This window comes from Patella vulgata, chromosome 7 (assembly GCF_932274485.2).
Source record: "Patella vulgata chromosome 7, xgPatVulg1.2, whole genome shotgun sequence".
Lineage (NCBI taxonomy): Eukaryota > Metazoa > Mollusca > Gastropoda > Patellidae > Patella > Patella vulgata.
Window position 1 is genome coordinate 23,602,687 of NC_065885.2, and position 72,089 is coordinate 23,674,775.

General features: G+C 36.6%; 3 protein-coding genes and 3 long non-coding RNA genes across 25 annotated transcripts; 3 read left to right on the forward strand and 3 right to left on the reverse strand.

Moving 5' to 3' along the window:
* Window positions 1–2,108: 2,108 nt before the first annotated feature.
* Window positions 2,109–13,778, reverse strand: LOC126826688 (hephaestin-like protein). Of its 2 annotated transcripts, none has more exons than XM_050555689.1 (13): window positions 13,727–13,778; window positions 12,688–12,866; window positions 12,095–12,351; window positions 11,631–11,843; window positions 10,717–11,038; window positions 9,952–10,058; window positions 8,353–9,637; window positions 7,848–8,119; window positions 7,246–7,454; window positions 6,425–6,602; window positions 5,897–6,109; window positions 5,068–5,275; window positions 2,109–4,392 (listed from the first exon to the last, which is right to left on the reverse strand). In XM_050555689.1, exons 2-13 carry the CDS (start codon window positions 12,825–12,827, stop codon window positions 2,904–2,906), a joined length of 4,893 nt encoding a protein of 1,630 aa, XP_050411646.1. In that variant the 5' UTR covers window positions 12,828–12,866; window positions 13,727–13,778; the 3' UTR covers window positions 2,109–2,903. The 2 variants fall into 2 exon arrangements, with proteins under 2 accessions (XP_050411646.1, XP_055958130.1); XM_056102155.1 differs by lacking the exon at window positions 13,727–13,778 and adding an exon at window positions 13,114–13,224.
* Window positions 13,779–16,164: 2,386 nt separating this feature from the next.
* LOC126827472 (arylsulfatase B) lies at window positions 16,165–29,233 on the reverse strand. The gene is made up of 14 exons (XM_050556830.2): window positions 29,082–29,233; window positions 26,180–26,291; window positions 25,544–25,595; window positions 25,166–25,269; window positions 24,516–24,622; window positions 23,728–23,792; window positions 23,220–23,321; window positions 22,945–23,008; window positions 21,716–21,813; window positions 21,136–21,275; window positions 20,593–20,651; window positions 17,820–17,943; window positions 17,479–17,621; window positions 16,165–17,022 (listed from the first exon to the last, which is right to left on the reverse strand). Exons 1-14 carry the CDS (start codon window positions 29,191–29,193, stop codon window positions 16,850–16,852), a joined length of 1,455 nt encoding a protein of 484 aa, XP_050412787.1. The 5' UTR covers window positions 29,194–29,233; the 3' UTR covers window positions 16,165–16,849.
* A 481-nt stretch (window positions 29,234–29,714) lies between these two features.
* Window positions 29,715–34,489, forward strand: LOC126827473 (uncharacterized). The gene is made up of 3 exons (XR_007682712.2): window positions 29,715–29,790; window positions 33,653–33,781; window positions 34,285–34,489. It is a non-coding gene; the product is annotated as an uncharacterized LOC126827473 (long non-coding RNA).
* Window positions 34,490–35,434: 945 nt separating this feature from the next.
* LOC126827240 (uncharacterized) lies at window positions 35,435–36,384 on the forward strand. The gene is made up of 3 exons (XR_007682624.2): window positions 35,435–35,569; window positions 35,604–35,777; window positions 35,891–36,384. It is a non-coding gene; the product is annotated as an uncharacterized LOC126827240 (long non-coding RNA).
* Window positions 36,075–47,734, reverse strand: LOC126827239 (uncharacterized). 5 transcript variants are annotated; one of them, XR_007682623.2, is made up of 5 exons: window positions 47,706–47,734; window positions 40,364–40,443; window positions 39,237–39,564; window positions 38,308–38,361; window positions 36,075–37,549 (listed from the first exon to the last, which is right to left on the reverse strand). It is a non-coding gene; the product is annotated as an uncharacterized LOC126827239 (long non-coding RNA). The 5 variants fall into 5 exon arrangements; XR_007682622.2 differs by lacking the exon at window positions 47,706–47,734 and adding an exon at window positions 47,539–47,670; XR_007682620.2 differs by lacking the exon at window positions 47,706–47,734 and adding an exon at window positions 46,702–46,765.
* On the forward strand, window positions 42,858–60,263 carry LOC126827238 (tumor necrosis factor receptor superfamily member 21). Of its 15 annotated transcripts, XR_007682614.1 has the most exons (7): window positions 42,860–42,874; window positions 42,911–43,006; window positions 50,845–50,924; window positions 56,898–57,164; window positions 57,884–58,004; window positions 59,151–59,255; window positions 59,776–60,263. XR_007682614.1 is itself a non-coding variant. In XM_050556487.1 (6 exons), exons 3-6 carry the CDS (start codon window positions 50,853–50,855, stop codon window positions 55,087–55,089), a joined length of 1,494 nt encoding a protein of 497 aa, XP_050412444.1. In that variant the 5' UTR covers window positions 42,858–42,874; window positions 42,911–43,006; window positions 50,845–50,852; the 3' UTR covers window positions 55,090–55,872. The 15 variants fall into 15 exon arrangements, 8 of the variants coding, with proteins under 8 accessions (XP_050412444.1, XP_050412445.1, XP_050412448.1 ...); XM_050556487.1 differs by lacking the exons at window positions 56,898–57,164; window positions 57,884–58,004; window positions 59,151–59,255; window positions 59,776–60,263 and adding exons at window positions 52,635–52,937; window positions 53,303–53,621; window positions 54,290–55,872 and having other exon boundaries at window positions 42,858–42,874; XR_007682615.2 differs by lacking the exons at window positions 42,860–42,874; window positions 42,911–43,006 and adding an exon at window positions 44,363–44,412.
* The last annotated feature ends 11,826 nt before the right edge of the window (window positions 60,264–72,089 follow it).

A 72,089-nucleotide genomic window follows, 5' to 3' on the forward strand; every position in this document is an offset into this window, starting at 1 on the left:
CCCAGCCCCGGCTCCTATCCCTATGTATAAATAACCATATTAAATTTCGTCGAATTCTGAGAAAAATAATAATAATAATAATAATTGATTTATATAGCGCCTATATCCTTTTCATTCTATAATATTTTTGTTGACAAAATAACTTTATTGTATAATATATACTCTTAAAGTCTTGTTTGACAAAATAACTTTATTGTATAATATATACTCTTAAAGTCTTGTGAAGCTAGATTGTGTCAAAACCTTTCTTGAAATAATTAACGAATGTTCTCGGGTCGCCACTGATGTATGATAGAAGGGAGATAACTCCATTGTAAGTCCTCCTGTTTCTAACATATCAGGATAAAGCAATTCTCTTCCCATCATTTTAGTATGCGATTTCCCGAACTTATGCCTGATTGTATTTCCTGATCCGTCTTCCTCAAAATTGTGAATATTCACCAAACCCGGCAGACAATGTAAACGCAAACACCCTTCTTTGATTCTAGACCATAAGTTGTCATGCAATAGAGGGGAAGGGCGGGAAGAAAGAATTGATATCAAGGGAAGCCATTACAAGTCTTAATCCATATTACTCAATCTAGCCACTATTATTACGGACGTTCGTTCTCCATGATTGCAGTGCTAATAATATATTGTCTATTTTCCAAGGAATTAAAGACAATCTGATAAAGCGTAACATTTCAAAACGAAGGATACAGTTGTCACAGCTTTTACCCGGGTATGGAGATAAACTATTATGGGTTTTATGAATTATAATTCGTCTATCAGCTGATGATTTCTAACAAACAATGTAGTACTATGGTCTTTGCGACCACATTGTATCTTTAACTATTTATTGGGTTCACATTCACACATTGTATAGAAATCATATCTAATGCACTCAAATAATGAGTGACGGATTTACACATAAAAAGAGTACTAATTTGGTAAACATAGCTGGTTCCATGGGAATCAGAATATCATGTTTAACACGTGATTGGAAATTTTCTAATTGCATCATACAGTGTAACCATCCAATCAAATTGATTATTTGCAGAATATTAAGTCATGACGCAAGAAAATCTGTTAAAACGCCCAATCCAGCCATTTAAGATTCAGATAATAAAATAAAACCAAGTACGAACAATCCAAACCATTAGACAAAATTCGAAGTCCTAAAAAAACGGTATAGGCAAAATAGTGTAATAAGGCAAAATAGTGTAATCAGCATGTGGACTGTTCACCGTGTACAAAATACACGACAAACAGTGGTAACAGGTGTCCGGAAGAGTAAGCTTACCCTGCCTGGCGCCACACCCGCCATAGCTGCATCCAAACTATTAGGCGAAATCTCGGTAAAATAGCGTGATTGGCCAATGAACTATCGGTATGCAAAATGCACGTGATGAACAGTGTTAACGATGTAGTAGACAGACATTATCAGGGAGATAGTATACGCGTCAATTAAATATATCTAGAATAATAGCCGAGAGAGACATGTTATATTTACCAATCAAGTCAATATGACGGCCATGGGTTCCGGGGAGATTACCATCTGAGTTACTAGGTCATATGATGTAGCAAAGCTAGTCTGGGTGGAATGGGATTGAGAGAATGACTTTATTGTAATTTATGTAATCATTGCTTGACATAAAATGTAAAAAACGAACTGATGCAGTGTGATTCCTGATAAGACAAACGTCTTAACTACCGAGAAGACAAACGGCGGAGATAGTAAGAAGCAAATACACAATGTGAAAAGGAAGTCAAAGAAGACAATTAGACGATCACAAGGCCATTAAGATATGTAGTAAGAATAGAGAGCATGTGTCATACGTAGGATGTGGCGACTGGATTTGCTCGGCCCGCTTTCCACGTCTGCCAAACAACCCATGGTACTACAACAGTTTAGACATATTGGCATTTTTTTTTCTTATATATTAAGAGTGTATCGGATAACAAAGCGACACAAAGCACACGTGTGGACGGCACACGTTTCGTTGTATTAAAATGTTTGCTTTCAGAATGAAAACTTGTTTTGTTCATCTGCTGTCATTTCTGAAAACCTCCGAATGGACGGATTCAGATGTTTGGTTAAATTAATATAACGTTATCTAATTACGGGATAAAGAAATATACAAAAAGGTTTTTTTATTGCTGTTAGATTAGTCATGGGTATATTCATAAACAAACAAGATAACAAATGATAATTTTATTTTACAATCATATATTAAAATATTAAAAAATCGATATTGATGTATATATATAACATGGATATGATATTGATACGAGACAACATAATATAATGGATATTTACATTTTTTGATTTAGGACATTGCTTATTAATCTCCTTTGGACGTGCACGATGATAGTTACATAAAATTGGACATAAGTTTCATTACTTCAAGAACAATAAATTTCTCAAGTCAACTAATAACAATGCCTAGAACTGATATCTATATTTGATCAAAATTTAACATTTTATCGTGGACCCTATTATAAATTTCAGTCAAATGAAAATTTCAGTCAAATTGGTCCACTCTGAACCGAGAATTTAGCGATTGAATTTTCGGCCTAGCCTCGATCATCATTACTAAAGTCGGTACGATAAAAACATAGTCTCGATTATCCATTTCATGATTTAATCATGAATGGAAGTTGAGCAACAAATCCGATCCTAATCCAGTAAATTTCGCAGGCTAGCGATGACATCGAGAATTGATTATGGTCTGGATAAGTCAATTAATATCTAATTAATAATTTAGATAACATTTCAGCCCTAAAGAAAGACCTGCACTAGACAGATTTAGCTCTTGCATAATGTATGTTTAAATGTTTATTCATTTTTATTAAATATGGCAAAATTTAACAACTCGTGAAATGGGTGTAAAGAATTACAAAATAAAAAATGTTGAAATAGGTTATTTTTTGGGATAAACTGTGTAAATGAGCTGCATGCCATTCTTAGCATGTTTACTAAAGTGGCAGTGTAATATCCAGTCACCGGGGTTCACAGCTAACATCTCCACTGTGTCTGACGTCGAAGGGAACACCTCAACCACATCCGATCTATGGGCTCTGTCTGAACGACGAGTGAACACTTGTCCATGGATATGGACAGGGTGATAATCCTCGGCTGAACCGAGAGCCAGGACGTACCAAGCTACTTTATCTCCCTGATTCATTTCAATTCCATTCAGATTACCCATAAGTCGCCCATTTATTGAGTTCATGTGATTGCTGTGTTGAAACATGGCGGTACCAAAAAGTGCGGGATCTCTGCCCTGAACTATTGTTTTCACTACAGTTTTTACACCAGCACTAGCTTGTGGAGTTTTAATATTATTTGTTAAGTCTCTTGCAACTCGATTTTGGAAATCTGTTTTGTTATACAGACCACCAGATGGGTTCGGGTTTGGAAAAGGTTCAGGTGTACTGACATTATTACTTGAATTTGAATTTGGATTATGGAAACCACGTCTTTTAGAATCAACATTTCTTGTCTGGACATCATCTTTTATACTTCTCTTTTGCAAAACATTTTCATGGTCATTGATAGAATCCAACAGTTTATCTTTGTTGATATTATTTATCTTTGAGCCATGGTTGAAAGTATGGTGGTCTGAATTATCATCCGGTTCATTCACAGTATGTCTAACTTGCATGTCTGATTCACTATTATGGTTGATTCTACTTTCTCTTCCCCTGTTATTTTCTTGTTTAGATGATACATTGTTAGTCTCATTTAATTTTGTCCACGGAGGCACCATATTACCATTGGTATGAGTTGGCATTTTAGGAATATCCAATTTCATATTTGCCACCATAGGTGCATATAATTGAATATTATCATTTAAGTAATGACTTCTGTTTTCATCCACAACCATGAACATTACTGCAAACTCGCGATCCACGTCCATACGTCGGCCTGTCGAATCTAAAATTCCCGACCGGCACACCACTAAGGGACCAAACAATCCCGAATAAGTATCAGCCACCGAATCCACTGAAGAATAATACATTCGCCCAATACAATTGGGATCATTACGTCCTGGTCCTGCTCTAGCTGGTACTTCCCAGTGATAAGTAAATGTCCGCCCTGGAGCCACAGATCGCCCGCTTGGCGTTTCTCGACTTCCATCCGCGTATTTAGCTCCTTCATTTGCCTTGCTGTATTTAAGTCCCTGTGCATGGATTGAATATGGCATTGATGCCAAATTCTTGAAAACAACTTCTATATTTTCGCCCACTTCAGCTTTGATGAAGGGTCCCATGATTTCAAGATGCTCTTCATCCAGTCCACGAATGACAGGGGTTGTAAAAGTTTCATCAGTAAACTCTCTATATATGACTTTTTTATATTTACTACCTATATACATATCACTGCTAACAACAAACACACCACCGGGCCTGAAATTACAAATAGTTCTACTGTTAATAAATGCTCCACCTGGCCTGAAATAGCAGATAGATTTACTGTTAAAGATGCGTTATGTAAGAGATAAATATGCGTTTTGCAGGTCTTTTTTCTAGCTTCAAATGTTACAAAAGTTATTATTTAAATATTTATTCACATGCCAAGTCCATAATCTACACTCTAGAAGCATCGGGTGCCTTAGATATTGAATGGATTAGACCAACCGCGCCACATAATCGGTTAACGTTAAAATGGACGTCACTCAAGAAAAAAAGAGACTTCATTTATTATTACAGCAACGGTACTTGACAACCGACTATTTTTCATGATCTAATTTTTAACTATTATAGCAAGAACGGCCACCTCCTTATCTGAATCTTACATATAATTCCTCTTTAATAAATGATCATATAACTGATTTTATTTCTGACTGCCGTTTGTAAATCATTTTAGATCACTAAAACGCGAAAACCTCAAACCGCTTGTATACAAAACCCGAATCGGTGTATTCCTGTGACGCATATTCAAGTCAATTGGCGATTTATTCACTGATTAACCTTGTTTGGTTCTCGCAATCATCAGTTACCGGGTTCTGTTTGACGAAAGCTTCCGCCCAAATTCTACATAGATGTGCGAACAAGGAAACCTTTCATTGGCGTCATACTTACTGATTAATATCTGTCAATGGCTCTCCATCCGCTAAACTTCGTTTTAAAGGAGCATAATCCCACTCAACCTCCATAGCTGCGATAAAATACTTCCGACTAGGACCTCGTCTAAACATCCTTTCTTCATTACCACATTCTTTTACTGTGTACAATGCGACCATACCACCTTCAAAATGTGAATTCGTTCTACACACTATACTCCAAGTTCCTATAACAGAAATTAGTTTATAACACTCGTACAGTATACGGAATTATACACACCATTTCACAGTTTAAAAGTTAGCATCGACGATCCCGGTGACATTGTTGGACAATTTTTAATTTTGGCCGACTAAATCCATATGTAGCCTACTCAAATTGATTATTTAATATTTAGAAAATAAAACCAAAATATCATGGTAGATAATCTCCCTGTTTGAATTCAATCGGATTAATATGAGGTCTGTCAAAAGATTTTTCTCTATACTTCCAGGTGGCACCCATCTTCAATAGTCCGGTGGGTGCAGAACACTAGAACGTTAAATCCCATTTAATTTCATTTATAGATGACGCTGACTTGATTATACGATCTGCAGAGGATACCGAATCTTACGAAATTCATCACATCTGTGTAAATACTGAATGGAATTGAACCATAATTTGGTTCATATTTCTATTTCTTTACAATTTCTACGAGTTTGCAAGTGATTGATAATCCATCAAATGACAATGACGATCAGGGGCTTTAACTGGTATATTTTGTAAACAGAAGTTCGTCAGCTCTCTATGCCTGTATAAATACAGATATTTATTAACGCGGAAAAATAAATGGTTTAAATTTAAACATTACCAATAGTGTCAGGACTAGAAGTCATCGTTGCAGTAAAACCCGGAAGTAAACCTTTAGCATCAATATTATTTCCAAATTCATCCCACGTTTGTCCGTGGATATATAGTCCATGCATGTCAGTTGTTCCACCAAACACCATTAAATGCCAAATGACATTATCAGACAAACAGAAATCGATGCCTTTCAAATTGCCATAAACCAGTCCATTGATAGCTGTGAAAGAACACATTGATTTGAGGTGAGGTTACCTTTATTTCGGAGAACAGAAAGCAAAACAGTAGAATCCACAGTGAAGCAAAATATTTATAAAGGGCATTGAAACAAAAATCCCTTAATAGTGTTTGAAGAGACAATTAACGTATGAAAACTCAACACTATAAAGTATACACAACAAATAAAACAACCGTGGATAGTTCGGTGGAGGGGGCTAGGGATCTAAATGAAAAGTCTAACGAATTCTATAGAATCTATACTCTATTAATAAGGCAATCGTATGCTAATCGTTAAAGGTTTGTACATTATACTTACAGTGTATAGCATTGGATTCTTTAAAATCGGCATCTTGTTTATCAACAAGTTCAGGTGACATAGTATATCTTCTGATGTTCTCGTCCAAATACCAAGATTCGTTCTCATCGAATGTAATCAATGCCAGATAGATATGTTTATTGGAGGAAAACCATGACTGTCTATGCAGAGGAGAAAGCTGAAATTAACAAAGATATAGATTATTTTTTTTTCTATCCGCCCCTAAATTTATATTCTTTCAATTTCTGTTGATGTGAAAATCAAAAAAAATTTCTGAAGTAAATAAGACTAGAGCCTTCAAATAAAATATCGATATACTAGGCTACAAATCTTAAACGTTTACACCCAGTTTCTGGTGACACAATTAAAACCCCCATACCCCCATACTTTCAACATATAAATATATGTTCTTTAAATGGCATTTAGTAACTGGATAGAGTAACAACAAAACACATACTTATGGAAAACAGCTACTAGTGTATTTAAGGCGACGTTTCGTAGAGTATTCTCTCAACGTTATCAAGCTAATACAGTAAAACAGGTATGAGGCAAATATATATAGACAAAATACAACAACACAACCGAAACCATACATAGCCATGTGTTGTTGTATTTTGTCTATATATATTTGCCTCATACCTGTTTTACTGTATTAGCTTGATAACGTTGAGAGATTACTCTACGAAACGTCGCCTTAAATACACTAGTAGCTGTTTTCCATATAAATATATGTGGGAAATTTATCTTATCTGTAATACACAAACACGCAGATCAATTGATTTCAAATCACTCCATAGCCTTTGATAAAAAGGTTTTTTTACCACATTTTGTTGTAATTGTCCACGTCGACAGATGACTACAGGCCCAACAAGACCAGAGTTCATATCTTTAACAGGGTTGACTCCAGATTGATATGTATGTGTAACACAAGGGGCATCATCAGCTGTAGGTCCAGTATATACATCAGGTACACTAAAGTAATATGCCATCGTCTGATTAGGTTGAGTGACACGTCCTGTCGTTTGCCCAGCTATAAACAAGTCATATAATAGTGTAAATAAAACTTGTTATGTCTACAATTCATATAGTAGGATAAATAATATTTATTTCTTATTATGTCTTCAATTCATATAGTAGGGCAAATAATACTTGTTATGTCTACAAGTTTCTAATAGTTATTTAAAACAACATTGATTTAAACAAAAACTTTTCTATGAACAGACTGACAATTCTGAACAGTAAAATCCCGGGTTCATCAGAAGAAGGCAGGTATATTTAACTCTCCACTCTTCATCCATTAAGATATTTTGCTGCGGTATCGATGAAGAGACTATGCATGACAATGCGAATCGCGTCGCCTGCGAAAAGTTTGACAGGTTTCGTTTTATATGTTATTTTAATATAGTAATAAAATGTCTCTTACTTTGTTTATCTTTATAGAGGAGACCTTCCTGACTCTTGGCAAATGTAAACCCATAAGGAAGGAAAGAAAATGGTACATCCCCATTGTTCCTTAAAACAACTGTAACGTCATCACCAACTTCTGCTAATATTGGTGGACCGAGTAATCCGAGATGGCGATATCGTGTTTCTACTCGTTCAGAAAAACTTTCATCAGTATACTGGAAGAACTGCACTTTCACATATTCGCCACCAATTCGCTGTGGTCCACGCTCAAAGAATGGTTTAGATTTCCTGAAGAACAACGGTTTGATAATATGTTATTGATAGTCGCGCAAAGAATTATTTAATTGTCTGTTAGAAGTTTGGCCCAAAGAACCATTTTATTTATTTTTTTTTTTAAAAAAAGCTCATTTCAATAGAATTTTGCCTTAAATTTATAAGTGTATGTGAATAAACTGTGTTCCATTGCTCGCTCCTGGTAACATGGTTGTTTGGTAATAAACATATGATAAAAAAATACTTACGTGTTATTTAGTAGTCCACCACCGTTAAACTTATCAAAACCAGAGGGGCCATAATTCCACAAAACTCTCTCTATACTAATATAGTATACTCGAGCCCGGTAATTCTGAAAACTATTGAACAATCCTGGACCAAAATGAGCTGATCTTGATATCCTTGGCGCCCGCGAAGATGCTGTCCAATCAGTAGTAGTCAAATCGGGACTTGTGCCAGTACTTATTGTTGTCCAAGCAAAATTTTCTGGTGCACTGGTGGTCCCGATGTTCTGGGAGTTATTGTTTTTTCCATCCACTAATTTAAAAGTATTATTAGAATTGGAGGAATGTGTAATGTTTAGTTTTGAGGGAATTTGCTGCCATGCATTTCCACGACCATTTCTTGTGTTGCTGTTTTGTTCATCCACTAATTTAAAAGTATTATTAGGATTAGGGGAATGGGTAATGCTCAGTTTTGAAGGCACTTGCTGCCATGCGTTTCCATGAACATTTCTTGTGTAGATTGAAATACCAGGTCTCTTCCACGCGTTCCTGAAATGAGGTGGTCTTCTTGGTCCTCTACGACTTGGTCTTTGGGTGACATGGGGAATCTTGGTACTCGGTGTGATAGAAATGGGCGTGGTAGGAACAGTAGTAATTCGTTGGACGGGGGTTACTTTAGCTGGTATGATGTCAGAGGGCACGGGTGGGTTTGGTGGACGCGTATCTGAAGGTATTGGTCTTTGGGGACGCGGCCTTTGACCCGGTACTTTACTTACAGTTGGAGGTGGTCGCTGTGGAGTTCGCTGTGGGGGTCGCCTTGACCTGGTGTTCCAGGACCCTGGATTTCTTGTACGTTTTGGGAAAAGTGAACCCCACGAAGAAGGGATTTGTGCCAATCCTCCCCTTGACCTTTGTGGATAATAGTTGTTAGAAGACCAGCGTGGATACCAACCGTTTTGAACACCGGAAGAACTATATGGGTAATTCCCTGAAATATAACTACTTAAAAAATCCCAGAGTAAAGAGCCTTTGTCAGGTGTCTGCCTATTTTGAACGCCCCAAGGACCCTGAGAAATCCCTGGGTATAAACTATTCTTAGAATTCCATGTACTAGGATTGAAATTGGTTGGTAAACTCCACATGTGTGTTGGCGATTGTCTGGTATTTTGGGAGTTCCACATACTTCCCGGAAACCAACCACGTGACTGTTGTTTCGATCCTATTGGTAGATTTAAAGCTGGTGTTGCTTGTCGCTTTTGACGAGTGAGTGGAAGAGGAGGCTTAACTGTGTAGAAGGCTTGCATCCCACCTGAAACATTCATATTACACATAAACACAGAAATACCTTATTTATAACAAATAAAATAATGTAAATCTCACTGTAGCCTGCGCAATGGGCTGAACATTCATATTGATGAAAAATAAAATTAAATAATGCAAAGCACGCTGTATCCCACGTAATGGACTGAACATAGCTTATTTTCTTTATTTTAAAACCACTGTTACAAGCCATCCTAGTACTTCATAATATAGACCCTACTCTTCGAATATACATTGTTTCTTTTTTTAAAAAATGGGGGTTTGTCTTAGAAACTACAAGCCAAGCAAAATGGTAGGTCATACCTGCAAAGTTTTCAGATATACGGCTGTACAGAAGAAAGTTGCCGACATAAGCTGGAATCATTTCTGCAGACAGAAACGTTGATGGTAAAAATGGTATTGTGTCTAATCTAAAATATAATGGATAACTGTTTTGTCACTATGGAAATAAAATAAATGACTATCAACTATCATGTATTTCATATTATCGTTACAAAGCTGTGATGATACAAACTATCATTCAGTTCGTAAACATCGTCATAAAGCTAATATAATATGTGATGATACAAACTATCATTCAGTTCGTAAAGATCGTCACAAAGCTAATGCTTTATATGTGATGATACAAACTATCATTCAGTTCGTAAAGATCGTCACAAAGCTAATGCTTTATATGTGATGAGAGAAACTATCATTTAGTTCGTAAACATCGTCACAAAGCTAATATTATATGTGATGAACAAGGTATCATTCAGTTCGGAAACATTATCACACAGATAATGTTATATCATACACCTCACAGTGATGTTATATGTGATGATACCACCTATCATTTACTTCATACTTATCGCCTGACAGCCATTTTTACATGTGGTGATACCACTAATTTTCTGAACCCTTTTTTAAAAGTGATGAGGTTAGTCAGTTGCTATCTTTCTATTCATCTATTATACTTGTCTAGATTAATTGATACCAGTCAGATTTATTTAGTGCAAAGCTGTTTTCAAAGTAATATGTAAAGATCAGCGTATATCTACATGACACATTTTTGATAATCTTTTTACTTACCTATGATTACGATGTGTGACAGTATTACCACTAAAACTAACTGATTGTATCCCACTGTTTAAAGACATGATATACCAAATTACCCTTTGACCCACTGTGACCTCCAGGTCAGGCAAATTCCCATACACAAAACCGTTTATATTCCACATTTCATTGCTTTTGACGAAATTAGGATCGGCTATTTTTTGAAGACACAGATCAGGATCTCCACATCTCTCGGCATTAGCCTTTATCATCCAGCTATTATTCTCATCTGTCTTATCCATGTATATAACATATTCGGTTGATATATCTCTTCGGGAACCATTGTCTAAGAGTGTTCCTGGAATTATTGCCATTTTTTAAGATTAATTACAATGATCAGGATTTGGAAAAGCCTTTCCTTATATATAACATACCTATAATCACGTTATAAGAAGTTTCTTTCGTCGGATGTGGAATTTAACGAACCCATTAAATAGATTTAAGAGATGTGTTATTGGTAAGGGCGTTATGTTTTAAGTCTTCTGTTTGAATTTTCGTCACGTTAATTTTATAATATCTGACCCTGTATAGTTTCTGGATAAAAACATATTAACCACTATAGTCAAAAAAAACATGAATAAATCTTAAATTAGTCACAATTAAAGAAAATTAATCACTGAATGAACATTTGTAACCCCATAGTTTAAATCTATGTCCAGAGTTGGGGTAGGCCCTCGTAAACTTTGGACTCCTTTAGACGACAAAAGCCCATGAACTGCAGCCCCTTAAACCCATGCCCCGGACAGCGGTGTTTCCGCCGACCCTTCGTCGATATCTAACTGTTATTTGACTAATAGACAACTGTCCCCATTACTAACTGAATAACACATAAGAAAATCCAATTCAGTACTTTATTAAATCAGAGAGGTTTAGCTATTTTAAATTACTACCTGCTTGACATGTCAATAACATGCCAACTAATCCACTATCGATATCTTTATCAGCATGAACATGGGAATGGTAGCCCCAGGGAATACAAGGAGGGTCCTCCACAGAGGGACCAAATTCTGGCGTCACTTTCCACACATATTTGTAAGTTTCTCCTGGATAAACTCCGTCATCTCGTTTATTCGCTCCTGATGTGCCATCTAAGTATATAGCTCCTGCAAATACATAGAAACTTATATCATTGGGAGGAAATGTTAGAATAGGTTTAGTAGCGTTTAATAACAAAAGAAGATCGAATATAACTGCTGTTTGTGATATATTTGCTGTTTCAGAACATTATAGTTTAGTTGGTGTGAATCAAAAACCAATGTTTGACAAACGTTAAATTCTACCTTGTTTCAAAATTTCTTTAAATAACTAAGATGCTAAGCTGAATTGGTAATATTTTTATTATTTAGGAACAAACCTTCATTTGCTTTTGTATACAATACACCATGAGGATGTATACTAAACGGCCGTCCACTGGTATAGGCAAGATTTCTAAAATGAACATGGAATTCGTCGCCAACTTCAGCTCTCATTAACGGACCCAACATTCCCATCCATCCTGGTCTAGTTATTGGTAACGAGAAGTTACCATCAGTAAATTCTCGATAAATAACTTTTGTGTACAAACCACCTATACGATCCATACCACCTTTTATATAAACGTCAGAATTGGTGCTGAAAAATCAATAATTAACGGTTAACAGCTTAATACACAGTTGTCACTAAATACATGTGTCTTGTATATCCAACTGATGTATGTAATGTTTATATGTATGAATAAATGAATGATTGAATGAATGAATGAATGAATGAATGAATGTCCTACTTTTCTGCACCAACTGGGTTAACAAAGACCATGGTCCGATAAATCCCTCTCTAGTCATTGATGTACTGAAAGCGAAAACTTTTGTTCGGAATGTCTACATCAACTTGCTAAGCTATCTGACTATGATAGCTTTTTGAAATCAAAGAAAAACAAATAGGAAATGGTACAAAACAAGGAATACTAACGTGTCATCAAAGATCAAGTTGGCACCAGATGGTGCATAGTTCCAATCTTGGTCCACCGCTGCTATGTAATAGTTCCTGATTTTACCCTTAATTCCATTCAGGGATAAGACCACCAACAGAAGGCTGTAAAAATGTGGCATAATCCTATTGTTGACCTGTTTTTACCATTGGTTGTTTAACTAACAAATACAAAATAAAAACAAAGCTTGTTAACTATATCACGAACTTCTTAAATAAGCGACCAGTGGTATAATTGAGTTCTAAAAGAAAAGGCATACATTCATTAGCTACTGAATGGAATGGTATTTTCCTGTGTAGGAAATATTCTTTGAAATATTATAAACTGCCCAGTTAAAAGACCCCCTCTCCGCCACCAAGGTCTTAAATGGGAACTGGGTAATGAGTGATTAACAAAGCAGAGCATACCCCGCCTCATACACAACGCCTATCACTAATTGTATCGCCATCTGATATTTTAGGAAAGTAACCTAACTGACTAATCCACATAACCCAGTGTTTATGATAATTATGTGATCCCAGTCTTGTCAATAACCTCACCTTAGCCTTTTTTAAAAATAAATTAGGTGTAACATAAGTCACTCTCTAATTTAATACCGCAACATACTGAGCCTTAGTCATATTTATGTTTTAAGCTTTAATATGTACACATTGATTTTGAAGATTTTAGAAAAACAGTTTTAAATTTATATAATATACCATTAAAGAAAAATGATTTACCTAAGTGTTGGAAAACGCTATTCCAATAGTTTTGATCATCTTAAAACGTTTCCGCCTCATTAAAGGATCCGTTAATGGCAAACATAAAGCAACGTTAATTTAAGTTATAAGTTTCCAAATAGTAGTTTTCTCCTTAGCAAATATTCCACACAATAATTTAGATAAGTCAGAATAAAAATTGATACATATATTTTCGTAAAAATCACAATAAAAATTGATACATTGATTTTCGTAAAAATGACAATAAAAAGAATCAGACTACTAATAATATTTATTGAAAACAAAATCAAAGAAGTTTTACCTTTTTACTTTGAAGACCACAAAAGATGAACTAGGCCGCAACAACTTTCAACATCAAATGAAAGAATGAAAGAGTCTGATTACAATGTACTAAAATACTTATTAGTAACCACTTATGATAAAAATTTACAAACAACAAAGGGAAGAAGAAAGTTTTTACGATGGGGTAAAAAAAATTAAATGATTTATAATCTAAATATTTTACAAGGATTAGAGTTCACGCTGTGTTCTTATTATACTGACAACAAGACTAACCATACGTGCTATTAATAAACAAAATGGTGGTTCTTAATCCCATTTAATAAGTACGATATGAAATAAAAAATTGCATCATTTTTCTTTCGAGCTTAAAATTACATTTTGAGAAGATAATTCTAGAAAATTCCCTATCTTACGATTTAAGATATATTTAAATCCGATTGGCCACAAGGATGTCAACATATAATTCAACTTTAATACTTCGTATAATTCCTCAAAAATTATTTAATTGGTATGAAAAATTGTTTTTGTTAAATAAATTCCTTTCCGTGTTTTAAACATAATTACTGGATTGATTAACAAAATCTTCAGATAACACACTTTGTAGAGCAGTATTTCCGCTCATTTTTTTTATTATTATAGAAGATTATAATAATACACTGGGTTCTACTCTTCACATCACCCTAAACCCAATGCTATCAATGGTAAACCCAATTTGCATCTCTCTGGGCGTGATATAGGAATCCGTTGCAAACTGTATCATTGTGAAAGTTGAATCTTTAATAGGAATAGCAGTCCATAAAATGGTTCAATTCCGTTCAGAACTGAAAATCCATCGATATATGCTCACCACCATCTAATTGACTGGCCTGTATTTAATCCTATTGAATCCAAGTTGGGGTGGGGGGGGTGGGGGTATCTAGCGTTAATATTTTGATTTTGTTTTTCTAAATTAAATGTTAAATATTCAGTCTGGGCACATATAAGCGTGGATAAAGCTATATGAGAAATTTGCTATTTTCCCCAAAATGCTTATGACGCATCGTTACTTTATTAAAAGATTTGTGACGTTCGTCTTGTATCTTGTATTACAGCTTTGAAAAACCAAATTCAAATGGTTTAACTTATTTTGGTATAAGTATTTGCGGGTGTAATAACAAGCCAGGGTATCAATATTCTTTGTAGAACACTTGATACAACTTCCCATTTGAAGAATGCACATAACTCTCACTCTATTTTTGCACCAAGATTTGCCATCTTCACGTTGTCAGGTGTGAATGGTACTATGTACCATGTAAAGATGACTGCGAATGAAATAGTTCTTATACGCAACAGATTCATGTTTGCAACTACATTGGTTGAGGGTATACTGACATCTTGTCCAAATCTTACGTTGTTGGTTAATGTTCTGGAATGCCGTTACAGAGTGACCAGCGCTGAAAACTATCAAACACTAGTTACAACACCCATATGTGATCCCTCCTCATTAATCATTTGAAAATGTCCCACCGTGCCGTATTTCCTCAGATATATCCATTTGGCTGACTGTTAAAATAGACTGCATTCGTTTACGGGGGAACGCAATCTAATTAAAATACAGATCTATATTTTTATTCTTTCGATGGCCTCCACTACATAAAGATCTGACCGGTTGTAGCGGCTTTTGACCCTATGACCTCACACATTTTATTCACCAATCTACGTCGATGTTTCTAGTGGGGTGCCCACAGTTCCGTGCAGCGACGCCAAGAACTTGCCGCAACAGAACGTTTCATTGGCTAATCACCCCCCCGCCATATAAAGCAGAACTTGGGTTCTATAACAACTCTTCCAGATCATAGTGTAGTGCAGTAAAGACAAGTAAAACGAAACTTTGAACTTTTTTAAAACAAACAAACGAAAGAGAATTTGTGTTTTAATCAGATTGCGGGGAACGGCATGGTGTTTGGCCGTTGCTTGCCCTAGTTTCGAAATTAGTCGCGTTAAACCTTATACCAGACCGTTCCCCGGCTGATTTACCAGCTTGGATTATCACGACTATTTTATACGAAATCTTATCGACGACTATACAGAAATCCTAATTCCGGAGGTTGAGAGGTAGGCTAACCAGCGAACCTGAAAAACTAAATACCGACATTCTATTCTTCCCTACGGCTTGGTCTTGGACTATACAAATCTTCGAAGGATAATAAACACCATTTCATTTCATGTCTACTAATCCAAAATATACCGATCCAAACTGTACATTTGCTAGAGACTGGTAGTTACAGTTCACTAGGTATTACTGTATCATTTCATTTCATATAAATCTACTAATGCAAATAATGCTGCTGCTAACAATACACTTGCTAGACACTGGCGGTTAGGGTTTTAATAGGTATTATGGTACAATACAAACGATTAAACAGCAGAAATGTTAGACCAAATGAAATTGGGTCTAAGCTAAATAGTATGTCCCGGCAAGTAAAATAGTTTATTTTGAACTCTTTATTAAAACTTTAAGTACATTAAATTACGTTATTTGTCATACATAATCAGTAATTATTGCACGTTTTATTCGCAAAGGTTTAATCTGAGAAAATAGACCAGCATGCCTCGTTCTCTAGTTCGGGACAAATAGTATGCTAAAATTCTAAAATCTTAAGAACTCTAGGGATTGACCCAAGGATGTATTTTTAGACCATAACCGTCATATAAAGTTAACATTGTATATCAAATTAAAACATGGTAACTATAGAAAATTTTACATATTATACAAAACAATATTTAAATATTCTATGCTTTATACAGATCTCAGCACGAAAGTATTTCCAACCAAATTATTGGACATATATCATAATATACTATAATTTATGTCTGAGTATTATATAAAAACCAACATAATATGGTAATAAATATCAAAGAACTTCATGAACACTGTGCAGAAACAGCGTGATTAATAATATTAGTGTACCTTTAATTAGTCATGTTTTTATGTCTTGTATCTTTAATTAGTGTACCTTTAATTAGTCATGTTTTTATGTCTTGTCTCTTTAATTAGTGTACCTTTAATTAGTCATGTTTTTATGCCTTGTATCTTTAATTAGTATACCTTTAATTAGTCATGTTTTTATGTCTTGTATTTCTTAAATACAACTCGTGTTGACTAACAGAAACCCGGAGACCAGACATCACCGTAATATTTAGGATTAGAAAGGGGTGATACTGGTGGGAAGTCAGCTGGAACCATTTGTTTTCTATACTCTTCAAGTCTTGCTTGTAGCTTAGCAACAACTTCTGGATATTGTGCAGATATCTCATTCTTCTCAAGAGGATCGTCTGTAATAAAAAAAATGGAATTTCTTTATCTATGCAGTATCTGTGATTGTGTGCGGTACTCAACTTTTATGATCTAATTTGGCTATTACCCACCTAACATTATATAGTTGTACATTATCCACCTAACATATAGTTGTGCATTACCCACCTATAACATTATATAGTTGTACAATACCCACCTATAACATTATATAGTTGTGTATCACCCACCTATAACATTATATAGTTGTACATTACCCACCTATAACATTATGTAGTTGTACATTACCCACCTATAACATTATATAGTTGTGTATCACCCACCTATAACATTATATAGTTGTACATTACCCACCTATAACATTATATAGTTGTACATTACCCACCTATAACATTATATAGTTGTACATTACCTACCTATAACATTATATAGTTGTATATCGCCTACCTATAACATTATAGTTGTACATTACCCACCTATAACATTATATAGTTGTACAGGACTATCACCAGTAAAATATGGTATCATGTGAAGTTTCTGAGTCTTTGTTTTATTGTTAGGTAAATACCAGCCATCATAGCGTCCTGGGTAACCTTCTATTAATTTCATGTCTCCCATTCTAAAATTGATCAAAATGTCGTTACAATATGAATATATTAATTTAAACATGATTTCTCCAATGTCTTCAGGTTTATAATCCCAATTTCTATTTCAGAGTTTTATTTTGGAACCATATCTAGAATATATCATGTATTCGTACAATTAATCAGCAAACATAAGCAAGGGAAAAATATCGGTTCATATCGTTTTTTCTTACCGTATGGCTGCATGACCTTCTAGAGGTTCAGGGAAATCATCTATATTATAAATAAATTCAGACCGTTTAGATGGTGAACCTGACTGTAGTGATTCCCATTGATCAATACCATCTCTATCAGTTACTATAGAAACACAAAAAATGATTGAAAACTTGGGTGAAAATCATCATCTCTAAAATTCTTATATTTATTACGCAGAAGTCTTTCAACAAGTGAACATGGCACGAGCAACTGAATTAAGATATTGCCCTGTCATTCTAGGCTTAAGTAGGCACGTTCAGACTTAAGTAGGCACTTTCAGCCAAATTGCCAATATACAATTGAGCTATGGCTAGTAATTGTTTCCCAATTTCAGTATCCGTCAATCGGCTATTTAGGGCAATCCCTTTTCCCTTTTTTTGAACCCTTTACATGGCAATTTCTGTCGACTTTCTGGTCTAGAATTAAAAATATTCGGTCAGGTTTTGGTCAATAGTCACAATTTTGAGGCGGAATGATTAGGAAGTATTACGGAAATCGTCTATGAAAATGACGTTACAACCTATGGAATTCTTCGACAAGACCTAGGATAAAATTGAGAAAAACTATTATACGCAAAGATATGTCATGGATTTGACAAAAGCTAAAAGGGAGGGAATTGCTAGACTTAATCCATTTGTAGGTAACAACAGAGTTTTTCCCCTTCTAAAAATTAACAGCCCGACAATATCTAGAACAGAGCGAGAGAGAGAGAGAGAGAGAGAGATATATATATATATATATAGAGAGAGAGTTTAACGTCCACCCAACACAAACTAACATAATTTGCTTGTTCGTATGGGTCTTTAGCAGTGTGAGGAAACCGGAGGACCCGGAGAAAACCGACGTGGTTTGACAGGCGACCCTACCCCTTGTCACGTAAAACAGGGGAATCGAAACCACGCCAGTTGACTCAATGACATACCTAATGATACAACGCGCACTCGCTACCCCCCCCCCCCTCGAGAACCGGGTAACTTGAACACTGTAACCTCCTATTTGTTCACGAAGAAGGTGTCTGGAAGCAATCTAATGTATCCTTTCAGTGTTATGTAGTTTATGGTGATGGCGTTGTATAACTAAAATAATGTCTAAAATCGAGTAATAACGGTATTTGTTGAATTCCGTTCTCTGCTGGCTTTAGTAACGTTCATTCGTTCTTCCGTAGGGTTTTACGCCCGCTTCCACCTTGGATGATATCGTAGACAAGCATTTCCCAACACAAGAAACTTGCCAGAAAAGCGACAATATAGGCTTAGTCCAGCTTGGGATTGAGACGTGAGATTGATTAGAAGGCCTATTCGATCTCGTTTCCTTAATAAAGACACAATCGATTTTGCAGCCAAGTAAAATTTGGTGAGCGTGGGGTGGGCGCCCATTTTGCCATCAATGCTATGATCTTATCTAGGCCACTTAGGTAGAGTTGATTGGCAGCTAGGCTCAGGGACCCGCCCCCTGCGTGACTTAGGTCCAAGGGATGCAAGCAAACATTCACTAGCCCAGGCGTTGTCGTGCCATTAGCCTTACCAAAAAACGGACCCCGTAGGACAACTGACATCCCTTCACGTAGCAGTAGCCCTCTTGATGATCACTTATGGATCCCATCCGTTGGGTCTTGGGGTAAATCTCAAGTCCTCACAGACTTGGATACCAATCTCACTCACGAAATCGTACTTTAACTCCTAGATCATCACAGATTTGGATACCAATCTCACACTCGAAATTGTAGATTAGCGCCTAGATCTCGTGTCTGCTTACCCTGTGATAGAGTAGAGTGCCGTGTTACTCTGAGAGGTCTCCTTTCTGCCGCGAGGCGATTACAGTCCACTAGAATATCTGCTGGGGATACGCCCATGTCGCAACTACGCCTTGGATGTTTAAAGGTACGATGTCTGAGCGTTTCTGTCACCTTCAGCTTTGTTATTAACCGGCAGATGTTCCTGCTCGGATGGTTCACAACTAACTTAGCGTTTAAGGACTCATCACATCTAAATCTGTACCTGTTGAGTTCCACAGGGGAGTTTTCCCATTCAGTGCGGATGAAAATTATTATTGAGGTTGATTGTTTAACCGCACAGAATACCAAAATGACCCCTTTGTCATTTCAAGCTTGGTTGTAGGTTAGTGGAGCCTTGACTTCTCTGTTTCGATACGACTTCTGGTTGATATATTATGTGGAGTTATTAAGTCACAAAGATATTGAGGTGTAGTTCCGTTGAGAGCTTATAAGTTGTTAGTAGGATTTTGAACTTGATTCTCTCGGGGTGATGTGTTCTGATTTTTTTCGTTTCTGTAAGAAACCGCGCTGCGGAATTTTCAAAACTCTCTGTAATTTCTCATTCTGATATTCAAGAAGGTTATATAGAAGTCCGCTTTAGTTCTTGTCTAGCAGCTGGTTACTCTCGAGGTAGTATCTCAAGCTATCGTTCATCAGCATTTCGAGATTTTTGCATAGCGTAAAGTGTCAACTTTCGATTTTTAACCGATTTAGGGATCGCTACTACCGGAAGTTTGGCCTTTTGAACACAATTCTGGACCACTTCTGCTTTGTAACTGAGAGTTGGTGGGCTCGCCGATCTAGTCTCTCCATTCATAGCATTAACTTTAGCAAATAATGCGTGGTGTTTTTTTTTAAACCACGCATTGTTTGCTAAAAGGTCGTATTTCTCAAGAAATACCAAAAGGATTGTTTAGCATACCAGGACATCGACAAAAACGTTTCATATAATTAGACTAAACACATATTCGACTTACTAGGAGTTCCACCAGCAGCCGACATAATGGTTGGCATCCAATCAACAGCATGTATCATTCTGTAATTTAAAACATATAATATGTGTTAACAATCATATTCGAATAACCAATATACCCTTTAGTCCTGTTCTTCTGTTGACTACTATTTAATAGATCTGTAACCTAAATAGAGAAACACACGGGTTTGGTAGGAGTTGGTATTTTCTCTTTGTGCACCGAATGCATAAAATTATATTTTAGGGTCGATCTCAGTTTTGACTCTGGTGGGTAATACCATCATGCCTGTACTTAAGTAATTGTACGGAACACACGTCTCTACTATAAGTACAAATAAGCTGTTAGAAGAATTCGGATATAAATTAGTTGTGGATATAAATTAAGGTCGTTGTTGTCGTATTAATGAACCCTGATGGAAGTAGTGTTTGTAGAGTTAGATTATGTAGATGGTGGGTGATACTGTTGAAATGAACGAGACGGAAGATCAGAACTGGTAATTACCAATCTAACGACCACAAAGAAATAGATATATTGAAAATATCCTACCCATTGTAAGTATACTGTGTTTTCTGTAACATACTGCCATGTACAAAAGCTGTTCCTCTAGTGCCCCCTTCATAAACAGTATGTTTACCTGCTCGTAGTGGCCAGTTGTTCGCAAAATTACCCAAAAGCTCTCCACCATTCTAGGAATGACAAATAAAATGGAGGAGACATTCGTTATCACTGTAAACAGGCTCGAAGAACATTTTATGTACTGAGAAGTAATCGTGACATTAAAATCGTAGAGCAGAAATAACAAGTTTGGTATCCATTATCATTCCTAAACACGAATCTTCAACACCTTTCCACCACATTCATACATTCTAACTGCGGATTCATGTTAGTTTTTAGGTAGACGTGAGTGTTGAACTTGGTTTACAAACATGTAGAGCATGAAGATTCTGATGCCGAACCTTGGCAGTTTTGCTGAACATACTAAATAGTCATAAGATGGTAAACTTAGAACTGTTCGTGCTCTAAATAATCTCCATAACCTAATACAATTGGAAACCTTAGAATCTTAACAAAGAATGCATATCTGTTGATATTAAAACTATGCTAAGAAAACTAAACTAATATTTACATCAGCAGTAAAGATGATCAGTGTATCGTCATACATGCCGGCATCTTTTAAAGCTTGGGTAATATTACCTACACCTTCATCTAACACAGATACCATGCCTGAAAATACACAGGAAACAAGAAGAGGAGTTATTATGATGCTTATTGATTTGTAAAAGGTGCCAAAATAGTCAACACTCTATTGGACTTGGTCCTACCAACTAGATTACTCATATTTAAGGTCTACATTCATTTATTGTTTCTATAGACAACTGATAACCATAATGCCGTTCTATATTTGAGAACAGCGGGCAAAGATAAAACCTTAATAACTCTGAGACCTTTATATTAGTGTTTAATTAGCAAAAGCTTACTACATCAATGGAAATATGGACTAAAACTGATGGTGAAGCTGGCTACTATCTAATGCTCAGTTCCCACTATGAGTATTCATGCTACGATCGAAATCGTGTTCTTAACCGGGGAGTAATCGTAGTGATCCTATCCGGTCTTATCATATTATCTTGAAGCCAGTCCTGAAAATCGTGTTGAACGTAGAAAAGTTTTGGACGGTTCAAAAATATTCTACGAACACCACGATTAATTGTCAATGGTGATAATCGCATCAGATCGAAATGGATCGCAACAAAGCGCAACAGATAGCATCTAATCATGCTTCCAAATCATGGTGATCGGGATCAGCCTTGGAAAAGACAAACACCACGCTCTGTTGAGCGAAATGCGGGAGAAAATGCAGACCGTGGACAGTTTGGCTGTATATATACCCGTTGGGTTCCAATCGTAGCTCAAATTGTCATCACTCTCGGTCCCTATCATCAAAGACATCGCGACTCCAATCGTATTCTATTGCAACAGAGCGCGACGGTTCCTGTATGATCGTATCTGCATTGACACCAATCGTGGACTCAATTGGGACAATCCTTTCGGAACGTAACTACCTGATCGTATCTGAACGGGAGACCAGATCGTGACAACAAATGGAGCCCAGTGATCATAGCGCATTAAGGGCACCAAATCGTAATAGAACGTTTGATCGACTCTCATTACGTCGTATCCAAACGTGAAATTTCAGAGAAGTATACAATAATTCCACGATCAAATAAGAATGGTAACGTATCGCACGACAGCGGGAATCTAGCATAACAAACACACAGTATTCACATAATCAAAGTTGTAGACATTTGAACATTGTCATTTCGTGCATTGTTTTTTTTAATATTATAGACTTACCACAGAATTTTCTTCTACCTTCATTCATTACATTAGGATACATGTCTTCATATTGTTTGGGCACCTTATAAAATAGAATAAACAAATTTATAAAAATCAATGTACGCGTAAATAACGGGTTCAATTTTGTTTTTATTTATATTCAGATCAAAGAAAAAACACGAAAGAAAAGATGATTAGCAATTCACAGCACCCTTAAGAGTGTGGTAAGTTTTCTAGTTCATTTATATTGCACTTGTTGTCAATGATCCCCGTAGTAATAACCATTAACCTACCTGAACTGGAGCGTGAACTACTTGGTACGGCATGTACAGGAAAAATGGTTGACTTTGATTATGGCTTTTGATAGCACGAACTGCATGCTCTGTATGGGCCATCTGAGAAAAAAATTGAATGACATGATTTTGCAAAACATCAGTGTCCAGTACAATGCACAACTTTTTGTCAGTAGGACCGTTCAAATAAACCCAAAGGATATATCCCTTTAAATTGAGTAGGATACACTCCACAAACAAAAACGCAACCGAACGACAATTTAAGTAAAAGTCAATCTGACCTGAAGGGGTGTTAGGGGTAGTTTCTTTTTTATCTTGGCAGACGTCCCGTGAATACATTGGCGTACACGTAAAAGATCCCTTGTGCCCGGGCACAATTTCCCCCATAGCACACTGTATGACGTATGCCCGTCTTCATTATACCAGTCGGGGCAGAACAGTAGGACGTTACACCCCATTTCATTTATCCTGGCAGATAATTTTTGCAACAAATGGATAATCAACTTACAGCAGAAAATACATTTTTGTATTCTGTAGCTGGTAGAAATTGGTCTCTGTAATCCAAATATCCTCCTGTAAATAAATATACAACTTTCGATGGTGTAGTCTTCTAAAATTGTTTTTGGCACCTAAGTACCAGTCTGACGGGGGTCAGATAAAGTTATAATTGTGACAAAGTACTCTATAATTTTCATCAAATTGAACGATCATTTAGATGCTTACAACTTTATGATATATATGATATTGACGTTTCAACTCTGTGTAAACTTATGTTAAGGCACGAACTGGCTATGATCTAATTAAACATGTAATTAATCCCATATGTCATTGACAAACTACGTATGATCTGTGTAACTGTCAGTAAACTCCGGATTATATAGTGCCGGAAAATAGATAAGACTCATGATCATACATGCAATTGTCTCGTGACAAAGTACTCTATAACTTTCATCAAATTGAACATCATTTAGGTGCTTAGAACTTTATGACCTCTGCTAGTTTTTGATAATATATGATATTGACGTTTCAACTCTGTATAAACTTCTGTTAAGGCACGAACTGGCTATTTGAGACTACCCAGATGTCATCATAATACTGGTCTGATGTCAGACTACAAAAATCAATATGTACATTCTAAAAAGTCGGTCCTCGATAACAATACTATTATTGATTTAAATTCAGCATTTTATTTGAAATTATTTTAAAATCAGTTTACAATAACTACTGCAACAGCTTGTTTTTAAAAGTTATGTGTGGTATTAACACGGCTGTTAAAATAAATATGATTTATCTTACCGGTATAATGAGTAAAATGATCTTCGCCACCGCCATAAAAGCCAAAAAAGGTATCAAAACCTCGGAATGTAGGGGTACACGCCCATTTACAGAATCCCAGATGCCACCTAATAAATATATTTTATTGACATTTACTACACGTCACATTGTTAATAATAGAAGCAGAATAATAAGATTTATAGACTACATATATTTTTACAACATGTCACATAGCTAATTATAGAAACAGTATACTATATATATAAATTGAGTGGTGTACAGATGATTGGTGAAGCCCCGGGCCAACTCGCTGAATGTGGGCCCCCAAAGAATCAAGTATATGGCCTGGTAATGAAGACTGTTTGAAAGCCAAGGAGGACATTCTGAATAATGTAAAAAAAAAAACATATTCAAGTATGGCAGCTTGAACACAAAGTTAGCTGCGATGATTTAATATCTGTTTGGACACAAACCTGAAATGAATGAACAGATCCGTAGACTCCTCGGGCCCCTCTCTACACTCAACTGTTAAAATGGTAAACTATACTTACCTCATACCACATAGTTCATTAATGAAATTGTACTACTAGGAATACAGCGAAGTTTTGAAAACAATGATGGTAAAGTCAAACGAAATTAAATATTAAAAGTTTTGATATCGTATTACATACTTTCCTGCTGCATGAGTTGAATATCCCAGTTTCTTTAATTCTTGTGGTAAAAACGTATAGTTCAATGACGAACATGCCGGTTGTCCACTTTCTAATACATAATGCTGCAATAATAAACGTAGATAACAGCAATGCCATATAATTCATAGAATCACCGATATAACTTATATTGCTATGTCGGTAATACAATAATATCGTATATTTTAATCAACATAAAAGATATAAATAGTGAAAATTAAAAACACATTTTTAAACCGATTGGTTAAATTCTGATTCATTTCATATACATTAAAAACGTTTATTGCAGTAAGAATGATAAAAGTTACAACCGTTATTACAACAGAGGTTGGCTAAAAATAATTATCTAATATTCCCTACCTGTATACCAGATTTAAATGGGAAAACACTGCTCATAAAGGCTGATCGTGATCTGTAAAGTAAATTATAATTAGATAATGGCTTTCCCCAAAAGTCACCTTTATGCAGTAGTTAGAAGGATGTTAAAACCAGCCCGAGCATCTCTCACAGGTCGGCTCATTATTTATTAATGATTTTTCGACAGTATTTTTATCTAGTCCAGCGGTCCTTTTTTACCTTGCGTTCTCAGCCTAAAAGCAATTGTCACAATGCCTGTATGGTCAGCCCAGTCCCGCCTTTATGCTCTGAATAGCCACATTAACAGGGTTCAAAGACATTCGCAATCTTGAATTCCTGTTGGCAGACATTTAAGGAAGTGCAAGAGGTAGGTAAGTGTAAGCTGCAAATGTTTTCCCTGATCTATCAAATGAAAATTGACATGTTTACTGTAGCCATTACCTGTAGCTGAACTGGGGAGAAACCGATATTGAAGCTAAACAGGAATAGTCGCACGTGATAGTACAGTATGTAATAGTTTCTCTTTGCTCGGCATTACGAGCAATACTCTATAATTATGCAGTGTCTAAACTATACGTAGCCCTGTATAGTTGTCCCTTTATAATAACGTATATGGTTTTTTTTCTAAATTGTACTTACGGTGTACACACAGGCTGGACATATGATTGGTTTAAAATAACCCCTTCACGTGCAAGTTTATCTATATTGGGCGTTAGCATTGAAGGATTTCTGAAGCCTACATCATTCCAGCCTGAAAATAAATTTTGTATTATACTTTAATAATTTCTTTATTAAAAGGCACAGACTAATAGCACGAGTTGTCTAATCCTAGAATCCTAGGCATCTCCAGTGGTCTTATTCCGTTCTACTCCACTATATCCTGGGTTCATCCATGAGATATATTCGCGTATTCATATTATCTGCCCCTGATCGTAGCTTGATTCTACGAACCAATCAAAAACAGTTTACAAACCTATCTTAGCCCCATTGTTTACGTTCACAACAACATGCCGGTTCACTCGCTTATGAGAAAGTTTGCAAGAAATCTAATATAAAAGAACGAGGATACTGTCTATGTTGTAAGATTGATTTAGGTCCTATAGATTTTAGACATCATGGAGATTCCTTACTGTTAGACAGCCGCTAAACTCGGGAGAGACCACCGAGGTTCAAGAGATACGAGCTGGGATGAGTAGACCCCATTGATTTGTAGGAGAGTCATATGATGTAGCCGCCAGTAAACTCACCTGTGAGAGAGAGAGAGAAATGGGGTTTAACGTCCACTCAACACAAACTAGGTCATTTCAGGACTAACACATGGTTTTTAATTTTATTTCAATAATTCGCTTGCGCGTAGGGGTCTTTAGCAGTGGGAGGAAATCGGAGGACCCGGAGAAAACCCACGAGGTTGGACAGGCGACCCTACTCCTTGCCACGTACAACCGGGGATTCGAAACCACGCCAGTTGACTCAATGACAGACTTTATGGTACAGCGCGCACGTGCTAACCATTCAGCCACCCAACCCCCCAAACTCATCTGTGAGTTAGGGGTAGGAGAGAAAGACAAGTTAATTTTTAAGAATTTTATTGTAAATTATGCATTTTAACCATATGTATCCAGATTGATATAAAATGTAGAAGCGAACTGATGCATTGTTATTCCCGGTAAAACAAACGTCTTAACTACTGAGATAGTAAGAAGAAAATATACAACGTGAAAAGGACTCCAAAGAAGAGAATTACATATACAAGACGATCACAAGGCTATTAAAATATGTAGCAGAACAGAGTATGCGTCACACGTTTGATGTGGGAAGTTTTCGGTTTACTGGCTTTCCACATCTGACCAACGACGCATAGCACTTAATACTAGGCATAGTATTACATAATACATAATAATATATTGTTATTTTCAATATAAAGGAGGAATAAAGGGCGAGTGTATCAAAGTTAGACCTACAGACCACAAAGGATGGTCGATAAGGTGCGGTATTATGATTTGGTATGAGGGCAAGCTGTTTAGAAGTGTGGGGAAACAGGAATACCCAGTGTTAATCACAAACGTTCAGATGATCATATTCCATGACAGGCCTTTTGGCTGATGCAAAACGCGTAACGATCTATTGAGTAGGGGGAATTCTGTACAGGATTTGGTGAAAATGTACATTAAAATACAATGTTAATATACATAAACAACTTAGGTCCTTCGTTTGATCATAGAGTAGGGGGAATTCCGTACAGGATTTGGTGAAAATGTACATTAAAATACAATGTTAATATACATAAACAACTTGGGTCCTTCGTTTGATACACGAAAAGAATAAATAGTGAAACTGAAATTATTCGTCACTTTAAATAACTTTAAATACACGTAATCTGATCAAGTATTGGGTCAAGGATAAATATCCAATACCATCACTATATAAGTAATTGGGGCAAGGATAAATACCAGTTATCATTGTATAAACTGCTGACAATAATTAAAGCTACGTGGTATATGATTCAGATAATAGTTCAAAAATAGATAATGCAAAATGAATGTATTGAAAATTCATTCAAATTACTTTATTCTGAGCGAAGTTATCAATGTTTGTAGTTTTGTTATTAACCTAACCACCGTACTGGTTGTTTGAGACTTTAAATAAAATCATTAAATGGCCGAACCGTTATAATATACTTAAAATCGGAGCCATCAATGCCCTAAAGAATTGATTATGGCCTTGGCATGTTAATAAATTTCTAATTAATAAGTTATATAACATTTAAGGCCTAAAGAAATGCCTTTAGGTTATGTCTAAATGAAGATGTTAAATTAGGTCTCTTTGTTAATTTCGTCGTGGATTTTGGGTTAGGGTAAGGGCTGTCGTCTGTAGATTTCGTCAAGGTCTCGAGGTGTAGACATGGTTAGGTTTAGGGTTGGGGTTAGCGATTGCCCTGTTTACATCTGACGACCTTTGACCGAATCAGGGCGTGTCCTCAGGGCCCCCAAAAGCCTATGTAGAGCCCCAGGGCAAAAGTTTCAGTGCCCCCCCCCCAGCCTTGCCTACTGTAACTGCTTTGTTCAGTACCTACACTCAGTTGGCTTTTTATGGTTAAAGAAATTTTAAAATACAATTGTTTTAATACTTTTAACACTTTATCTAAATAACTATTCATTGAATCAACTTATATGTAAAAATATACTATGTTTATTTCCCCTCCAACCCTCGATTTGATCGAAAAACCCTATAATATATCTTGGAGGAATAATAATTCTACCCTCTCTATTTTCTGAAACATGAACTGGTTCACACAGGTTTAGGGGAAGCGATGGCCGGTGATTTGCTATCTCTGCCTCCATTTGAATATTTTTGGTATGCACTTAGATAATTTGCCGCACCTCAAAGGGGGTGAGGGGCCCTGGTGATTCATGCCGCCACTGCTACTTTAACACCGAGCGCCATTATACGTCTATCACCACACTAAATTTATCAATACGTCATAGTTTTAACGGCTTTGTCACTATTGCACAACAATACACTATCTAACTATAGTACTTACCTAAATCATCAGCTACTATAAATACGATATGGGGTTGTTTTAAACTGTCTGCTTCTATTAACACTATACTCAACACAATCAACGATAACATTGCTTTAACAAGAAACGCCATTTTGATTGTTGACTACACGTGACAGCGTACAAATTCTTGACCTTCGACCTACAAAGTAAACTTGTAGTCACATACGTCCAGTCACTTGGTAATATTTAAAAGTAAAGCAAAGCCTAGTGTTAGAGGGTTAAAACGCCACACTAATAAGCAGTGAATATTCGTGAGGCCGCTACAATCACTAATAAGGATGACATCAATGCGACTTAATGAGTCTCAAATATTAACTTTTTTCACCCGACAAATTAAATTCTAAAACATTTTTTTGGTGTAGTAGAAAATAAATAAAGACGTTTGACGTATTTGTAGGTAAAAATTATTTCCTATTTAGTGTAAATGGGTATTAAAATGACTAAAAGGCAGCATTCTGCCCGAAGCAGTAAAGTCTTATGTAAACAATGCACGCGCCATTCAGCCAATGATTGACGCCGCGTGCTGTGATGGCACGTGTTAAAGGCAGTCATCTTTTACAGAGATATTAGAAGACTCGTAATTCTCTGTGAAACAGATTGTTAAAACGCACGGTAAGACGGCGTGCGACAGAAACAACATCAGGATGTGACCCAGCTGGACATGGACCTGACATACTGAGGCCACAATGTAATGTAGCCTTTTATAGTGCTTTTGTTAAGCCTCACTTTGCTGCTATAGGAGTGTTTCTTTGAGAATTCCGACATTTCGGCCGGATAGTTGTGTTTTGGTTCGGTTTCTTCATGAATTTTTTCCTCTCTTTGGCGCACACTTTTTGAAAATACGGATATTTTTGCTTAAAGATACATTATGGGAGATTCGATAACGAGTTGGCAGTCCTCACTATAATAGTTAAAAACTAGACAATCTACAGGCAATGTGCTGAAAATTTCATTCAATTAGATCCACTATGAACCGAAAACTAAGCGATTGAAATTTCCGCCGATCATCATTACTAAAGTCAGTACGATAAACAATATAGTCTCGATTATCCAGTTAATCGTTAAATCGTGAAGGGAAAGTTAAGCAGTAAATGGTCACATTTTCATCGTTTCTCTTTTGGTCCAACACCTTAGTAAACTTGAGTAATACGCATGATAATTCATGTTATTTAAGAATTTTGCAAGAACGTTCAAAGTAGGCCTACTGTGAATCTGTGACAATATGTGACAACTTATGAAAGTGATAATAATTACATCATTTATAATATATTATGGACCTATATCTTCGATATATTATTGTAGTAAATATACTTAAATTAGCAAAGATAGTACTGTGTCCTATAATTCAACAAGCATCCGCGCTTATTACCCCGTCAGACTGGGGTGGCGTCCTTACTGCGACGCTACTGCGTCGGAAAATGGTCGCAGAGCTCGTCAAGATCGCCATAAGCGCGGTAAAAGCGTGGTGGAAACGCCAGATATCGTGCTGTGGTCTCCATAATCGTGAATGATCGCCGACCTCTATAGGGTCCATGGGGGGGTTGGATGGCTGAATGGTTAGCGTGCGCGCGCTGTATCATAAAGTCTGTCATTGAGTCGACTGGCGTGGTTTCGAATCCCCGGTTGTACGTGGCAAGGAGTAGGGTCGCCTGTCCAACCTCGTGGGTTTTCTCCGGGTCCTCCGGTTTCCTCCCACTGCTAAAGACCCCTACGCGCAAGCGAATTATGTAAATAAAATTAAACCATACGTTAGTCCCGAAATGACCTAGTTTGTGTCGAGTGGACGTTAAACCCCATTTCTCTCTCTCTCTCTTTCTCTCTCTCTCTCTCTCTCTATAGGGTCCAAAACCTTGATATACCATATTTTTACGCTATTTGAGAACGAAGGGCGGCCATTTTGTCTGTCAGTTTTGAGCCGATTTTCACGAAATTCGAACTCAGCCGTCCTTAGGGTGTAACGGTGATATAATAATACGGTTTTTAAAATCGGATAAAAATTATGACCTCTATAGGGCCCACAAGCTAAAAACGCGTTTTTTCGTACAATCAGGGACCATAATTCAGGAAGTTACAGTCCGATATGCGTGAATATCCAAAGGAACCGAGATCTTTGGGTTATAAACTTACATTTCAAGTTTCAACAAAATCAGATAAAAATTGTGACTTCTACAGTGTTCACAAGCTAAAAACGTGATTTTTCGTGTAATCAGGGGCCATAATCCATGAAGTTACAGTCCGATACATGCCAATATCGAAAGGAACCGAGATCTTAGGGTGATAAACCTATATTTCAAGTTTCATTGAAATCGGATAAAAATTGTGACCCGTAGACTGTTCACAAACAATTGTGGACGGACGGACAGGGGCGACGACAATATACGTCCACATGAAAATGTGGGCGTATAAAAACTAGCGCGTATTGTGATATCCAATCAAATCAATCATACTTATACACACACAGATAAATTCATACATATATTATTAAGTATTTGCATGATTTTTGCCTTCTATTTTGGCATTGTTTGTACCCTACATTTACGACCCTGGATACTTTTGTAGCGCAAACTACTCTCGTTTTCTAGATCGTTATCGTATGTGCGAAGTCTGAGTGATGTCAGCATCGTTTAATATTTGGGATTAATGACGTAGACTATTGGAATATGTCAAGATAGCTAAATTCAACATGTAGCTTAATTGATATATCAACTTAAAATACTATCGGATGAATTTGCACATAAAGCATCAAAATTTCGCAATATTTGGATATCAGAGGATTTCATTGGCTCCAATCATCAGGTTGTCACGTAGTCCCGCTGTCTATTATTTACTCAACCCCATTTTATATACTATAAAGAAAAAAGACGCGGGTCGCTAGAGAAAGGCGTATAAACTATAGAGTTGCAGTGATAAGCTACAGTGTGTTTTTATCATAATGAATTTGTCCAGTTTTTATTTATTATCTATATCAGTTTTATTTCTTCATCTTGAATACAGTACAGGTAAATATAAAGAATGTGTTTATATATTTCAACATGCATTCTAAGGAAAATAAACGGAGCTTGGTTGTTTTATCCTTTATCAGTATAACGCATATTTCTGATCCACCCTTAAAGGTCCGTTTGTTAGTACTAAATTTATCTGCCCTTTACCAACCGATTTACGTATATACCATAGATATCACCCAAAAACATGTATTATGGATGAAGCGCCGAGAAAAAAGACGCTTAATTAGTTTTGATAATAACGTATTTTATTTATTTTCATTTGTATGTTTACATTGTGTAATGCGAGGTACCCCACATTAATACGTGGATTACGTATTAATTCCCATCCGAACGACAAGATTTTCCTTGCAGGCGATTTTTTTTTTATTTTGTGTTTAAAATTAATTGTAAAATCAAATAATTCATAAATTCTTTTTCATCTAACTTTGCGGTTGTTTATGTCGACTAAGAGGCGTTAAAGATAAACAAATTAGAATTTTATACTTGTATTATCTGTCTTAAAGGGACAATACGCCAGAACAAAAAAAGGTTACCAGGCAACCAAACATACGCCCACAGCAGCTAAATCGTGCGGGCGGTCGACAACGACAAGGGTTGTTATATATTTATTCTTTTGTAGGTAACTCGGGGTATTTACAAGACAATTACATACAGATCAGATTATAATTTTCGTCGCTTGAGGGTTTACCAGCTTCAACAAAGTAAAACAACGACCATAATTTTAGAGGAATTGAGAGAAATTGCTGAAATTCAATAGGATTCTTGGTTTCACTAATTTAAATGATGCATATAAATTTCATAGAAATCGGATAATAACATTTGTCGTTCGAGCGTTCAAAAGGTTCAACAAAGTTAAACAAGGGCCATAACTCTAGACATAACGGAAATTTCTGAAATTTATGCATATAAATTTCATACAGATCGGGTGATCACTTTTGTCGTTAGAGCGTTCAAAAGGTTCAACAAAGTGAAACAAGGTCCATAACTTTAGACGCAGTAAACGGAAATTGCTGAAATTTAATAGGATTCTTCGGTCGTCGTTAGAGCGCTCACAATGTGCAACAAAGTGAAACAGTGACCATAACTCCAAAAAGAATTAACGGAAATTATTGAAATTTAATAGGATTCTTCATCTCACTAATGTAAACAACATATATCAATTTTAAAACTATCAGATGGTAGATGTAGCCTGTAGAGTATTCACAAGAAATTGTGGTTGACGGACCGACGGGCGGGGGCGACAGCAATATACGACCACATTTCAATGTGGGCGTATAAAATAGATAATGAAAAGGGAATGGGTTGAAAATGTCAGTCGAATTACTTCATTCTGGGTAGTCCCGATTTTCATTGCTAACGTTGTTGCGATATTCCAGTTTTAAATTAAATATGGATAAATGTCTAATTAAGGATTTATATAACATTTGTGACTGCATTAGACAGTTTTAGCGCTTACATAATGCATCATTAATGTACTTTGGATATCGGCTTTCTTCTAAATTCACACGTACGTTACCCTGAAGTTTAAATATTATCATTCTATAGTTTCAGGTTTTGTATGTTTTGAATGCCCCTCTAATGCCACAGATAGTAATTGTGAGAGCTATAACAATAATATTAATGTTGATATTCAGGATACAAGTTCTTTCTGTCGGATACTTCTGGAGGCGCAAGGTATGTATCGTATTTTCCACCAAAAAAATAGTCTTAAAAGCCAGTGTACTTTATACCATAGTCTGACTTTATTTTGCCGGGTCATTTGGACAATTGAGGCCTATCCGGTTTCTACCTCCAGTTTTAGTGGTAGAGTTTGAAAAAGTGTCTCCCAAACCATCAGTTTCAAATTCTTCAAATGAGCAATGTTTTAGAAAGATAAACCTATCCGTCATCGTTCACGAAACGTTTCACTAATTGCAGTTAACCGGAACGATAGTTGGGGCCTTGATTTTAGTTGGGGCCTGGTATCCGGTACTCTCTGCCAACGTTAACTTCGACCAGATAACCGCAATAGTGGTTTGGACTTGGATTTCAAAAGCGATTGCGTAGAAACTAATAGATTCGGCAGTCCAGTGATTTAAATACAAAAGTACAACAAAGAGTTGTAAACGTAACACTAATAAGAAGTGGTATGAGATGTTTCAGATGTTTAGTTAAAACTATGTATATTTATTTTGAAGGTGGTAAAGATGGAACTCTGTGTAGGAAATACCCCAGCACTGGTTATAAAGTAACATGTGACGTGTATGGTGGAACTGTTTGCACAGAAACGTGTGGTACAAATGGTGCAACGGTCCAAACTATCAACACAATGCTATTATTATTCTCCGTCTTGTCTTGTATTTCCATATCATTTTATAACATGTAATGTTGTGAAAAGTTCAACCCAGCAGGTTAAGTCATGAAAAAAGCTTTTTATAGATGTTTTTGCTGTATTTTTTTTTTATATAAGTTCAATTGATTAAATTACTTTAATAACCTGATTAAAGTTGAATTCATAGGAAAGTATTTATAGGCTTGTAATTTATAATAAAAGTATGGCAAAGTAGAGACAGACATGGGTTCCTTGAAAAACACCCATGGGCGCGCACAGGACACAGGGAATCACGAACTGGCCACTCATCAGCTTGTTGTTTGCTAGAGTCACTTAGGGAGCATTTGGTGGGTGAAACGTATTATATCAACTGGCGGAAATAGAAGTGGTAGAGGATAATCCGTTAAAAGTTCATGGACACAAACATACATGATATGATATGCAATAACATGTGAAATATAAAAGAACTTTATTTTGTATAATGAATATATTATGAACATTTAATCAACGGAATTAAAAACTATCATACATGTAGATGGAAAATTGTACTTTTATATAATTGCTTTAGTATTTATATTCTTTTCACCTCTATACTTTTACGGGATATGTAACCTGCTTGACATTATTATTATTATTATTATTATTATTTAAAAATTTATAAAGAACATAGCTTCCACAGTTAGGTGCCCATATGCGTTGTACACAATTAAAAGATACATAATATAAAAATGTACATTCATGTATAAATAAAAGGGTTACAGTAAAAATAATTATACAAATACGCAGCAATGTAAAATAATGACAAGATAAAGCATACAGAATACATTTAAGTACATGTAAAACACAAGTTACAAAACATGTATATATAAATGTTACATTTAATATATTTATATAAAAGCTTCTTTAAAAGGGTGTGTTTTTAGATACTTTTCGAAAGTAGGCAAGGGTGAACATGTTCTAATATCTAGTGGTAATTTGTTCCAAATTTGCATAGCGTGTAACACGATGAAATGGCTCAGAGGAAGAGCGGAGGTTGCGTTTAGGGTTATCCATTAGCTGATTACACCATTTTGGCTATGCCGTCTTTTTAGGACTTCGAATTTTGTCTAATGGTTTGGATTGTTCGTACTTGGTTTTATTTTATTCAAGAAGTTCTAATAAATATGCAGGACAGAGGTTGTTGAGATATTTGTATGTAAGAAGCAGAATTTTAAACTTAATTCTATATTGAATCGGTAACCAACGAAGACTGTACAATATTGGAATAATATGAGAGGACTGTTTTGCCTGTGTTATAAGCCTAGCTGCACAATTTTGTACTTTTTATACGCCCACATTGAAATGTGGTCGTATATTGTCGTCGCCCCCGTCCGTCCGTCCGTCCGCCCGCCCGGCGTCCACAATTGCTTGTGGACGCTCTAGAGGCTAAAGTTAATATCCGATTGACTTTAAATTTATATAGAGTGTTTAAGGCCATGAGATGAAGAATCCTATTGATTTTCAGCGATTTCCGATAATTACTGCCAGAGTTATGGCCCTTGATCACTTCAAAAAATCTTGTGGACGCTCTAGAGGCCAAAGTTAATATCCGATTGACTTTAAATTTACACACAGTGTTTAAGGTCATGAGACGAAGAATCCTATTGATTTTCAGCGATTTCCGATAATTACTGCCAGAGTTATGGCCATTGATCACTCCAAAAAATCTTGTGGACGCTCTAGAGGCCAAAGTTAATATCCGATTTACTTTAAATTTATACACAGTGCTTAAGGTCATGAGACGAAGAAGCCTATTGATTTTTAGCGATTTCCGATAATTACAGCCAGAGTTATGGCCCTTGATCACTTCAAAAAATCTTGTGGACGCTCTAGAGGCTAAAGTTAATATCCGATTGACTTTAAATTTATATAGAGTGTTTAAGGCCATGAGATGAAGAAGACTATTGATTTTCAGCGATTTCCGATAATTACTGCCAGAGTTTTGACCCTTGATCACTTCAAAAAATCTTGTGGACGCTCTAGAGGCCAAAGTTAATATCCGATTGACTTTAAATTTACACACAGTGTTTAAGGTCATGAGTTGAAGAAGTCTATTCATTTTCAGTGATTTTCGATAATTACTGCCAGAGTTATGGCCCTTGATCGCTTCAAAAAAACCTTGTGGATGCTCTAAAGGCTAAAGTTAATATCTGATTGACTTTAAATTTATAAACAGTGTTTGATGTCACGAGGCGAAGAATCCTATTGATTTTCAAAGATTTCTGATAATTACTGCCAAAGTTATGGCCCTTGATCACTTCAAAAAATCTTGTGGACGCTCTAGAGGCCAAAGTTAATATCCGATTGACTTCAGATTGATACACAGAGTTTATGATCTTGAGACGAACAAGTATATTGATTTTCAATGAATTTTTATGACTTGAAACAGCTAAATCCATGATACAGTATTAAAAGTTTTGTATACAAAACGTTAGCATGGGGCAGAACTTTATAAAAACCAAAACCAAGCATATGTAGTAAAATTCAACTATACAAGTAACCATATCGGTGAAATGTATAAAAAAGGTAGTCCAAACCTAAATGCTCTAAAATTAATCAAGAAACGTTTCAGTATTCAATACATATAGGGCACATGTTCCATCCGTCACAAAAACAAAAACAAAACTGAATACAAAGAAGCAAAAGGAAAATGTAGACTGTCTCGAGAGACAGTCGTCTGCTGAGTAGCGGCGTTATTTTGGGAATGACGTCATATCTTAGAAGGCGATAATCACAATAATAAGGGCGATAATCCAGATAAAATAACGTTAAAAGCTTAAAAACTATAAGTTTTAGCGACCAATCGGAATTATTAAGTTATGTAATTGTACAATTTATAATATATTATTAATATAATACCCCACACAAGAAATACAAATCAGGTAAGCTGAAGAAATCGTACTATGTAAGTGTAAGTGTATTTGTAAAAGCATAAAAAATAAGGGAGGTAATTCAGACAGGGTTAGGTAACTACAGAAAATTTAAAGTGAAGTTTAAATTGGATCATTATCCAGTATGTAGTCGGTTATGGGTAGAAAGGTAAAAAATAACAGTTGTCAACAGTATCGCGTTAAAAGAGATCGTTGTTCCACCTGAAATAAAAAAAGAATGAGCTAGATTTTAATTTCTTGTAAATTTTTTAAAAATACAGTGTAGATATTATACTTTATCTTATATCGGTCATGTCTAAGGGACAGATCTCCAAGAAATTAGATACTTTTCTGTCTAACCCAAACATGTTTGTCGAGGAGGGTGGAGGTATTTGTTTCTTAAAAGAAGGGAATTACTTCTCCGATTAATCATTGCATAAGCCCTATTTTTCAAATTTTGGATGTGCTCCATCCTTATGTGTAAAAATTGAATAACAACAAAAAGTAAATTAATAGTTACATGACATCGAATTTCAATATGATTCTACATTATGCTCGGAGATTACCTATGGCAACACCTACCCTACCCAAAATTTGTAAATTGTCGGGAGGTACCGAAACTTTAAATTAAATCACCGTCTTGAAGAGATATTATCATTACAGCTATATTATTACCGTGGATGCAAAAGTGTTGTTAGATTTCACTGGTATTTATAGGACTTGTATTCTTATTCCGATCAAAATGTAATATTTACAGAGTAAGCAGATACACACGTTATCATTATATGCGTTAGGCCAGCTTTCCATATACGCGTTGTCGTCGGTTCCATTATATTTGCAGTATACCGACCTTTTCGCCGGCGAAAATGCGTACATGGAAAACAGGCCTTATACTGTAGTGTATGGATTTAAAAGTAACAAATCACAAGGGCATTAAATTCGGCAGTGTACCTTTAACGATATTATAAAAAAATACGAACCTCCCTTAGGACATTTTTGTGTTGACTGACACACGGTGTCAGCAAATGGTGTACCTAAATGAATGTTAACACAGAAAATGTTATGGTAAAAGATTGGTGGGAAAAGTATGACAAACCGAACATTGTTTATGTTTTAGTAAATATTTCTTGTTCTGGTCAGTTATAAAAAAGGTAGTTGATCCAGTAGTGGATGTATTAAAAGATTTTATCTGATTTAACAGTACTAGAAGCTAAGACAATGTTACGTCCATGCTAAATTAAAAGTAGTTTACACACTGGACCAAAAAGTATTTGCGTCGTCACCAGAATTACTAACTCTGCTATCTCTAGAGTAAAAGACTATCTTTTCTTTGTGTATTTCTCTACGTACTTATAGTATTTACAATAAAAGAGTGCTTTGAAATGATTTGGGAAGCATATAAAGGGATTTGTTTTTACATATTGACTAGTGGGCCAATCAGCCCACCCAAGGCATCCAAAACTGGTGACCCAAGATTTTACGGACTATTCATACCCTGGAACACCAACGTTCGGCAGAGAAAACAAGTTAGCTATTGTCCGATATGTATGACTTAATAGCCTGAAAACTTCAGTTAGATCATGATTGAAATTGTCAAAAGCCATGTTTTCATAGCGTTGGTCCTATATTCTGGTTATAGGACGGGAGTGCGCTATCTATAAAGGTGACTTTCTGACCCGGGAGATATATGTCAGATCAACAAGTCACGTCTGGTATTTAAAAAAATTCTCGTCCGACGAGCCCAACCTCCCTAACAGATTAGCTTTTCATTCAGGTCCTACTACGTTAAATCTCTTTAAAATGCCCTTGAACCATCTCTATAAATGCCCTCTTAAACCTACCTCGTAACTCGCGAGGTAAAGTGTCGATTATACTTTAAATTCCCTTTAAAAGAATATCAATTACTTACCTTTATTCAAAACCGTTTCCCCATCTTTACACAGGGAATGTGCTGCACACTTTCCCTGATCACCAGATAAAAGTTTCCACCACTCTCCTAATGGACACTCGCACACTGTATCCTTTGTAGGTTTGCATTTTTCCTTCTCAATTTGACCCACTTGGCAAGTGATACACGCCTGGCATTTCGAGGAATTGTTATAATCTGTGATGTAATGCCCAATGGGACACTGTTCACACGAGGACTCCTCACCCGAAGTGACACAGGGTTCATTCATGTGGAAGCCTGGAGGACACAGAAGACAATCCTTCCCATCCTTCGTCTGGTAAGTTCCAGCCTAAAAATACCAAGATATTAAGATATGATTTTAACAAAGCGTGAAATCCAGGTCTTGCGTTTACACCAGTCCAAATCAAATGGACACATAAGTTAAAATGAGAAAACCAGTGTGACGTCTTTATTTGTTGGTTCGTACAAACGATTTTGTTGGGCGTGGGGGAGGGGGGGGGGGGTGTTTAGCAAAAATGAGACCGACTGATGCACAGGCCCTTAATACGAGTGTCGCAGCCATGCCAGGTGCACGCTTCTAAGGGGGCGGAGGCATGCTCCCCCCTGAGGAATTTTTGAATCTAGAGTCCCTGAAAAGCCATTTCCTGGACTTTGGGGAAAGATTTTACAGAATTCTATTGGTCAGAAAACACTTATCACATGAGTAAAATTTAGTACAAGGCATGGGAATTCGTGTTATTTATTAAGAACTTTGCAAGAACGTACATTGTTTGTTTACCTCATTAATTCATTTAGTCACCGATGTATAATTCTGAGTCCTACTCCAATGACAGCACTCATTTTGAGACCGACTATTATTATTTCTTGCCCCCCCCCCCCATTCCACATTTACGCGTTTGTATATTTGTGGTTCACAATGATAGGTAATGTGATCTAATGACGATCACTAATAAATTAATAAATATGCCTGATGATTAACCAACCCCAACTGTTTTTGTTATAAATTTGGTAAAATTTCTATACTCATTTATTAGGTGTTAAGAATATAAACAAAGGTAAATGATCATTTCTGTCTCTAGCCGCACGCTAAATTAAATTATTGCGCATGTCGCTGCATATTAGCTTACCTTAGATTGGGAATATCCAGAAACTGATATGGGAAAAACTGCTATGAGGATTAGGATGAGCTGATTTAATTGAAACATTCCTGAAAAAAGGAAACAAAAATTCAAATGCATCATGTCTTATTAGTTTTAAAAATTACATAGTTGGAATGTGAATATTTGTGATTTTTTGGCGGGAGGATCTGGAGGTATACAGAAGTCTGTTAGGGGAATTGCGGATAAAAAAACATAGGTTCATTAGCCCTTGCATAGTGAAAAATCGAGCAGGTCATCTACCAGTATTAAACATATTTTCATACAGATCAAAAGTAAAATTCTGAAAAAAATCATTTATGATCATTTTGAAGTTAATTTAATTCTAAAATATAACAGGCGTGTCATATTTGGGAAGCTATCATTGGTATAGGGTACATTATAAATATTAATGTTCTTTGTATTTCTTTTTATTAGATGCGAATTCTCAAAAAAAAGCAGACAAGTAGTTTAACTCAGAGTATAACAATTAAAGGTCTTCATAATTTCTTCTCTCCCCTTTTACGGATATTAAAAATTAAGTGTTAACCCGGGAATGTTTAAGAATCTGACTAATACCATTGTCGATTTCGGTGCCAATGACCGATGTTTCCAGCAAGTTCATATAAAATGCATCCCGAATATGTGTATGAATCAAGATGCAATTTTAACATATAATTTAAATAATTTACAAAATAATCTTATAAATTATCATATAGAATAGAACTATCCCCTCTTAGATCTAGTGGTCCAAATATATTTTAACAATAAATGATATAAATGTTATAAGTATGGTCACTCTTTCCATAAGATTTGTTTGGTGACATAATACAATCTGCCACCGCTGCCCTTTTCTGCGTCACAGTCGGGAAACCAGTACAACCAAAAGGAACGCCGGGCAGATTTTCTTGGGTCAACGTCCATATCATCATTAAGTGCTCAATAATGTAAACAAATCTAAAAAATCACAATTTTTGTGAGAGGGCATCTTGTTTAGACATAGATCAAAGCATTAACATGGATGTGGTTATTAGCAGGATGGTTTTTCAGGTCTGTTGAAGGGGACATACCGACAGATACCCGATTTCAGAAAACATTCTTTGCTAAACATATAATGTTTTTACTTCTCTTCCAGCGAATAAAAAGGGACACTTTTAGAACACGGACAATGGGTTTAGAAGATCAAGAAACGTAACCCGTGTTAGTCTCGAATAAAGATAAGTTGTGTCGATTATATTTTACACTACTAATTAAACCATCCTAAAAAATTAAAGTGATTTTTAGTTTTTTCACCGATGCAGAAAAGTTCTGGTGCTGAATTTTAATTTAATGTTTGACTGAGAATGTAGAAATTAGGTAAATAAGACTTTTGATATAAATTGTATTTGTAGACACAGAATTGATGGGCCTGCATGGCGTTCGATCCGTGTTGTTGATATTTGGTTGACAAAGTAGACCTTTGATCTACGTGGTTGATCTTTGGTCGTAGTGAACCACTCAACCGAATAATTTCATATTTTGAGGTAATTATGTGCCTGAGTCGTCAAAGAGTTTGAAAGTTAGCAGAAATAGCCGATGTTTGATAACTGAAGTAGATGTTTGTTCGACAAAACTGAATTAAAACTTGAAGATGTTGGTCTTCTGTCGGCGATATAGTTGATGTTTATATGTGTAAGGCAAAATTGACCTTTAAACGACTAGATTGACGTTCGGTCAGAAAAGTTGACCCTTTTTCGACGAATACGTTTGCTTGAAATAGTAGACTTTCGTTCAAACACTTTGCCTTTGATCAACATTATTTGGTTGAATTTTGAACCTTTAGTCGACAAATTGAACATTAGTTCAAGAAGTTGTCCACTGATTGTTTGGGCTAAAACCGTTAATTGTTTGTCAATTTAACCGTGTTCTTTTGTTCCAACATCCTTTAACAATTAAACTTATAGTTGTCATTGTTTGTGGTTTAAACGTGGATTGTTTATCAATAAAGTTTTTTTTAGATTGAAATTACATATATTGTTTAATTGTCATATTATTACTTAGGCACAGTTCTTATGATCTAGACCGCGTATGAATAATACATCGATCGTTAAGTTTGGTTAAACAAATCTGTATTTTTGGCGGCGGTGGTCTTCCATAATTTTTTTATATCAAAAGACTCATGAGATTGTTACGCCATATATGCAATGTTCAACATTATACCAGTCGATGTATATCATTTTACACCTATTGAGTCGGAGAAGAAAGAATAATGAATACTACACACATTACAAGATGTGTTCAGTAGATGTTAAACTTATATCATGACATCTCACAAAACTCTGGTCAATTTTTTCATGTCTTAATGATTTTGCATATACATACGAGTACTTAACATTACAATACACTACACCAAATTGAATAGCCAGTCAATTCGATAACATTTATAGTCTACCTACCTACCAACTCTATGTACCGGATAAGAATATTTGTATTTCAATAGATACACCTTATGACGTAAAACAGGTTAATCATAGAATGTGGATTTCCAAATACAGTAAGGGCTATTTTGTACGGACAGGGCCATCTGACTGATTTGGCATGTGTCACTCAAAATCCATATCCGATTGCCCAAGTAAACATATTGCTAAGCCTGATGTAAGTGTTCACTCATTTGTTTTCTTGAATTCACAGGTACAAATTATTTGTGTTATTTATATTTGATGTACTGTTTATTATTTATGATTTATATACATCAAGTTTACCAGTTCACACCGATGTCAACAATTAGGACTCGACTAAACTTCATATCGACCTGATGATGCTGGTTTACAGTGTTAACGTTCTGTTCAAAAACGTGGGATATAAATGATCGGGATTATCTATTTTATAATTTAAATATTAACAAGCAATCGTGTTTAAAGGAGCTAAATCGCTATTATTTGCGACCTACAAATTGACACAAATGGGTCGCAACGTATATAATAATGTAATATGAATGTAAATAAACTGATTTACATTCAATCGTTTCCGTTTTTACTCTAATTTCAAAGCAGTTATGTTCGGCGAAATACGCCAGAAGTCTCAATCGAATGGCAATCTCTAGCGACTGGTTATTCCAGTCTACACCGATGGTGACTTGTGGAATATGTCTAACCTCGTTCTTCGGGTCGCTTGTTACAAATTGCGCTGAAACTCATTATGGTACACGATTCGTGTACCAATCGTAAATTTTTTTATTTTGTCTTAAATATTTGATATCAGAAGCCCATCTTTTCCCGGTAAGATCACAACACCAATGTTGATTAAAATTGACAAATAATTCGTGTTTTCAATGTCGAAGGTTTTGGATGATACTGAGTTAGAGACTTAGCTACTTTAAATCCGGTGAAAATCAAAGCATCCGATCATCTTGAGAGTTGATTATGTGTTTGACATGTGAATAAATATCTAATCAATGATTTATATACATTTGAGGTCAAACGAAGTTCTCCATTACGCAGATTTAGCTCATACATAATGCAGTTTTAAAATTGAAATAACAAAAAAACGCCCCAAAACAACTATTCATGCAATGCGAAGGGAGCGTACTATCATTAATAGCCACGTGCTCCTAACAACAATATCAAGAGACTCGTGACATTATTACGTCATGTACATCGTTATATAAAACTCCCCCTCTGTTAAAAGACACCATGACATTGTGATTTTGGAGAGTCGCCATTACACACAATGAGCATAATATATAGTCACCTAATGACAGGCGTTTTTGAGCTTAAAAACTAAATTTTACACAACCTGAAAAAAAACTCTAGTCAATCTTAAATAAATGAATTTGAATATGCATAATTTATGCTGCAATGCACAACTTAAAATTGAATAACAAGTCAATTCGATGACATTAATCTACTTACCTGTGCATATCGGTTAGGAATGTTGGTATTGATAGGGGTATGCGCAGTGAGACGTAAAAAGGGTTTTAATTATAGAACTGATTTTCTCAAACCGGACCTTATTCTATTAATAATTTATTATTAATATTCGATTGTCGACGTAGACTTGATGTAAGTACGCGTATTCACAAAACTATGTTGTATTTTCTTGTCTTGTATTCAAAGATACAGATACTGTTATATTTATATTTGATGTACTATAGATATTGTTTATGATTTGTATATATCAAATTTATCAATTCACATAACTGTACGATATCAACAATAAGGACACGACTAAACTCCATATCCACCTAATGCTGCTTGTTTACACCAGTGATGGGATTTTGCCCGTATATTCCGGACTTGTCCGAATCTTTTTTCCAAACGCCCAAAATTGCCCGACCGGGAATATGCCCAATCGGACATCAAGACATGGTGAATAATATTCAAAATTCCGAAATTAATATAGTTTACTGAGTGTATAACTACCACTTAACCCGATTATCGTTGATAATACGCTGGGTTTATTAGGTAATTAAGTGATCAACGTATTTATCGTGTTATACCGTCTATAGTATAAACCTACCTTGATTTAACTACTTAATCTGCCTTGATTGACTGACTTAATCCTTTGTCGGACAATTCATCAATCTAATCTTAAACAGAAGTCATTCCTTTCCTTTTGTCGGACTATTCATCAATTCAATAAGAATGATTATAATTTTAATCCACCTCATTTGTCGGGCATCTTAATCGCATTGATGTGAGCCGACATCATCTATAATAAACTAATCATAGATGTCACATATCGTAAGAGTAAATAACACCATAAATCAATGGACAGTCATTTTGTCTACGATATCTTTTACGTCTTTTAAGAATCCATATAGAAATTCTCATCCACAGTGGCACTTTCCCTTGATCTCGAGCGCGGCACGAATATTGCTTAACATATTATTAGGCAGTGCTTACTATGAAGCCGTGTGATGAGTCACGTAGGCTATTAGTCTCTATTATCCAGAAAAATATTCTACGAATATGTTGAAGACTAGGAGTTTCTGGGTGACCGAGACTAGTACGCACCCAGCAAAATAACAAAAAGGGGAGGGGCTACCAATAGCTATATGAGCAGAAATTCTAACGTATTTGTAGGCGTCAATCATTCTGCTGTGTTGCCTATGATGCCTGTCACTCTGTCGTGACTATGAAAGAGTGTTATTCGCTGAAGTTAGCTATGCCTGTTTACAAGTGATTTAACTATTTCGGAAGTTCTACATTCATTTGCTGCCGTATAAACGAAGACACGTAATTCTAAAGGAATATTATGGTTGTGAATTTGATGCCGAAGCAGGATCGGCAAGCTTTCATTCAACATATCACGAAAATGCTTAATTTTGTACGACATTTACTGACATAAATTTGAATGCCGTACGGGAATTAAGTGTGAAAAATAGCGAGGTCACCAATTTTTATTACGTACGGGATTTGAATATTTTGTTGACATGTGGTTTTTAATTGTGGTATGAATTGAATACTGTACGGTGGTTTTTAATTGTGGTATGAATTGAATACTGTACGGGAATTAAATATGAAAAATAGCGAGGTTCACCTATTTTTATTACGTACGGGATTTGAATATTTTGACATGTGACTTTTAATTTAAGAGTTATGCCCCTTTATTTTCGGTAAAATGTCCGACAAGTAAAATTTTGAAATCCCATCACTGGTTTACACTGTTAACGTTCTGTTCAAAACGTTGGATTGAAATCGATAACGTGGGTTTACAAAAGTCGGGACGCTTTTAGATTATTTAATTTTAGTCAAAGAATCACAATTCAGCTCGTATCGTATCGACAGTGTAAGCCCTGTCTTGACTTGGATTCATGTACGATACATGATACAGATCACTAGACGATGTTGTTGTTTCTTGCCAGGGAGCATGCTAGACTACAGGCGCCTGTAACGTGGAAAATATTTCAAAAATAACATCAAGCTATGGCTAAGTATAATGTTCGTAAACGAGATTATTAAATAACTGGTCTGATTCCAGTGGATAATTTTAAAACGCCATTGTAGACTCCATTGTCTACCTGGCGAAAATTAGTGAGTATTGCCACTAGTTGACGGAATCTAGAGTATTGAACTTTGATCCCAACTATTTTAATTCAACCCGTTTCTCACCTTGGTATTATTATATCTACTGAAAGAGAATCGGTTACAGACGAGTTATTAGCCCTTGAGTTAGAAATCGGAATCGGGACAGTTATTTGATAATCTCGATTACAAACATGGACGCAACATAATTTAGAAATTATACTTAGACATATGTTATATGTAGTGTATGCAATTAAAAGTAACAAATCTCAAGGCCGCTAAATTCGGCAATGTACCTTTAACGATATTATAAAAAATACGAACCTAGCTCCCTTAGGACATTTTTTGGTTGACTGACACACGGTGTCCGCAAATGATGTACCTAAATGAATGTTAACACAGAAATTTCCATGGTTGTAGAAGTTTCTAAATGACGATTCTAGAAAGTTCTATCGCCTAAAATGGTAATAAACGACATAGACAAGGACAGACGTAGTGTGTTAAATTATGCATTATGCGAGAGCTAAATCTGCATATTGCGACTTTTTCGTTGTTATCTAAATTATTAATTAGACACTAATTAACTTATCAAGACCATAATCAACTCTCGATGTCATCGTTGGCCTGCTATATTTACTGGATTTGAATACTTTTTGTGGTGAATGATTTAACGTAAAAAGTAATAATCGAGATTTTGTTTATTATCGTACCAACGGTAGTAATGACGATCGAAGGTAGCCTAAAATTGAATCGCTAATATCTCGGTTCACAGTGAAGCAATTATACCGAAATTTTGTTTTCAGCTAAGCGGGTAAGACGCTGGAGGTCGGGTGTTCGATCCCTGCATTGACCGAGAAAGTTCATCCAGATTTTCCGGCGTGGTCCCCCCTTGTCATTGATACAGGACGGAGGGCCTGACAAAGACAGCTGTCTAGTCGTTCGGATGGGACGAAAAACCGAGATCCCGTGTACACATTGGCGTGCACGTAAAAGATCCCATGGCAGTTGGAATTCGATATAAGAGTAGGCCGTAGCGCCGCTGCCCGGGCAAAATTTCCCTCATAGCACACTGTATGGCGTATGCCCGTCTTCATTAGCCCAGGTTAGGAGCAGAACAGTAGGACGTTAAACCCCATTTCATTTCATTTTATCTAATCTTACCTACAGTCCCTTTAAGTTGATGTTAAATGCTTCTAAACAATCTCACAGTCAATCTTAAATCAGTGAATTTAATATATATATATATATATATCTTATGCTACAATGCACAACTTAACATGAGGTAACAAATCAATTCGATAACAATCCGATAACTTTAATTTACCCACCTACACATCATACCTGTTATGAATGTTCGTATTTTATTATGCGCAATAGTATTCTAATTATAGAACGGTGTTTTCCAGTCACACCTTATTATTCTATTAATATGTCTATCATAGTCGATTGTCGAGGTTGGCTTGATGTAAGTATTCATAAAACTATGTTAAATTTTCTTGTATTCACAGGTACAAATTATTTATGTTATTTATATTATTGATGTACTAAGTCTTGTTTATGATCTGTATACACCAAGTTTAAAACATCACATAACTGTACGATATGAATAATTTGGACATGATTAAATTTCATATTCACCTAGTGCTGATTTACAGTGTTAACGTTCTGTTCAAAACGTTGGATATAAATGGACGAAGTTTATTTACAGAAGTTGAGACCTCAGCTTTTAGATTATTTTATTTTATCCAGAGATTCTGACTTCAGCTCGTATAGTATCGACAATGTCAACAGTGCCTTGGATTCATGTACGATACACGATACAGATCGTTACATGGTCAACAATTAGGACACGAGTAAATTCGATATATTATAAGCCTAAAGCTATTGGTTTATCGTGTTAATTTTCTGTTCATAACGTTGAATTTAGATGCTTTGGGTATTGAAGCCAGAGAAGTTTATCTATTAACGAAAGTCAGGACCCCAGCATTCAAAATATTTGATTTTAGTCTGTAAATCGCTCTTCTAACTCATATCTGAATTAAGGTGATCTGATGTGTTCGTAATAGGGCACGTCCGTTATTTCGCTAAAGTCGTCTTTTTGACTAACCTCTGTTTCATTTTCTCTTAAATCTGCTGTGTCGACCTCGATTATATCTTAGCAATGGTTATATCCATAGATGTAAAATTTAAATCCCACAAAATATACAATCCAATAAAACCTACTGTTGTCGTTTTGACCCCACCAAATCATCATTTTAACTCGTGGTTTTAAGACTGGCAGGTCACTTTGGCAGCCATATTATATTAAATACACTCCCCTTTAATTGTAAGATATTACATTTTATTTTATGATCAGTAGTGGAATACCGCGTTTTATCAGTGAAATAAAAGTGTTATTCCACTGGCTAGCAGTAGTCCATGTTGTTTTTACCTAAAATGATTGTAAAATCATACAATAAATAGAACATTTGTCGTTTTGTCGTGAATAACATATTTTATTTCATCTATAAAAAAGAAAACGTTTATATTTTCACGAATGCGTAGCATTCGTGAAAATATAAGTTTTCTTGCTTCTCGATGAAATAACATATGTTATTCACGACAAAACGACAAATATCCTCTATATAATGGTCGTTTAGGGTGGCGACACATGTACGTGAAAAATGGAAATTAGGGCGCGACTGGTTTAAAGGGTGTATGACTCCATTCTTTGGAACATTAAAATTGACGAAAATAAGTGTAAAAGCACAAATTAAAGATACATTATGGGATATTAGATAAAGAGCTGGCAGTTCTCACTATAATAGTTAAAAACTAGATAATGTAAAGGTAATAATTTGCTGAAAATTTCAGTCAAATTGATCCACTCTGAACCGAGAATTTAGCGATTAAATTTTGGGCCTGGCCTCGATCATCATTACTAAAGTCGGCACGATAAAACACACAGTCTCGATTATCAATTTTTTGATTTAATCAGCAGCAGCAGTCCGGGTTCTAATCCATTAAATAGCGATGACATCGAGAGTTGATTACGGTCTGGATAAGTTAATTAATGTCTAATTAATAATGTAGATAACATTTCAGGCCTAAAGAAAGACCTGCAATTGGCAGATTTAGCTCTTGCATAATGTATGTTTAATATAATATGAATTATATAAAGTGATTCAATTCTAATCAGTTATCTTCGGTGAAACACAGATCCAATTTCATTTCGTTTTTATAGTTCAAAATTTCGTTTTACATGTCTTTACTACACTAAGATCTGGAAAAGTTGTTATATAACAGGCGTTCTAGTTGATGTGAGGAATTAAACCGATGAAACGGTCTGTTAAGGTCAGTTCTTGGCGTGCTCTGCACGGAACTGTGGGTAAACCCCTAGAAACATCAACGCTGATTGATTAATCAATGTCTGATGTCATAGGGTCAAAAACCGCTCGTATGACCCCATGAAACGACCTCCTAGTACAGCTGGTCAGATCTTCATGTAGTGTAGGTCATCGAAAGTATTAAAAAAAAAACACAAAAAAACAAACGAAACGAAATATGGATCTGTATTTTAATCAGATTGGTGAAGTGTCCGAATCGTCCAAATTGAATATTTACGCCTGCTTAATCCATTCTACATGTTTTTTAAAATTATTATTTTGTCGGTGTGTGAATTAGCCATTATTACCACATTGTCTTATAGGATATGTTTTTCTTTGTTCGTTACCAATTGCGCCCGAAACCATAGAATGCATGACTCGTGTACTGATGATAAAATATTCAGGGTTTCTTATTTGATTTTGATCCTATATTATTGCAACTGCAAGATAACAACATCAATATCGATTGAAATGGACCAATATTGGATTCTAATTCGTGTTTTTAATTTCGAATACTATGTACATGTAAATATTGAGTTAAAGGTTTGATCCTTTAAGATTTATATTCCACGCCCAAGGATAATTGAATAACAAATACATGTATATGCAAGTGTTAATTGTAAATAGTGTAACGATTACTTGTATACAAATATATATGCAAAATATGCCCTAGTCATTGAGCGTTGTAACCAAAGAAACAAATACTAATTATTGATCGAGTCGCATAACACCAGTTTTGCTAAAATAATCGATACTAATAACACAAAATGACAACAGAAAAAAAATTCATCCTTTTAATTATGGATAAGTAAGAAATCATTATTGCTATTTTGATAGTAATTTTGACGATTAACAACACTATCTATGGACAGGCGAGTACGACGATGCTTATTAAACAGTATGTGCTGGGTTGGATCCACGTGCATGCTGACTGTTTCTACAACACCCGACACAATTTCTCATTTTGACAAACTAACATACTCATATTCTACTTTCAAATTTAAGATGCCACTGTATCCAAGCTATAGAGAATTATGTTTCCCCGAAAAAAAAGAAACAAACTTTTTTAACCCTTTTTAAGATGTGTTATATTTTATTCAAGGTTCAACAATGTTGATTAACAAAGCTGTGTTACCATTCATCACCACTCTGTATTTAACAACAGGATATCCCAGTGAAAAGGTAAGATCAAATAGCTTATGTGCGCTCGTCCGTAGAGTATTATCAGATTAAATTTATAATGTTAACAAAGAATATAACAATATTCATATCGAAATTGTTTATGATAAAAGAAAACAACCACCAAAATCAGTCTATTGAAATCGGAATACAGTAATGTGAAATGAAAATAATATTTTATTTCAATAATTCGCTTGTGCGTAGAGTGTAAAACTATTAGTGATAAAAGAATATCAGTTTCTTAAATACAGGATTTATTCACATGATACAGCTAGATAAATACAACAGGAAGATAAATTAAACATTAACACAGTACATGACCATATTACAACCATTGTGCCTATCTGCAAGGGTCGCGGCTGAACTCGGGTGAGTCCATACGGCCGTCTCCGCACTCTTCTGCTACTCTTCGCTCTTCTCCGTCGTCCCGTCTCTTCTCTACTCCTCTTCGCAACTCTCCACCTCCCGTCTGTCTAACTGTCAAATTATCGTATTAATTTCGCTGACTGGTATAAATGTATACATACATGTGGGATTGATTAAGTCTGTAATTAAATACGTGCATAGATTTATAGGTAGTGGACGTGTAAATCTATATATACAGTATATCGTATATCGTAGATTAATAATATATGGGGTTTAATAAGTTCATTGCATCTAAATAAATGTTAATTTTTAACATATATAAAATATAGTCTTAATATGGTACAAGTTATCGAGCACTTCGTCACAAGAGGTATTTAACTGTGGGCGGAAAATCTACGAGGTTGGACTGGTGACCTTACTCCTTGTACACATACAAGCGGGCAATCGGAACTACACCACTTGATGCAACGCCGACGCGTTAACCTTTCTCAATACCACTTCATATTTAAAACTGTGGGGTCTCCATTTATAGTGGCCATCATGGGCCATTTTTGAAAGAAGATATAAGCAAATATTGTATTCATTCATAACATACAATCCTAATTTTAAAGAGACCTATATAATCTTGATATTCGTACAATCATAGAGACATATGCGATCTTGATATTCGTACAATCATGCTTTTAAAGAGGCGTATATCATCCGGATATTAGTACAATCATACTCTTAAAGAGATGTATGTGATCTTGATAATCGTAAAATCATACTTTTAAAGAGACGTATATAATCTTGACATTCGTAAATATAGTTAAATTACTTTCTTTTTCTTTATTTATCAAAAACACCGATCTCAAGCTCACGATTTTATTACCCTAGCACTTCAAGATTGTACTATTATAAAACGGTACCCAACGCATCATAGTTTAATGAATAGCACAATAATTATTACAATCCAAGGTTGTGCAATTTGTAAATGGTACCCAGCGCATCATAGTTTAATGACTAGCACAATTACAATTCAAGGTCGTGTAATTTGTAACAATACCTAGCTCATCATAGTTTAATGACTTCCAAAATTACATTTCAAGGTTGTGCAATTTGTAAACGGTACCCGGCTCATCATACTTTAATGGCTAGCACAATTGCAATTTAAGATTGGGCGATTTGTAAATAGTTTAATGACTGACTAGCATAATTACAATTCATGGTTGTGCAATTTGTAAACGGTACAAAGTTTAATGACTGTAGTGGCGATGAAGTCCCGTCAGCTCGGGTATTCTCTGTTTTTAGTAGTCTTCGCCGTATCTCTACGATGGTCATCGCTTTCAAATTAGACAAATCTTTCAGGGAGAGTTATATCAATCCGAAGAGGGGCTATGGTGCCGGTTATGTCTTCCTGGAACGTACTTAAAAGCATCATGTACAGAGAATTATGGATTATCAACGTGTGAGACCTGTTCAAGCGGTACATTTTCTAACAGGTCTAACTCCGCCACTCAGTGTCAAGATTGCGCAGTATGTCCGCTAAGCACCATTACAGAAAAATCTTGCACACACTTCAGTGATGTTGTATGTGTATGTTCCGAAGGAAAAATGTGGATACCTCTAAATAATGGGCATGATGGCAGATGCATCGATGAAAGGTTTAAGGTAAGTTATAGTTTGTTTCAAAATCTTACCCTTTTTTATAAAGTAAATTATTCTTGTTGTATAAGGTACTTTATCAAACATTTGTTACTATTTATTGCAACATTGGTAAATGTAATGAAACTATTAATTAAGTAAACTGTTTTAATTACCTATTATTTCAAAAACAAATTAGTCCGAGTTGCCTTTGGGGATGATCCGACTTGTCTATTTTTATTGGTCCGACTGGTCTATCGGTCTGAATTGTCACGCTCTATGACCATGGCCACATTCATTTGCTACAATCCATGCCTCTCCTGCGGTATTGCAAAGTTTAAATAGATGCACACTTATCAACTCTGCTGTAATTTTTTTTCTACATGTTTCAGTACGTGTCACCAAATGGTTTAACCTGTCAGATGTGTCCAGAAGGAACTCATTTAAATTCACCGTGTAGTATACAGCATGGAACGTCTACGTGTACAACTTGTCCACCACTGACGTTCTCAAGTAAACCAAATCAAGCCCTTTATTGTGCTTCATGTACGATATGTCAACGTGGTCAACGTGAAACGTCCCCGTGTTCTAGAACCAGGGATACTATTTGTGAATGTCCTGAAGGATACTTCTGGCAGATCATTGTGGAAGATCAGGGAATATGTCGACCACATTCCGAATGCAAATCTGGACAACTCGTAATTCAACCAGGTTAGTTAGTTCCGTGCCTAGAATGTATCTTTCTGTTCAGAGTAATAAGTCGCCAGAATTAAAATATTTGTATGATTCCTTTACTTTATGCAGGGTAACCACTGTCGAATTTTTGTCAGAAAGTGTATCGAATTAGACACTACTAACATGGCCTTGTTAAGATCATTATAATATTTATAATATAGACAGTAAACTGAAATCGGGAGCCACGGTAGCTCAGTGGGTAAGACGTTGGCTCTCTACCCTGGCGGTCCCGTGTTCGATTCCAGTGTTTATCGAGAAATTTCATCGGTTTTATCGGCGCGGTTCCACCTTGTCAGTGGTGTAGGACAAAGGACAAGGAAAGGGAAAACGTCTTGTTCGGATGGGGCGTAAATACAACACCCCGCGTACACACTGGAGTGCACGCAAAAGATCACTTGCCCTTGGTAGCTGGAATTCGCAACATTTCCCTAATAGACATGTAATATGAAATGTCTTTGGAATGGCGTTTACTGTAATAAAAAATGTTGCTGTCCAGGTGATATATTTTTAAGATAACAACGGATTGGACAATCTGAACGACAAACCCACTCTACCTGCAGAGAAGTGCTAGCTAACATTTAATTTTCGTACGTTTGCTACGTACGCGGATGGGAGTGAATGATCACTTATGTCATATATTTCAGGTACGTCAACTTCAGATACGGTTTGTTCCCGTAAAAAGGATGAATTAGTAACACCACCACCACCACCATCATCATCACCTTCAAGCTTAATGCACCAAACAGCCACTAATGAAAATAACAATCTGATGTTTCAAAATGATGTTGATTTTACACAGTCGCTTACTATTAGTCGCACGCTGGATGCGATTTCAAAACCTACAACTGAACCGAAAAGGCATCAAAATAAATCCATATCAAACCAATCGCAGGAAATATGGTCTAAAGTTACCACACGTTCAACTGGAAGGCCTATAATGGAGATGGTTTTAACATTAGCACCACCACACCCCTTGGCGACGAAAGACAAGAAGACCCTTACAAGAAGAAAAAACCAACGCTTTATTAAAAATGAGAAGAAACGTAAGCGGTGCCATAATATAAACAAACTTAGCAAAATTGATAAAAAGCGTTGTCGTTATAGCAAAAGAACTAGAAAGCACGGACGAAAAAGAAACAGAAAACACGGACGAAAACGAACTGGGAAACACGGACGAAAGCAGGGTCTAAAACGAACTAAAGAACACGGACGAAAACGAACTAGAAAGCACGGACGAAAACAGATTGCATCTAAAGCAAAACCTTCATCACAATATGAAATGAGTACAAAGAAAGACTTGCAGTACACGGTATCGCCTAAACGGTTAGCAGAACACAACAATCACAAATCAAAACAGAGATCCAAGAACAGGAGGAAAATAAGCAGAAGAAAAATTAAAAGGAATCAAACAAAAAGAAACATATCCATTATATCTCCTTATTAAGATACAAAATGTAGAACAAATCAAATTATGCCTCCTCAGTTTGTGTTAATCTAACATCGCGTAGTGATAATAATAACAGAGTCGACTAACAACCTTTTACATTGTTATTTGATTTTTGGGGGGTCTTTGGAAATATAAAGATTAGTATACGTCAAGGTATGGTACATAATTGACATTGCTAACTATTCGGAAATTGTTAATTGCCGTTCAAGGAAGGCAGACCACCATTAATTTTCATCATCCCGGTATCCACGATTTGTAGTGTTTCTATATAAAAATATAGTGATTCTGACTCTCCCCTGTGTGCCTTTTGTGTGGTCAGTTTTGTTGAATTTTTGGTCTAGAATGGAAGACGAGGGTTTGAATTAACATTTTCTTTCAGGGTTTGGTATATATTCATTGTTTAAAGGTGGAAGGATAACAGAATTACATGTAATAGCTTTGCGACGGAGTTATATACGGGGGATATTTACATCCACTTCAAGGTAGTATATCTCAAAATTTGAATGGTCAACGAAATGAAATGTGGTTTAACGTTCTGCACCGAACAGGCTAATAAAGGCGTTACTGTTCAACGAAAATTTGGAAAACAAAAGTGAAAATAATGGTGGTCTGCATCCAAAACTACAAGAGTTCTTTCCCCTGACCTTTATATTTGAATTGCATAGGCTATTTCTTTTTATTTATACATATATTTAATAGTATTTATATATTGATCATCTAATTTATAATATTTTCTAGTATATTTTTTAAAAATAAAAATTAATAAAATTGAATAAACTTGCTGTTTCGTTATGGTTAACTGTATAACATCGCCATATATCATGGCGTCGATTGGGAATTCTCGTACCAGACATTTCAATGGCCGACGAAACGGCGACGGAAAGAAATCTGTAAGGTGCTTGTGAGTTGCCAGATAATTAATCTTTGGTTTGCATATGTCTTCGGTCTGTAGTGTAAAATATCGTACTGTACACGTATGTAATGCAACCTTTTCGTGTTGGATGTATATATGAGCTGGATAAATGTTACAACAGAAAGAAGTGATATTCAATTATATAATACGACACCTAGATGACTTCGGTGACCTTCTTTGACTTTTAGGATTTTATTGACGCCCGATTTCCCTAGTTGACAGGGTGACCTTTTTACGGCCTCACTGACCTCATTTTTGCAACATTTCCTAACTTGAACCCCTTAACCCCTACGCTAAATGACCCAATTGGCCCTTGCGATTTGTTTAACCTTATTTTAAAGACATTTCTATGCTTGACCTTAAAAATCAAAATAAAGCCATATTAGACCATATGCATTTAAAATAATTTACAGCGACTGGAAAATTGAACACGGGCATACGTCCGTTCTATGAGGGAAATTTTGCCAAGATCGCAGCATCGCGGTCTACTCTTATTTCGAATCCTAACTATCGCGTTCTATTACGTGCACGTCATTGTGTACACGGGACCACGGTTTTTGTTTCATCCGACCTACTAGCCACGGTTTCTTGTCTTGCTCGAACCACGGGTAAACTGACAAGATGAAACACCGGAAACTTTTCGGTCAACACCTAGAGCGAACCCGAGACCTCCTGGTTAGATAGCCAGTGTCTTAATCACTGATCCTCTGCGGCTACCAATTTAACGTAATCTCAGAACGCTATGAAACTGTCTCTTTAAATGACATTCGTATCTGTTGCGCCAAGTAATAGTAATAATAGGAACAATTTAACGATCATAATAGGGTGCCTCTAGAAAAGCTAAAGCGACAATAATGTACAAGATCAGTGATTATTATTTCTTTATTTTTAGGTTTCAATATGTCAGCCATGTCCATCCGGAACCTTTCAGTCTTCACCATGTAAATTTGATAATGGTCCACCATCTTGTAGTACGTGTGCTGAAGGACAATTTACAGATCGTCCAAACAATGCTCCTTACTGTGACCACTGTAAGATATGTCAACACTCCCAAATAATAAAAGCAAACTGTACTACTATTAACGACACAGTATGCGAATGTCCGAAAGGACAAGTCTGGAAGAACATTGTTGGAAATCACGGTCAATGTGTCCCAAGCGTAAGTCAATATAATACAATGCGCTTCTATACTAAGCTCTTTGGAAACGTCTTTATATACACAGGGATTTTGAGATTCCAATCATTATTCTGTTTTCAATATTCTGTTAGATTCGAATGTTAAAAAAACATAATTTGGAAAAAGTCAAGTACGACATAATGCTACGCAGCACAGGCTGGCCTCGAACATCATGATTTTATCATACGATATATACTATAGTGTAAGTCAGTCAGAACGAGAATTTGCGATAAATATGGGTCTCTTTATATACGATTTAGAGTAAAATATTGCTAGGTGGAACCCTATCACATTCCGATTTACAGTTGCAACCTGTCCCCTACTGGTGAATGCACAAAATTTATTTAGATTAATAATTACATGTCATTTCGGTATATTTCAGACAGCAACTGATGACAAATTGAAGAATGCTTGATCACTAGTCTGTGGGTTCACTAGTCCGCGGATTCATTAGTCCACCGATATCTAGGGTTATGGTTGGGTTAGGGTTCATTAGTCCACCGATATCTATTATTAGGGTTAGGGCTAGGGTTAGGTTTATTGATACCCATATTTAGTATTCTTATAGCGGCGGACTAGTGAACCCTCTAGACAAATTAGACTGTCAGACTTGCCCTGTGGGAAATTTCAGAACATCGTCATTTAGAAGATTGGGAAACCCAAAAGCAGATTAATAATTACATGTCATTTCGATATTTCAGACAACGACTGATGACGAATCAGACTGTCAGACTTGCCCTGTTGGAACTTTCAGAACATCGTCATGTGGTACGTGCCGAGGTCACACCCAGTGTAACCCAAATCAGATAGTCGTTCAACAAGGTAAGTTTTATTTTACTGAAACTTTGCATTTGATAAAGGAAGGTATGAATAGAATTGGTAGTATTTAAACTAAACTTTAATGGCCCCTTTATTTCTGTGAATGGCCAAAATTGGTAATTAATACTAGTTTTGTATCTTGCATGTCGACAAACAGTCAACTCAAATTTTAATTTGATATCTGACAGGACAAAAAATCGATTCTAATGTAAAATATGAAATTTTTAATTACATAAAATGGTCGATATAAGAGGATATTATATTGATATACCTTTAACCGCTGGATTTACCGAAAAATTGTCCGTTTTAAAAGGATAGATCATGTTATGACATATGACGACCATGAGACCCACAGAGATAGTCATATTGTTATCAACCTGAGCAGCTGTTACAGAAGGTTCGCCCAGTTAGATCGGAAATCGATTGGCTATTTTCGGCCTTACTCTTTATGCCCAATTAGTGAATAATATTGGGTTATATTATTGTAACACTGTGGGGACAGATGTGACACTTTCTTCTAGGACTCTCTTCTTCTTCACGTGGTGATAACTATTTCCAATGATCAATTAAGGCTGAAACACTATTTATGTTGTTACTAAGTTTATATAACAAATACAGCATACTACAAAGTTAAATACAATAAAACTACAGCATCTATTATAGAAACTTTAGGCGTTATTAAAATATCTACGGTCTGAGTTTAGCATCCTTTACAACTCAGACCTAACGGTTTAAATACTAAATTTTGCCTCTATCCCAGCCTCTCAGTCGAGGCTGCTGTGGGTGTGTTGCCCTTGATCTCCGAATAATGTCTGAGGGTAAATTAAACCAGCTCTCTCCCATATAAAAGGTAAAAATGCGTCATCTATTAGGGCGGGACAATTACCATTTTTGGGTAAGTGTTTCGTATGGGCATCGTTTTACGTCAACACTAATCCGTGCACGAGATGACTGGACTATAGTACCCTACTTCCAGCAATTGATACTGACATGACTGTCGGTGAGTTTAGTCTAAGATAGTAGTAGAATAATGCAAGCTACTTCATTACTATAGTTTCGTCACACATCATGTAGGTAACGAATTTCTATATTAAACAGAACACCTTTCTTAAAACTAAAATAAACCCTGTAGTATTACAATATGTATAGGTAATGGAGTATCTGATACTGTTTGTGCAGACAAAGAAATTTCATCAAACGGCACTGGAGGTGAAACTAAACCGAAAGAAAAACAACCCACACGCAGTTTCTCAGGTAAAACTCTCTCCTTCCTTTTAGTCATGTATTACAGTATAAACAGAAGTCCTCTGCTATCTCCGTACGTTGGTTACTGTTCGTAATTTCTAACATAATTCTCGCCTCCGACTGATGAGATAATCCCAGGAACGTACATTCAAGTCTAAATAGGGTCACCAAACTACGTAAGAATATTAACGTCATTCAGGACACCTAGTCTACCATGCGTGCCGTGCAGGCGCATGTTCAGTCCATCCCTGGGTAAACCGGAAATGATATATAGGAATATTAAACATTCTGGTAGACAAAGCATTCCGTTCACGTGAGACTGAAACGGGTTACCAGATGACTATAAAATGATGATACCATCTGTATCTGATTAAGTATAATGCACTGTTTAAAATTATAAGGTATTTCTGGTATCAAACAAAACTGATTTATTGCCAATCTAAGCTATTCCCTTGTGAGTATTTGTGTTTTGGTTATTTTCAATATAGATGATTTCTGTAATTAATCATTTCTTATTTTTATATTTCAGGGATAATTCTTAATGTTATAATTACTGTATTATTTTTTGTATTTGTTTATGTAATTATATATTGTTTAGGTGTGACAATTCGGGACATAATTGAAAATGCAAAACAGTGGTTACGGCGCAAGCGTTTGAACTGCAAATACACCGGGCTGCATTAGTCCATTACATGTATCTTGTTCAGCTGGACAAACAGGGTAACTCCTATTCGTAAATTATCTTGTTCTGTTTGACGAACAAGATATCGACGGGCCAGCAAACATTATGTTTCATTGTTTATGTCCATCTTGATGATACCGTCTCATAAACTTAATAATTCTTGATGATACCGTCCCATAAACTTAATAATTCTTTTAATGTTTTATTTGAAATCCATTTATATTTGTATGTGTAGATAAATATTGTTATATTTCTTGTAATATAATAATTAGCATAATTTATATTTAACATTGCTATTATTATGTAGTTCAGAAATAAAATTGTAATATCATTTAGTGACTGTGTGTGCCTCTGTTCATATAGTGATAGGGCTGGGGTAGTCAAACACTGTCTTATAGTGGTTGCAGGTTGATTGGTTTTTTTTCAGACTAAGACAACATAGTACTATAAGGTTGGAAAAACATGTAGTGTTTATATGTCTCTGTTCATATAGTGATACGGCTGGGGTAGTCCTTAAAATCAAACAGTGTCTTATAGTGGTTTCCAGTTGTGCCCTACCGGAGGTCTGACAGAAATAATTTTGGAGTTAATTAGGTGTCCTGGAAAACCACTAATCTATTTTCTAATGGATTGACATGGAAAGCTGAAACAGACAAAATAATAAAATTCATAACAACCAGCATTTAATGGAAGAGCCTTAAAATATTAGTGCTTCATTCAGATATCTCGACAACACTTACACAATTAATCTTTGGTATTTTTATTGTTGTTTTATGCTATATAAAGCTTCCAATTATTCAAACCAATGTGGTGTATAATCAAATAACAAACAGGGATGATGATTTTAATATCGGTTTTAATATTTCAATTGCACAAAAAATGTATTGGCTGGTAGAATAAATGAGCAAATTAACAAACATTGGTGTATGAATTATAATTCAATTGTTAATGATTCACTGATGCCTTAATACCACCAAAATTCATCTAGGCGAAAGACCGAAGACATTTATCGTTCAAGTTCGTTGCAACAACCTCTGTGGGAGATTTTATTTTTTTAAATTACACGTCTCTTTGTACTAATTTAAAAAACACGATCGCCACACATCCAGCATGTGCCAGTATTTAATAATTCTTTTTTAAAAATGGAATTCTTTTTAACCTAATCACCTAAAAAATAAACAATACACGCGTAGGAATACACACGAAGTTTGTTGCCGAGTGCCATTTTGGCCAATCAAAATAAAGAAAACGTTTAGCCCCGATCCTTCAATCATGGCGTATTATAGTCAACAAGGACACATTTTTCTGGCATTCTGACCAGAAAAATGAAGTGCCTTATTCATCAGAATGCAACACATCCCTGCAAGTTACTGGTTTTTAACGGCAACACCTGGAGGCATTGTGTGGAATATTCAAAACAGTGGCAGACTTTGGATGGAGAAGAAAAAAACGTTGCAATCACGTATCGAGATGTGTTCGAAGGTATGTTTGTATGTTATTATTAGTTATTTTATTATTTTCTTAGTCTTAGTATTTAAATTTTTTCTAGGCTGTGAGTGTTCACGTTGGTTGTTGTTAAGAAATATATAAAGTACTTGTTCACAATATATGGTATCACGCAAACCAGTGGTGGGCAAACTTTCAAGTTTTAAAACAAAACTGAAGCCTAAACTGGTGAAGGGCAAAACATTTTTATGAAACATAACTAACAAATTACATTAGTCATTAATTACAATGTCAAGGGTTATGAAATATCATTTTCAATAAAGTAATATTAGAAATATGGAGTACAGCACATAATATTTAAAATTACATTCTTATTAGAACCATTTTAGTCAGGTTCCATGGAACTTTGTCAAATTTATATTCCGTCGATGATTGGTCTAAAACAAAACCTGCCGTCTTGTGGGAGCATAGTTTGGAATAGCCTTTACAGAAAATTAAAGGCAATTAGTCTAAGCCGTAAAAAGATCTGCAAAGATTATTGATCCTACAGGCGGAAATACTATTTAAATCAGCAATTTTAGATTTTGATTTCATTTAGAGATTGCTCAAAAAAAAATTCACACATGTGACATACAATTATGTTTTTTCTATCATATTTCCTATTTTCTTTAGGAACAAAGGAAGAAGCTTCGAAGGTGAATCGAAAAGATGTACCTGTAAAGTTGCTGCTCTTTCCTGTACAGATCTATGTGGATGTAAAGACTGTCAAAATTCCACACCTACATGGCTATGGATGATAATGATGATGATCATCATGATGATGATGAAGAAGAATGTTGAATGTAAAAACTATATATTGTTACAAAGATAATAATCAATACATTCTCAATAAAAAAAAATAAATATATATATTTTCATTATTACATCAACAAATATTTGTTTTAAAAGTATTATTATTTTATGATTTAGTATAATTATAAAATCAAAATCAGCATGTTTTATTAAATTTTAAAATGACTTTGTATATATGTTTTTACATACCTATTGTATGCTGATTCAAGCCTATGAATTCATATCTTATCAACAGAGCTTGTACATACTGTTTTTTTCCATATTCATTTTCATTAATATCAGAACTTTTCTCAATTAAAGTCATTACAGTAATATTTAAAGGAGCTAAATTGCTAACACTTGAGACCTATAAATTGACAAAAGTGGGTCGCACTGCATATAATACTGTACTATGAATGTATATAAACTGATTTACATTCAATGGTTTCCGTTTTTACTCCAATTTCAAATCATCTATGTTCGGCGAAATAAGCCAACAGTCTCAAGCGAGTGCAAATTTCTAGCGTCTGGTTATTCCAGTCTATATATGCCGTTTGATTTGGTGCAATGTGTCTAGCCTCGTCCCTCAAGATCTTGATACAACTGGGGCTGGAGCGCATTATGGTACACGATTCGTGTACACATGGTAAAATGTTTATTTTGTCTTAAATATTGGATATCAAAAGCCCATCTTTTTCCGGTAAGATCACAACATGAATGTTGATTTAATTTGACAAATAAATCGTGTTTTCAATGTTGAAGATTTTGGATGAAATTGAGTTAGAGACTTAGCTACTTTAATGGTTAAATTTTGAACTACATGTATTAAAAATCTTAACTATTTCTTTATATATCAGACATGTGCAGCATACATATTTATTTTAGTCTATTATGGTACATTTTTTTCTCAGTTGTTTGATGTTAATTATCAATGAATTAGTGTATGTGTAGTGTGTACATGTGTGTGAGTGTATGTAATATATATATGTGTTTATTTATGTATTTGATTTATTATTGTAATTTCATTATGTTTTGATTGTAATATTTATATCTGTTTGTATTTTTTTTTTTTTTTTGGGGAGAGTTGGGTTGTCTGCTCTATAATCCAATTATCTTTAATAAATAATGTTAAAAAAAATAATTTATTTTTAAAACTCCCATAGACCTCTCCTTTGAGCAAGACAAGTAGTCTATATATATTTTTTAAAATAGGGGAATGGACAAACAAGGGACATTTTAGCCAGTTGTTAGAACACAACCTGTATTATACCTATGCATTAATTTCAAAAAGTCATAATTTAGCAAACACAAATAACTGTCCACAAAACATGAGTTAATTGTTATTACATTGTCAAACCTTATTAGGGGTGCTTTTGTGGGTATATTGATATTAAAAGGTATTTCCAACCTTATATGGAGGGTTCGGGGATTAAGCAGTGTATGGGGGGGGGGGGGGGTGCTGGGCCTTGCCTTTGATTTATGCATAGTTATATTATTTGGATGCTACAGTGTCAACTTTATTAGAGATGAGGAAGGGTGGGCTTAGGGGATCTATTCTAACCAGTTAATATTAGGGTGAACTCGACAATGCAAAGTATGTATGTCTACACACGCAAAGACTACAGTAAGAAGAGAGCCTCTAATAAAATATAGCTTCACACACCTTGATTGATTTTGATATTTGGCAATTATCTATATTTATATTCGATTATATATAGGCCTATATCATTGCTATCAAACAACATTTCCAACCCTTCTCAAATTATCTTAATACTCGGAGCTGTGGTGGGACGTTAAACACGATGCATGCAAAAATTAATTCCACAGTGTCGTGTAGGCCTACTTTCTTCAGAATAATAAATTGATTCATCACATCTACACAGGCTACAAACAGCTTAAAATTTGTTGAGAGAGGACAAGCCCGTCATGTATTACCGACAGCGGCTTCACGGGGGTAAGAGGGGTAAAGCTTGTCTGGCATCGGGGAAAACTTTCCGTCTGATAGGGTGGAGGGTCCGAAAACACGGCACATGTGACATAATCGCCAAGTGGTGAGCAGCTGTCAGTTGGACACTCTACTTCTGAATGAGTCATCGCTGACCTAAATCTTTCACATTTATGCACTTATTACATTTTAGCCGACATCGGTAAATACCAGTATTAATAGTGCGCACTTTCTTTTCATTAGAAATATGATTTACAACGAGTTTGGCTAAAAAAAAAAAACGACCTAAATATATTATAGCAAAACAACGACATTGTTCTATTAAATTCTCCTTAAGGTCACGTGTATTTACTGTTATTCGCTATTTACTAGATTTTCATTGGCTGAAAGCTCGCCGTCTCACTACTTTTATTATTGCGAGGACAAAAAATGCTGTCGTTTAGATTATTTGTTTAAAACCTTTCTGGCACATAAATTGGAGTGTGGCAGTATTGTTTACAATACATTAGGGTTATTTCTCGAGAAATAAATATTAAAACTTTCCACAGCGGTGAGTTGCAACGACTTTTGAAAACTAAGCTAGTTAGAACTTCCCAGTCCTCCGCCTAATCATCTGGATGAGGTGTTCTCCGTGACATGTTCAATGCGAAAAATCGGCCAGAAATAATGAAAAGCAAGCATCTTTGTTTGCAGTGACGTCATCGGTTTTTGTAGTCACGTGCTATTGAAGGGTCACGTGCTCGTGATATATGATTTTTTTTTCGTCTTGACATGTGAATTTTTCCGTGTTGACATATGAATTTTTTCGTCTTGACGTGTATTTTTTTTTTGTCTTGACATGTGAAAAATAATTTTGTTGAATTGTTTATAAAAACCGAATATAGTGGTAAAATATTTCCGTGAACAGTATAAATTGACTTGACCATAACAAAATACATGAGCAGCATTGGAAAAAAATAATCTTTATTGAATTTTTATCCGTCGTTTTGTACAGAAAAAAATGCTTGGAAGGTGATGAAAAAATTGTTATATTATACTCAATTTTTTGTTTTTCCATGCAGAAAAACGGTCTTGCAATTAATTCCGCTTTGGCTTGCCATAGTCTTCGCACGTGTTAGACCATAGAACTAGAACACTAACGGGAACGCCCACTCGGTGACGTATAACGGTGATGACATAATTATGTTGTACATCGCATGCGCGAAGTCAATAAGGCACAAGTAACTTCCGGCCGTATGTCAACATGGCAGGAGTCGACCCTAAGTCCAAAACAAATAGTCAGTCGAATAAACCGGTCGATGGCTTATTAAAATTTTGGAATCGTTTCTAATCTGTATAAGTTAAAGAAAAAACGCACTAATTCCAATATCTTTTATCATTGTTTTTGTTTATTTTTTACGTCCCCTCATGTTCAAATTTGATTGTTCAAATTAAAACTTTAAGGTGTTATCTTAGTTATTGCCACCGCGGCTTAATAAAGTCATGCTTGACTTTTTCCCTCATCCCCATATGCCCCCATCTTTTAAGTGCACGCCAATGTGTACACGGGACCTCGGTTTTTCGTCCCATCCGAACGACTAGACATCTGTCCTTGTCCACCTCCAAAAGAATAGAGTCCCTATATATGATATGTTGGGTTAGGGGGGCGATGGGGATGAGGTATTTGACATTATCATGTGGCCTCGTCCAGTCGATAAAATCAGTCAGTTAGTTCAGTCGAATAATCCAGTCGAATAAACCAGTCGAATAATTCAGTCGAAAAGTTCAGTCGAATAAACCAGTCGAATAGTTCAGTCGAATACTTCAGTCGAATAATTCAGTCGAATAAACAAGTCGCTCAATATTAAGCAGCGGTGGCAGTGGGCTAAGATGATATGGTAGCAAATCATGCTCTTAGACATAGCTGAAGGAGCCGGGGCATGGGGTAGAGACCGGGGGGCTTCCCAACTAGTTTCAAGAAATGAAAAGAAATGAAATGGGGTTTTAACGCCCTACTGTTCTATTTGGAACTGGGCTAATGAAGACGGGCATACGCCATACACTGTGCGATGAGGGAAATTTTGCCCGGACAGCGGCACTACGGCCTACTCTTATATCGAATTCCATCTGTCAAGGGATCTTTTACGACCACGTCAATGTGGACACGGGACCTCGGTTTTTCGTCCCATCCGAACGACTAGACAGCTGTCCTTGTCCGCCTCGAAAAGAATAGAGTCCCTATATATGATATGAACGAAGAAAGGGGATGGGGTGGGGCGGGGGTGGGGGGGATGAGGTATTTGACATTTTCATGTGGCCTCGTCCAGTCGATAAAACCAGTCAGTTAGTTCAGTCGAATAATCCAGTCGAATAAACCAGTCGAATAATTCAGTCGAAAAGTTCAGTCGAATAAACCAGTCGAATAGTTCAGTCGAATAATTCAGTCGAATAATCCAGTCGAATAATTCAGTCAAATAAACAAGTCGCTCAATATTAAGCAGCGGTGGCAGTGGGCTAAGATGATATGGTAGCAAATCATGCTCTTAGACATAGCTGAAGGAGCCGGGGCATGGGGTAGAGACCGGGGGGCTTCCCAACTAGTTTCAAGAAATGAAAAGAAATGAAATGAGGTTTTAACGTCCTACTGTTCTGCATGGAACTGGGCTAATGAAGACGGGCATACGCCATACACTGTGCGATGAGGGAAATTTTGCCCGGACAGCGGCACTACGGCCTACTCTTATATCGAATTCCATCTGTCAAAGGGATCTTTTACGTCCACTCCAATGTATACACGGGACCTCGGTTTTTCATCCCATCCGAAAGACTAGACAGCTGTCCTTGTCCGCCTCGAAAATAATAGAGTCCCTATATATGATATGAACGAAGAAAAGGGATGGGGTGGGGCGGGGGGGGGGGGGTATTTGACATTTTCATGTGGCCTCGTCCAGTCGATAAAATCAGTCAGTTAGTTCAGTCGAATAATCCAGTCGAATAAACCAGTCGAATAATTCAGTCGAAAAGTTCAGTCGAATAAACCAGTCGAATAAACCAGTCGAATAGTTCAGTCGAATAATTCAGTCGAATAAACAAGTCGCTCAATATTAAGCAGCGGTGGCAGTGGGCTAAGATAATATGGTAGCAAATCATGCTCGTAGACATAGCTGAAGGAGCCGGGGCATGGGGTAGGGACCGGGGGGCTTTCCAACTAGTTTCAAGAAATGAAAAGAAATGAAATGGGGTTTAACGTCCTTCTGTTCTGCTTGGAACTGGGCTAATGAAGACGGGCAGACGCCATACACTGTGCGATGAGGGAAATTTTGCCCGGACAGCGGCACTACGGCCTACTCTTATATCGAATTCCATCTGTCAAAGGGATCTTTTACGTCCACTCCATTGTAGACACGGGACCTCGGTTTTTCGTCCCATCCGAAAGACTAGACAGCTGTCCTTGTCCGCCTCGAAAAGAATAGAGTCCCTATATATGATATGAACGAAGAAAGGGGATGGGGTGGGGCGGGGGGGGATGAGGTATTTGACATTTTCATGTGGCCTCGTCCAGTCGATAAAATCAGTCAGTTAGTTCAGTCGAATAATTCAGTCGAATAAACCAGTCGAATAATTCAGTCGAAAAGTTCAGTCGAATAAACCAGTCGAATAGTTCAGTCGAATAGTTCAGTCGAATAATTCAGTCGAATAAACAAGTCGCTCAATATTAAGCAGCGGGCTAAGATAATATGGTAGCAAATCATGCTCGTAGACATAGCTGAAGGAGCCGGGGCATGGGGTAGGGACCGGGGGGCTTCCCAACTAGTTTCAAGAAATGAAAAGAAATGAAATGGGGGTTCAACGTCCTTCTGTTCTTCTTGGAACTGGGCTAATGAAGACGGGCATACGCCATACACTGTGCTATGATGGAAATTTTGCCCGGACAGCGGCACTACGGCCTACTCTTTTATCGAATTCCATCTGTCAAGGGATCTTTTACGACCACGTCAATGTGGACACGGGACCTCGGTTTTTCGTCCCATCCGAACGACCAGACAGCTGTACTTGTCCGCCTCGAAAAGAATAGAGTCCCTATATATGATATGAACGTAGAAAGGGGATGGGGTGGGGCGGGGTGGGGGAAGATGAGGTATTTGACATTTTCATGTGGCCTCGTCCAGTCGATAAAATCAGTCAGTTAGTTCAGTCGAATAATCCAGTCGAATAAACCAGTCGAATAATTCAGTCGAAAAGTTCAGTCGAATAAACCAGTCGAATAGTTCAGTCGAATAAACAAGTCGCTCAATATTAAGCAGCGGTGGCAGCGGGCTAAAATAATTAGTAGCAAATCATGCTTGTAGCCATACCCGAAGGAGCCGGGGGCACGGGGTAGGGACCGGGGGGCTTCCAAACTAGTTTCAAGAAATGAAAAGAAATAAAATGGGGGTTTAACGTCCTTCTGTTCTGCTTGGAACTGGGCTAATGAAGACGGACATACGACATACGAGGTCTCGTGTATACATTGGCGTGGACGTAAAAGATCCCTTGACAGATGGAATTTGATATAAGAGTAGGCCGTAGTGCCACTGTCCGGGCAAAATTTCCCTCATCGCACAGTGTATGGCGTCTGCCCGTCTTCATTAGCCCAGTTCCAAGCAGAACAGTAGGACGTTAAAACCCCATTTCATTTCTTTTCATTTCTTGAAACTAGTTGGGAAGCCCCCCGGTCTCTACCCCATGCCCCGGCTCCATCAGCTATGTCTAAGAGCATGATTTGCTACCATATCATCTTAGCCCACTGCCACCGCTGCTTAATATTGAGCGACTTGTTTATTCGACTGAATTATTCGACTGAACTATTCGACTGAAGTATTCGACTGAACTTTTCGACTGAATTATTCGACTGGTTTATTCGACTGGATTATTCGACTGAACTAACTGACTGGTTTTATCGACTGGACGAGGCCACATGAAAATGTCAAATACCTCATCCCCCCCCCAGCCCCGCCCCACCCCATCCCCTTTCTTCGTTTATATCATATATAGGGACTCTATTCTTTTCGAGGCGGACAAGGACAGCTGTCTAGTCTTTCGGATGGGACGAAAAACCGAGGTCCCGTGTCTACATTGGAGTGGACGTAAAAGATCCCTTTGACAGATGGAATTCGATATAAGAGTAGGCCGTAGTGCCGCTGTCCGGGCAAAATTTCCCTCATCGCACAGTGTATGGCGTCTGCCCGTCTTCATTAGCCCAGTTCCAAGCAGAACAGAAGGACGTTAAACCCCATTTCATTTCTTTTCATTTCTTGAAACTAGTTGGAAAGTCCCCCGGTCCCTACCCCATGCCCCGGCTCCTTCAGCTATGTCTACGAACATGATTTGCTACCATATTATCTTAGCCCGCTGCTTAATATTGAGCGACTTGTTTATTCGACTGAAGTATTCGACTGGTTTATTCGACTGAAGTATTCGACTGGTTTATTCGACTGAACTTTTCGACTGAATTATTCGACTGGTTTATTCGACTGGATTATTCGACTGAACTAACTGACTGATTTTATCGACTGGACGAGGCCACATGAAAATGTCAAATACCTCATCCCCCCCCCGCCCCACCCCATCCCCTTTCTTCGTTCATATCATATATAGGGACTCTATTCTTTTCGAGGCGGACAAGGACAGCTGTCTAGTCTTTCGGATGGGACGAAAAACCGAGGTCCCGTGTCTACATTGGAGTGGACGTAAAAGATCCCTTTGACAGATGGAATTCGATAAAAGAGTAGGCCGTAGTGCCGCTGTCCGGGCAAAATTTCCCTCATCGCACAGTGTATGGCGTATGCCCGTCTTCATTAGCCCAGTTCCAAGCAGAACAGAAGGACGTTGAACCCCCATTTCATTTCTTTTCATTTCTTGAAACTAGTTGGGAAGCCCCCCGGTCCCTACCCCATGCCCCGGCTCCTTCAGCTATGTCTACGAGCATGATTTGCTACCATATCAGCTTAGCCCGCTGCCACCGCTGCTTAATATTGAGCGACTTGTTTATTCGATTGGATTATTCGACTGAATTATTCGACTGAACTATTCGACTGGTTTATTCGACTGAACTTTTCGACTGAATTATTCGACTGGTTTATTCGACTGGATTATTCGACTGAACTAACTGACTGATTTTATCGACTGGACGAGGCCACATGAAAATGTCAAATACCTCATCCCCACCCCCCCCCCCCCGCCCCACCCCATCCCCTTTCTTCGTTCATATCATATATAGGGACTCTATTCTTTTCGAGGCGGACAAGGACAGCTGTCTAGTCTTTCGGATGGGACGAAAAACCGAGGTCCCGTGTCTACATTGGAGTGGACGTAAAAGATCCCTTTGACAGATGGAATTCGATATAAGAGTAGGCCGTAGTGCCGCTGTCCGGGCAAAATTTCCCTCATCGCACAGTGTATGGCGTCTGCCCGTCTTCATTAGCCCAGTTCCAAGCAGAACAGAAGGACGTTAAACCCCATTTCATTTCTTTTCATTTCTTGAAACTAGTTGGGAAGCCCCCCGGTCCCTACCCCATGCCCCCGGCTCCTTCAGCTATGGCTACGAGCATGATTTGCTACTATATTATCTTAGCCCGCTGCCACCGCTGCTTAATATTGAGCGACTGAATTATTCGACTGGATTATTCGACTGAATTATTCGACTGAACTATACGACTGGTTTATTCGACTGAACTTTTCGACTGAATTATTCGACTGGTTTATTCGACTGGATTATTCGACTGAACTAACTGACTGATTTTATCGACTGGACGAGGCCACATGACAATGTCAAATACCTCATCCCCCCCACCCCCGCCCCACCCCATCCCCTTTCTTCGTTCATATCATATATAGGGACTCTATTCTTTTCGAGGCGGACAAGGACAGCTGTCTAGTCGTTCAGATGGGACGAAAAACCGAGGTCCCGTGTGCACATTGGCGTGGACGTAAAAGATCCCTTGACAGATGGAATTCGATATAAGAGTACGCCGTAGTGCCGCTGTCCGGGCAAAATTTCCCCCATCGCACAGTGTATGGCGTCTGCCCGTCTTCATTAGCCCAGTTCCAAGCAGAACAGAAGGACGTTAAACCCCATTTCATTTCTTGAAACTAGTTGGGAAGCCCCCCGGTCCCTACCCCATGCCCCGGCTCCTTCAGCTATGGCTACGAGCATGATTTGCTACTATATTATCTTAGCCCGCTGCCACCGCTGCTTAATATTGAGCGACTTGTTTATTCGACTGAATTATTCGACTGAACTATTCGACTGGTTTATTCGACTGGTTTATTCGACTGAATTATTCGACTGGTTTATTCGACTGGATTATTCGACTGAACTAACTGACTGGTTTTATCGACTGGACGAGGCCACATGAAAATGTCAAATACCTCATCCCCAACACCCCCGCCCCACCCCATCCCCTTTCTTCGTTTATATCATATATAGGGACTCTATTCTTTTCGAGGCGGACAAGGACAGCTGTCTAGTCTTTCGGATGGGACGAAAAACCGAGGTCCCGTGTCTACATTGGAGTGGACGTAAAAGATCCCTTTGACAGATGGAATTCGATATAAGAGTAGGCCGTAGTGCCGCTGTCCGGGCAAAATTTCCCTCATCGCACAGTGTATGGCGTCTGCCCGTCTTCATTAGCCCAGTTCCAAGCAGAACAGAAGGACGTTAAACCCCATTTCATTTCTTTTCATTTCTTGAAACTAGTTGGGAAGCCCCCCGGTCCCTACCCCATGCCCCCGGCTCCTTCAGCTATGGCTACGAGCATGATTTGCTACTATATTATCTTAGCCCGCTGCCACCGCTGCTTAATATTGAGCGACTTGTTTATTCGACTGAATTATTCGACTGAACTATTCGACTGGTTTATTCGACTGAACTTTTCGACTGAATTATTCGACTGGTTTATTCGACTGGATTATTCGACTG

Excerpts from the sequence above, each read along its gene's own strand:
- LOC126827238 (XM_050556487.1), top strand. The coding sequence starts at position 50,853 with ATGTTGATTAACAAAGCTGTGTTACCATTCATCACCACTCTGTATTTA. Across the intron at positions 50,925-52,634 it reads CAGGATATCCCAGTGAAAAG|GGAGAGTTATATCAATCCGA; the intron begins GTAAGATCAAAT and ends CAAATCTTTCAG. Across the intron at positions 53,622-54,289 it reads ACAACTCGTAATTCAACCAG|GTACGTCAACTTCAGATACG; the intron begins GTTAGTTAGTTC and ends CATATATTTCAG.
- LOC126827472 (XM_050556830.2), bottom strand. The coding sequence starts at position 29,193 with ATGGCGTTTCTTGTTAAAGCAATGTTATCGTTGATTGTGTTGAGTATA. Across the intron at positions 23,322-23,727 it reads ACAAAAATGTATTTTCTGCT|ATGGCCCATACAGAGCATGC; the intron begins GTAAGTTGATTA and ends TTTTTTTCTCAG. Across the intron at positions 23,009-23,219 it reads TAGTTCACGCTCCAGTTCAG|GTGCCCAAACAATATGAAGA; the intron begins GTAGGTTAATGG and ends CTATTTTATAAG.
- LOC126826688 (XM_050555689.1), bottom strand. The coding sequence starts at position 12,827 with ATGCCACATTTTTACAGCCTTCTGTTGGTGGTCTTATCCCTGAATGGA. Across the intron at positions 8,120-8,352 it reads GGTGGACTACTAAATAACAC|GAAATCTAAACCATTCTTTG; the intron begins GTAAGTATTTTT and ends GTTGTTCTTCAG. Across the intron at positions 6,110-6,424 it reads AGAATCCAATGCTATACACT|CTATCAATGGACTGGTTTAT; the intron begins GTAAGTATAATG and ends GTTCTTTCACAG.